At 50.8% G+C, this 70,432-nt stretch overlaps 1 protein-coding gene and 2 long non-coding RNA genes across 4 annotated transcripts; 2 read left to right on the top strand and 1 right to left on the bottom strand.

Moving 5' to 3' along the window:
- Nucleotides 1–12,032: 12,032 nt before the first annotated feature.
- On the bottom strand, nt 12,033–29,816 carry LOC115942673 (uncharacterized). Of its 2 annotated transcripts, none has more exons than XR_014144715.1 (4): nt 29,735–29,816; nt 22,087–25,392; nt 19,554–19,627; nt 12,033–12,807 (listed from the first exon to the last, which is right to left on the bottom strand). It is a non-coding gene; the product is annotated as an uncharacterized LOC115942673 (long non-coding RNA). The 2 variants fall into 2 exon arrangements; XR_014144716.1 differs by lacking the exon at nt 29,735–29,816 and adding an exon at nt 28,016–29,519.
- Nucleotides 29,817–32,107: 2,291 nt separating this feature from the next.
- LOC145721083 (uncharacterized) lies at nt 32,108–35,983 on the top strand. Its single transcript, XR_014144550.1, has 3 exons — nt 32,108–32,501; nt 33,108–33,255; nt 35,426–35,983. It is a non-coding gene; the product is annotated as an uncharacterized LOC145721083 (long non-coding RNA).
- Nucleotides 35,984–61,213: 25,230 nt separating this feature from the next.
- Nucleotides 61,214–62,837, top strand: ID3 (inhibitor of DNA binding 3). Its single transcript, XM_031032693.2, has 3 exons — nt 61,214–61,592; nt 61,719–61,801; nt 62,346–62,837. Exons 1-2 carry the CDS (start codon nt 61,293–61,295, stop codon nt 61,776–61,778), a joined length of 360 nt encoding a protein of 119 aa, XP_030888553.1. The 5' UTR covers nt 61,214–61,292; the 3' UTR covers nt 61,779–61,801; nt 62,346–62,837.
- Nucleotides 62,838–70,432: the final 7,595 nt, after the last annotated feature.

The following is a 70,432-nucleotide window of genomic DNA, read 5'->3' as shown; positions in this document are numbered from 1 at the left end:
GAGGGAACACAAGCAGAGAGAGTGGGAGAGGGAGAAGCAGGCCTCCCGCTGAGCAGGGAGCCCGACGTGGGGCTCAATCCCAGGACCCCGGGACCACGATCTGAGCCGAAGGCAGACGCTCAACGACTGAGCCACCCAGGCATCCCCTGCAATCTGGTTTTTAAAAGTTTTTCACTTGTGGGGCTCCTGGGTGGCTCAGTCATTAAGCGGCTGCCTTCGGCTCGGGTCATGATCTCAGGGTCCTGGGATCGAGCCCCGCATCGGACTCCCTGCTCGGCGGGAAGCCTGCTTCTCCCTCTCCCACTCCCCCTGCTTGTGTTCCCTCTCTCACTATGTCTCTCTCTGTCAAATAAATAAATAAAATCTTTAAAAAAAAAAGTTTTTCACTTGTAATAATAATATATTGCAAATATCTTTTCAAGTTTCACTCAATATTCTTGCACAGAATCATGTTTAATGGTCCCTTAGTATCAGCGGGATGGATCTATCATATTTTTCGTAACCAATGTGTAATTGCTCCATCTCAGGGCTGAGCGTAGGGAGAGGCATGGCACAGAGAATACAGTGGAAATTCATCTTAGCATGACGGGTAGGGTTTAAGGTCAGCACATAAATAAAATAACCCATAAAATGTTTGTTGCATAAGCAAATGCTTGAAAATCCTTTAGGGAAGATGCCACCATGGGTACCAACAAATAACTTCTCAGTTATTCAAACACTTGCATGCATTTTGTGTATATTTACTCAGCAACTACTCTGACCCAGGAACTGTTATGGATAATACAGCAGAGGATGAAACCAAGTCCCTGCCTTTGTGGAGCTGACATTCTAGTGGGGAGACATACGATAAGCAAATAAATAAAATGCTGAGAATGTCCCTTTGATGGTGATGAATGCCAGGAAGAAAAGTAAAAAAAAAGAAAGCTAGAAAGTGGCAGAGGTGAGGGAGGGAGGATGGGGTGCTTATTTATGAGGAGTGGCCAGGGAAAGTCTCCTTAATGATGAGAAGAAGTGAACCCTGCGGTTGGATACAGAGTAGTCTCCTTCAGGCAGAGGGGAGAGCAAGTGCAAAAGCCCTGAGGTGTGATTGTGCTTAGCTGCTCCAAGATCAGTAGCGATGCCAGAGTGGCTGAAGGGAGGGAGGGGAAAGCAAGCGAAGAATAGGTGAGGAGGGGTATGCACAGCTCAGGTAGGACCTTCTAGGTCATGGAAGTGTGCTAAGATGTTCTTCAAGTGACAAGGGAGCCTTTGGAGCATTTGAAAATAGGATGGAAGTGATTTGACTCATGTTTTTAAAAGATCCTGCTGGCTACTGTATGGAGAATAGAAGGTGGAGGGAGGAGCAAGGGCAGAAGAAGGGAACCCCAAGGCTTTTATACAGATCCGGGCAGGAAAAGATGGTGCCTCAGTGCAATCAGTAGCATCAAGGTGGTGAGGGTCAGATTCTGGACATCTTTTGGAGGTAGGGCTGGAGGTATTTGTGCTGGGTCAGGTGTGAGTATAGGAAAGAGGAGTCAGAGATGACCTTCCCCAAGCAATGGGAAGGATGGAGTTGCCATTCACTGAGATGGGAAGCCCAAGGGAGGATCAGGTTTGGGGGTAAAAGAAGACTTCAGTTGTGGCTATATTGAGTTTGGGTTTCTTGTTAAATAGCTGAGCAGGGATGTGAGATTCTAGAGTTGAGTGGGAAGGTCTGGGCTGGAGAAACAAATCTACAGTCATCAGCATGTAGGATGCATGTAAAAGCCTCAGAACCAGAGGGGAGCACCCCAGAGTGAGCTGGGGAAGTGGAGCGGTCCAAGGGCTGACTTCCAAGGAACTCCAGCATGTGGACGTTGGAGAGATGAAGGAGAAGGAGACCGAAAAGGGGTCCCATGAGGTGAGAGGGGAACCACGACAGTAAGGTCTGGGAAGTTTCAGGGAGGATGTGTTCAAGTAGGGGGGCTCAGTCACCTGGTCAGATGCTGATGATGAGGAGCAGACATTGACCATTGCATTGGGCAGTGTGAGGTCATCAGTGACCTTGACAACAGCACTTTCAGTGGATCAGAGGGGATGAAAGCCTAACTAGAATGCACTGAAGAAAGAAAGGGGGAAAAGCCAATTAAGACTGTCAATTGGAAAACTCTTGGAGAACTTTTACTGTAAGAGGGAAGCAAAAGAGCCTGTGTGTTTGTGTGTGTGCGTGCGTGCGTGCGTGTTCAGACTGGGAGAATGATGGCATGATTGTGTGCTGATGGGAAAGGGCCAGCAAGAGAGGCGGAAAACTGTTGCTGCAGGAGACACAGGAGGAATTGCTGGATGAGCCCCGGAGACAAGAGAGGATGCAGTATGGTGCCCACCTGGAGGATGTGGTCTTGGGTGTACACGCAAGGGCTCCTTGCGACAGGGAGACGCGGAGAACGGGCCCAGATGCTGGCAGGTGAGCAGGGGGTGAGGTGGGAGCCTGGGGAAGTTTCCCTCTGATTGCTTCTGTTTTCCCAGTGAAACAGGAAGCAGGGTCATCCATCGGTGGACAGTGGATAGTGCAGGTTCTTTCCCCGGTGTTGCTGCAGATGGCCATGGCTTCCGCGGACCACCAGATGATTAGGTTGGCTTGTATTTAGGGCCACGCAGTATAAAACACCTTTGAACGCCAGGATCACACTGGGCAGGGTGAGAGCCCACACTCTGCTGGGTGGGGGGGACTTGGGGCCAACTGGGGGCAGGTCCCATGAGGTCATGTCCCCATCAAGGTGTGAGTGCCCATGGGGCGGGACGGGAGTGTAACTGCATAGTAGTGATTTGTGCCTATGGTGCATCATCTGGGCCAACACCCTTATTTTACAACATCATTATTTCGTTTTCTTTACCAGCTCAGGGTAGAGAGGTTCAATGACTCGCCCAAGATCACGCAGCAGAATCCCCATCGCCCCCGCCATCATCTTCATTTTCATAGCCGCTGCCTGCACTGGCCGTTCCATGCTGCCGAGTGCACTTCCTCCTTCCAGCCTCTCTGAACTGGCCACTCTCGTTGTACAGGTGGGCAAACATCACAGCGCAGGTTAGAGGCAACCTAGGGGACCATTCTTTCACCCCTTCTGTAAAAAATCTTGGGCAGAGACTGACTGGGGCTGGTAACCCTATGAGACAAGGCAGAAGCGGGCTCCCCTTGAAACCTGAGAGCAGTAAATTTAAGACCAATAAGGGGAAGTTTTGTTTTGCACAGAGGGGGTATTGCTAAAAATACTAGTGGCTACAAGAAGTATTTAGGTGAATTCATAGATAGTTGATCTTCACACAACAGTTGGAGTGAGCTTTTAAAAACATAAATCGTATCACAACACTTAACTGTTTAAAACCTCCCACTATACTTAGAGTAAAATCTAGACTCTCCCCCCTGGGTGGCTTCCCCACCGTTCTCTCATGCCCCTCAGCTCCCTGCTTACTTGGGTCCAGCCATGCTGCTCTCCTTGCAGTCTCTTGAGCATGCCAAGTGCTTCCTGCCTCAGGGCATTTGCATGTGCCCTTCTGTCTGCTGGACTACTCTCCTCTCTGCTCTTTGCCTAGGTGACTCTTTCTTATCCTCCACGCCTCGTCCTAGGTGTTACCTCCTACAGGGGGCTATCCCTGCATGACCACCCAGCTGAGTCAGTACCTGGTCACTCGGTCTTGCCACTTTGTGGTTTTCTTCCTTGCCCTTATCACAAGACACATTACGTTATTTATTTATTTTGTGTCCATTTCCTTCTGTGGAACAGTGGGTTCCATGAGGGCAGGATCCTTGTCTGTCTTTTCATCCCCATGTCCCCAGAACAAGAACCCTACTGACATAGCGCTTGGCATGTGCTGGTTATTTATTCAGTACTGACTGTGCTGGACATAGTCCTAAACCTGTTATTTAAATTACCTCACTCAGTCCCCGCACATCAACCCTGTAGGAGAGGTAGTGTTAGTATCATTCTTATTTTATAGATGAAGAAACTAAGGAACAGATTGGTTAGAAATTTACCCAAGGTCACAGCTAGTGAGTGGCAGAGAAAAGATTAAAATCCAGGCAGGGGGGCTCCAGAGTCTATACTCTTAGCCACAACTCTCTGCTCCCTCTCCAATATTTATTGAGAAGATCATCAGTAAACATTTCAGGAATGAATGAATGAATGAGAGCAAAAGGGATTGGTACAAAAGCCCTTGGAATGTGAGTTTGGTACCCAGCTCTGTCCCTGTGAACTTGGGTCACTGATCCTAACTCTATTATGAAACAAAAACAGGTGACTGGCTGGCTCAGTCGGTACAGCATGGAACTCTTGATCTCAGGGTTGTGAATTTGAGCCCCACATTGGGCATGAGATTACTTAAAAGAAAAGGAAAGAAAAGAAAGGAAACAGAAACACAAAGCCTCCCTGAGAATGCCTCAAAGTAATAAGAAAAACCTAACGACCTCATAGAAAAGTGGACAAAAGACTCGAACAGGCTATTTACTGAAAAAGATGCCAGGATGCAAAATGAACAAATAAAATAATGCTTCATCTGATTAGGGAAATGCAAACGAAGACTGACCTATTAGGAGCAATGAGGGAGTCTGATAATAGTAAGTATTGGTGAGGATGTGGAGCAACTGGAACTCTCCTTCGTTGCGGTAGACGAAGCGAAAATTGTTCATTGGTACTAGCACTTAGGAAAACAATTCGGCAGCAGTTGTAAAGCTAACCATGTGCATACTTGATGACCCACGATTTAAATCTTAGGCATGTTGCTTAGAGAAACTCAGGTGTGTCTGCACCAAGAGACATGTCTGAGAACCATCATGGCAGCAAAAAACAAGAAACACCCTACATGCCCATCGACTAGAGAGTGGATGAAGTAGCTGAGGTCCATGTAGACGATGGAGTACTAGACAGCAGAGAAAATGAATGAATGACAGCTGAAATGCAAAGTCATATATTTAGAAACAGTGATACGTGAAAAAATCAAGCCAAAGAGAAATGCCTGTGCGTTGTATTATTTACATAAAGGTAAAAAAGCAAACAAAACAATATGCTGCATAGGATCCATCCCCATATGGTGACAGTATTTTTTTTCAAACCAAGTGAATGGTGACCACAAAATTCCGTACTGTGTTGACTTCTGGAGGGAGGCAGGGAACAGAACTGGGAGGCACACAGAGGGGCTCAATGGTGCTGGTGAAGTTCTAGTTCCTAAGTTGGGGCAGTGGGTCCACAGATGCTTGTATTCATAAACCAGACATTCAACACACAAATTTTGTACTCATCAAATTTTACATAGTAACAAAAATTGAGAACTTCTGTAGATCCCAGAGTTGTTATAAAGATCAAATGGGAATGTGGATAGAGTTGTTCATTCATTCCACAAGCATCCAGCGGATGCCAGGCACCCTCTCAGATACAAGGGAAAACACAAAAAGAGAGAACACGATCCAATTGGGAAGAGGTGGCTCAAGACAGAGTAGTGAAGAGGACCAGCTCTTTGGAACCAGAGAGACCTGGGTATGAATCCCAGCTCTGCTACTCACTAGTTGTGTAACCTGGGACAAGTTACCCAACCTCTATCTTACTCAGTTTTCTCCTCCGTAAATCAGGAATCACACTCTTGCAATGCTATGAGGCTCAGTTAAAGCTCTAAAGATATGGCTCGCCATGGTACTGAGCACTGAGCAAGAACTCAGTAAAGGTCCCTGTTTGTATGAAGTGCTGAGGAGTTAGCGTGGAGAGGAGCGTTTCACTCTGCCCAGGTGAGCACTGAATGGGAGGAGAAATTTGCATTGAATACTGATGGCTCCGAGGGCTCACTGAAGGTTGGAAGCAAGGCAGAGACAGGATTTGTGTCTCAGAAAGACCCATCTGGCTAAAGTGAGGGGCAAGACCAGAGCCAGGAAGTCTGTTTAAGAGGCTGTTAAAATGGGGCGCCTGGGTGGCTCAGTCGTTAAGCGTCTGCCTTTGGCTCAGGTCATGATCCCAGGGTCCTGGGACTGAGCCCCGCATCGGGCTCCCTGCTCGGCGGGAAGCCTGCTTCTCCCTCTCCCACTCCCCCTGCTTGTGTTCCCTCTCTCGCTGTGTCTCTCTCTCTCAAATAAATAAATAAAATCTTAAAAAAAAAAAAAAAGAGGCTGTTAAAATAATCCAGGTGAGAGATTAAGGAGTCCTGAACTAGCAGGTCTGGAGTGTACAAGGACAGGAGGAGTGGAAAGGACAGATTCTAGAACAATTGGGAAGGTAAAACTGATTGGACCGGAAGACTATGTGTGGGGGCAAAGGAGACAAATCACCTGGGACAATATCCAGGTGTGATACCCCGAGACAGGAACCCAGAAGGACAAGCAGGTTGGAGGGGAGAGCAAGATGATGCATTCAGAGTTGGTTGAATTGATTTGGGGTGTGTGTGGGGGGTCACTAAGTGGAGATGCTAGGAGGCACTGCATTTACATCCTGGGCGCTCAGGCAAAGCTCAGCTTGGAGAAGGTAACTGGGAGTGGGTGAAGTCGTCCAGGAAGGGTATGGAGGGCACGCAGTAGTGCGAGGTGCTCATGATCCCAGGGGCAAGAGGAGGAGGAGCTGGGGAGACAGCAAAAGAGCTGATGGTGAGGTGGAAGCACAATAGGAACATGGGGTTTTCCTGAAGCTGAGGGAGGTGAGAACTTGAAGGAGAAGGATGTGGCCCACCCCAAAGTCAGAGGTCTCAGAAAGGCACCGAAGGAGCCACCAGATCTAGCCATCAGGGGTTGTCAGTGCCCTGGGCAGGAACATTTTCCCAGCATGGTAGGACTCAACTTTGGAGAAGCTCCACAGTGAAGGGCTTTTCTTTCCCAATGTACCTAGAGTGAACTATGGCCTTTCCAATGTCCCCTCTAGAGCTCCCGTTCACCCCGCCCACCCCCTAGGTCCTCAGCATATTAGCTCAGTGTTTATTCCTGGTGGGACTGTAAACTTCAGGAACCACCACCAGAAGTCCTGCTAAGCATTTTATCTCATTTGAGCCTGTTTCAGTCCAAGAAGTCTGTATTGTTTTCATACCCACGTAACAGAGGAGCAAACAGAGGCCCTGCGGTCAGGGACTTACTTGTCCAATACCGGGGATAGGATCCATCCCCAACCTGTGGGTGGTAGTCAGGAAAAACAAACCCAGGACATATGAACCTACGACATCTGCACTGCGTGGTTCTCAAACTTGAGCCCGCATACAAATCACCAGAGATTGGTATGAATTCGCAGACTCTTGGGCCCTAACTGCAGAGATTCTGAGTCAGTAGGTGCAAAGCAGTGTCTGGGGACCTGTTTGGTGAACCAGCACCCCAGGTGATTCTCCTGCCAGTGACGGAGGGCCCCTCTGGGGGCAACCTTAACCCAATCGTGCACCGCACACACGGAATTTCAGGCAGCAGAGTGGTCCTGGACCCTGAAGCTACTGGTTTCTGGCCATCGGTTAGAGCCCTGGCTGCAGCTGGGAGCTGGGCCGAGGCTGGGGGAGGCAGAGGGTGGTAATAAAGAAACAACAGGAAGCTCAGCTTTTATTAGCCCTGGGTAGTCGCAGCTGCAGGTGAGTAATCTGATTTCTGCGGCGTCCTGTTTTCTCCGCTGCCTGGCGGTTCCTCGACACCCACTCACCTGCCACCAGCCACGGGAGAAAGGGCGGGCGGGAGGATGGGCGTGGGGTGCCACCCGCCCGGGTCCCTCGCCCGCGCCCACGCGGGCACAGCCGCCGCGCCGCGGCCACCGGAGCGCACCTGGCGCGCTCGGCTGCGGGAAGCAGGGCTCGCGCGGCAGCGGGGAGGTGGCGCGCACTCGTGGCCCCGTCGCCCCCCGCGCCCCTCCCGCGCCAGTGGCGTTCCTGCCCCCCCCCCCCCCCGCCCTTGGGGGAGTCGGTAGGCCTGGTACCCTCCTGGCGTCGGGCTGGTGAGACGGGGAAAGAGATGTGGAAGTAAGTACTGGACCAATACCCAGGCATCAGGAAGACCCTAGAGAGGCAAGTCTCAACTGCTCTGGGCCTCAGTTTCCTCATTTGTAAAAGGAGAAAGATGAACCCTTCATCATGAGCCCGTAATGCTAGCGAAGCGCCTAGAACACTCGTGCACAATAAGGGCAGAAGCTGTCATCGTGACCATTAATGTTGCTGTTGGCTCCATCCGGAAACCGCATTCTCTCTTCTTATCCAGGGATGCCGGCCTTCCGTGCTTCGCAGCCCACATCTGGGAAATCGGGAGGTTGGGGAGGGCTTGGATCAGAAAAGTCCCAGGCGGTTTGAGAGAGTCAGGGACTTGCCCAAGACTGGGGATTGGTTCCATCCTTAACTGAATCAAATTTCCCATTGTGAAATGGGGTTAATAACACTTTTCCTGACAATCCATAGAGATGTGAAGACCAAATGAGAAACCCAGAAACACTTGGTAAACTATAAAGTGCTGTCCACATGAAAAGAACTGAAATTATTATTTTTTTTCCAGGTGCCTCTTTGTCCTAAAGGGTCAAGGATTAATCAGGACCAAACTAGATTTAGCCAGTGAGTTTTCAAGGAGCCCCTTGAGAAGGGCCACTTGGCATTCATCTTCTCTGGCCGAGCGCACCGCATCCTGCCTCATGGGCACAAGGGTGGAGACGGAGATCCTACCCTCAGGCAGTTCATGGTCCAGTCAGCCAAGAGGCAAAGGTGTCGGGGGAGCTCTGAGGGTGGGGGGAGTGGACCCCCCTGAGGGGGTAGGTGATACAGGGAGGAGGACTTCTCAGAGGAGTCAGTCTTGAGGAATGGTTGTAGTTCAGGTGGGGAGAAGGAGAGGCACATTCCGAGCACAGAGAGTTCCAGGAGAAAAGTCTGGGGACAAGAAAGTATGTAGTGTGTTCAGGGAAGGGCATGAAATGTCTGAAATGCAGGGTGGGAAGAAGAGAAGGGTGTAGGATGAAGATAATTGGGCAGGGCTCCATAGGGAGCTTGACTTTGTCCTGACGTTGATGGGGAGCCTTGCAGGGTTCAAAGCAGGGGAGCCATGTGGTCGGGTGTGGGTTCTAGAGAGATCACTGTGGTAACAGGTACGGAGGATGGATAAAAAGAAGAGGAAAGATGGGACAGTTTGAAGCTGTTGCAGTGAGTTGAAAGTGGCGTGAACCAAGGTAATGGAATTTTTTTTTTTTAAGATTTTTTTATTTGAGAGAGAGAGAGAGCGAGAGAGGGAACACAAGCAGCGGGAGTGGGAGAGGGAGAAGCAGGCTTCCTGCTGAGCAGGGAGCCCGATGCGGGGCTCAATCCCAGGACCCTGGGATCATGACCTGAGCCGAAGGCAGCCGCTTAACGACTGAGCCACCCAGGTGCCCTGTAAAGGAACTTTCTGAAACAGAACAGCAGTACTTATGGTAGAACAATTTGAGGGAGAGGAGGTAAGGACAACTGGATTTTCTGTCTCTGGAACCCGGGAAAGGAGCAGGGGGAGGTCACCTTCAGGGTACATGTCAGACATCCATTTCTTCAAGAGCCATCTTCCCCAGACCCCCAGATGTGGGAGGAGATAAGATCCGACATTACCAATGGGAGGCTAGAGAGAGAGAGAGAAGAGAATATTGTATTAGGAATCTTCGGTTGTAAGTGACCCAAACTCTATTTGAACCAGGTTAAGGGGGAAAATTTTTTTAAAGGAAAAGGAGAGATTGAGAATGTAGTGGCTCATTTACCTTGGAGTTTCGGAGGGTGTGTCAGCTTCTGGCACTGTTTGATCCAGGGTTCCTAATAGTGTCTGTGTTATTTCCCCTCCACCTCATCGGTCAGTTCTGTTGGTTTCTGCCTATCTTGAAGAATAGGCCTTCTTCTGTCCCACGGTGGCAGACAGACCATCTCCAGTCCCAGGAAAGATGCTCACATGTTTACATTCTGTCAGCTCACACTTCAGAAGGAAGGGTCAGTGGTCCCTACTAGCTGTAGCGACGGTCCCAGGGAGGGCTCTGATTGACCCAGCCAGCATCACATGCCCCAGCCCAGTCACTGTACCAAGGAGAATGTGGCACTGTGGTTGGCCTCCTTGCCCTTCCCACCATGTGGGACCCCGAGATGGACCCCCGTTAGCCCACGTGGACAGGAAATGAGAGGGGTTGGAAATATGCCAGACAGGTACAATAAGCTACCTCCCTGCCTTGGTTCAGTCCAAGGCTTGGAGGGCGGAACTCGGAAGACACCAACATCTACGAGTTGGACAGAACTTGAGAAGGAGACCGAGGAGTATGAGAGAGGTTCTGGGTCTCCCAGGGTCTTCTCTGTCTCTTCCAGGGAAGTTCTGCAAGGAGGGAACGGGCAGAGGCAAATTCTGGAAGGGGTGACAGGCTCCTACTGTTCTGGGCTCCACCCAGCCACCCTCACCTGGGTGGAAAGGCTGTGGGCCCTGCTTCATCCAATATAGGTGCTCCCCACTCCTCCAGCAGAGCCTGTTTCCTTATCTGTGAAATGATGATTCCAACAGAACACCCACCCCAGAGGGTGACTGAGGGGTATGAGGAAGATGGCGCTGGGAAGTTCTTATCTCAGTGCCTGACATGTAGTAAGTGCTCAATAAATGGGAGCTGTGTGCAGTGCTGGTGGAAGAAACTGGAGAGTAATAGCACCCAGATTCCTGCTGGCATGATAGGGTGGAAAGTACAGCCAGAAAATTCAGCACCACTGAGGCATCATTCATTCGTTCATTCATTCATTCATTTGTTCACCAATCCTTGACGGAGTACCGGCTATATAGGAGTCCCTATGTCAGACATGGCAGATGTCAAGGCTAGAGCACAGGAGTCTGAGGTAGTATGGGATAGAGACGTGGTGGCCGGTAGTTATGACCTAAGGTGATAAGCACCATAGGGACTGGGCTGTGGGAGCTCAGAGAAACTCAGTCCTATGGAGGCACCCGGGCAGCCCCCTAAGAAGTCAGAATTTGAGCTGGGTGAAGACAAAGAGAGCTGACATTGCATGTGTGCTCACAGTGGGTCAGGTACGGGGTGTGCCAAGCCTATGAGGTAGGGACTGTTGTCCCTGTTACATGGATGAGGGACTGGGGGCCCAGGGAGGGTAGGCAGCTTGCTCAGGGTCACCATGCTTATAAGTGGGGGCACTGGGGCTGGCCAAGGGGCCTGATGCCCCTGGATGAGTTTAGCAGGTGGAGAGAAGAGAGACAGGATGGCAGGCAGAGGGAAAAAGACAGTGTGACCCAGCCATCTGGGATGGGCTTGGGGAGCCAGGATTCCCACACAGGGAAAGGCCACACCTCTGAGAGTGTGGGACAGGGACAGTAGGACAAGCACAAGATGGGAGCCATGACCTCCAGCGAGTCTGGTGCCTCCTGGAACCTAACTCTCCTTATCGGTAAAATGGGGATAAGGAAGTCTGTTATCTTCATCCTCATTTCACAGATGAGAAAGCAGATTAGATCAAGGCCATCTGGCTGCAGGGCCCCCACACTGAGCCACAACACCGTGGTTCTGTTGGAGCAGATGAGATGTGGGAGTTCACTGCCAACCCTCCTCTCTGTCTCAAGGGTAGCCACGGAGAGCACCCCAAGGGAAGCGGGGAGCCTCCACAGGAGAAGCCCTCAGAGGAGCCTAGGAGACAGTCCTGTGCTCTTATACAGAAATCCAATCTCTCTTTTTTTTTTTTTTTTTAAGATTTTATTTATTTGACAGAGAAAGACACAGTGAGAGAGGGAACACAAGCAGGGGGAGTGAGAGAGGGAGAAGCAGGCCTCCCTGTGGAGCAGGGAGCCCGATGCGGGGCTCGATCCCAGGACCCTGAGATCATGACCTGAGCCGAAGGCAGACGCTTAACGACTGAGCCACCCAGGCGCCCCAGAAATCCAATCTCTTAAGACCCTTAGAGACAGGGCGCCTGGGTGGCTCAGTTGGTTAAGCGACTGCCTTCGGCTCAGGTCATGATCCTGGAGTCCCGGGATCGAGTCCCACATCAGGCTCCCTGCTTAGCGGGGGGGTCTGCTTCTCCCTCTGACCCTCTTCCCTCTCGTGCTCTCTGTCTCTCATTCTCTCTCTCAAATAAATAAATAAAAATCTTAAAAAAAAAAAAAGACCCTTAGAGACAATGTTATGCATGCACCGGCGGGACAGTGCTTGTAACTTGCAAATAGAGAAACTGAGCCCAGAAAGAGGGAAGTGACTTGTCCAAGGCCACACAACCAGCTGGTGGTAGAGATGCATCTAGAATGCAGGTTGCCTGACACCTGGTCCTGCTCTCTTTCTCTATTCCAAAATCCACTCCTCACAAATGACCTCTCCCCTGCCTCTATGCCAGCAATCTCTGCCGGTGCCGAACGTTTAGTGTGGACCAGGCATTTCATCTGTCTTTATGTCTGGTCCTCCCAACTACCCTAGAAACTACCCTATCCAGGGTAGCCACAGGGGCTAGAAATAGAGATAATGCATGGTTTACTGATAGTACATTACAAAACATGTAAAGTAATAATCCGTCCAGACTCTGCCACCCTAGAAGTGACACAATCCCATTTTACAGAAGAGAGAACTGAGGCTAGAGATGTGACAAGTCTGCCTCGGGGGCTCACAGCTAGGAAACGACAGGGTGAGGATTAGCGTGCGGTCATTTCTGACTCCAAAGCTGGGGTGTCCTGTCCCCACCCCAAACAGCTGTCAGGTAAGGGATGAGCGGACCTGCCAAGGGAGGTGAGGAGTGCAGGCTGGAGGCTCTGATCCCCGGTCACCGGGGAGGTAACAGTTCTTACAGTGGCTCAACGAAGAGTCCTTGAAGTCAGGCTGCCTGGATTCGAGTCTTGTTCTGCCACTTCTGCCCTCAGGCAAACCACTGGTCCTCTCCGAGCCTCAGTTTCCTCGTCTGTAAAATGGGGATGGTAATAACGTTACCTGCCTCGGTGGGTTGTTGGAGGGTTAAATTAGAAGTGGCACACCGCGAGGGCAGTGGAAATCCAGCCTCTTATTTGCCGGCACACTGTATTTATGGCATTTGGTAGTGGCGTTCTGTCCCGTCTACCATTAATAGCGTTTTCACAGCACTTGTGTGTTCCGGAGCTGGCCACCTGGGCTCTGCCACGTGCTAGCTGTGTGGTCTAAAGCTTAGAGGGAGACTGAAGGTCAGGCTCATGGAGCTTAAGCCCCGCGTCGCTCATTGCATGGCCTTGCATATCATTTTGTATTCATAATTTCATATTATTTTTCTTAAAGGGGTTTCCCAGTATCGCCTAGACTCTACTAACATCCTGCAGAATGTGGATCCGCTCCTGTGTGTGCAGCACACTTGGCCTCTCGGTGCCTCAGTTTTCTCATCTGTTAAGTGGAAAGAGAGTCATTGTGCTGATTAGATGCAGTCATACGTGTAGAATGCTTTAAAAGTGACTGGCACATAGTCAATGCCCTATGGCTGTTGGCTTCTCAAGTGAATCTCCAGCTAGTAAATATGCTAAGTGCTAGTAAATGTGCTACATGGTTTCCATTGGTCATGTTCTTTAATTATGTTTAATTGTCACAACCACCCTACCCATTTTATAGGTGAGAAAACAGGCTCAGAGAGGCGAGGTCACAGAGCTTGGAAGCCAAGTGGGTCTGATGACAGAGCCATGCCCCCTAACCATTGCCCTGATACCTCCCTGTTTATGAGGGGCCCCTGGCAGCCGGACCTGGAAGACTTAGGTCACACCACAGGCAGGCACCCGCCCCTTGCAGGGAGTCCTTGAGACCCCTGCCGGGAAGAGGCCCCCGCAAGTCCAGCTGGGCCCCGGGCTCTGCCACACCTAGTACCCTTGTCCCTCCTGCCCACCCCCCCCAGAGCTTCCTCTTGAGCCCCTGTCACCAGAGGCCCTGGCCCAGGTGGGGTGGGGGCCAACGGGTGACAATGACCGATTTAGAAAGTAAAGTTGCTTCTCAAACAAATAAGAAAGAAGAGGAAAGAAAGAAATGGCCTGCCCGCTTCCTGCCCCACTCTCTCTCCCAGCACCTGGGGCCCAGCTGCGAGCTTTTCACTGCGTGTTTGTTCATCCTGCCTTGAGGAGCTTCTTCTTAAAGCTCCAGGCCCCCTCCGCAGGGGCGGAGGGATGATCGTGGAGCCAATGGAAATAAGCACCCTCCATGATTGCTGCATTGTCACTATCTAGAGGATTGTTTTGGACAACAATACCAATAATCATAACAATCTGGGTTTCCTGCACTTGGCAGAGTGGGGGTTATCGGCTTAGACTTGGGTGTGGCCGTCCTGGCTGTGATTTCTGAGGTGTGAAGGCCTGGGCAGGTTATTATGTCTTTCTGGGCCTCAGTTTCCTTGCCTGCAGAGTGGGGATGGGGAGGACTGGCGGAGGCAAGCGTGAGCACCCAACACCCAGTGCCGGCTGGCCGGGTGGCAGCTCCTCGATCGGTCACTAAAGCCGGGGTCACCCAGGAGCACAATTTTAAGAGCCTCCCTGGACGTGGTGGGAGAGCTCAGTGGAATGGGAGGTGGAGTGAATGCCTGGCACGTTCTAGCCTCTATTGTAAGGGCTTTACGCACAATTGCTCATTCCATCCTTACCACACCACGTGGAGTAGATACTGTTGTCCCTATTTTACAGATGAGACCAGGACACCAAAAAGTGACCTGCCCAAGGTCACTGCCTCCGGTAGGTGCAGAGCCAGGATGAACGCAGCCTCCGGATCCAAGACCAGCACTCTTAGCTGCACCCCTGGCCCTCGGGGCAGCTGTGGATGCACTGGATCTGCTTTGCCGGGTCACCACGGACAAGCCATTTCCTTCTCCGACTCAGTTCTTGATCTACAAACTGAGCAGCCTGTAATACCCACCTACAAGACATTATACAGTCCTAAGGGAGACGCGGGGTCAGATTTAGTGACCATGCAGGGAAAGACCTCGAGTGAACATACCGCGGGCTCTGGAAGCCGCCCGTGGCCATCACTGCTGCAATTATTATTAGTTTCACAGCCACAGGCGAAAGCCAGCCTAGAGGATGCTCAGGGCCCTGCCCAGCTCTGAAAATCTAAATCCTGTGGTTGCAGCTGGGGAGTGACTCCAGGAGGCACCTGGTGAGAGGTGGCTCCACCCGTCGGGGCTAAATAAATCCCCGAGGCTGCCACCAGGCAATCTGCCAGTCACCTGCCCTAATTAATGGCAAAGTCACGAACCCTGCTTCTCTGCGTCCCTCCCATCCCCCACGAGCTGTGTGGCCCTGGAGAGATGGCTCAACCTCTCTGAGACAGGAAAAGGACACGACCTTGCAGAGTTTTGATGGATTAGAGATAATGTAGACAAAGTGCTCAGCACAGTGCGTGCCATGTAGCTGAGAAGAGGTGATGAGAACCTGAGCTCGGGGCCAAGCTGCGTCCCATTCCTGCCCCATTTCCTGTTGTGTGCCCTTGGGTGAGTTCCTTGGACTCTCTGAGCCTGGAAAACGGAGGAGCCCTGCACCTGGCATACAGCAGTTGTTTACCTAAAGATTGTGCTTGGCTGTGACCATGTTTTGCACTTTATAAGGATGTCCAGAGGCCCTGAAAGATCCTGGGGGTATAGTGTTCCCTCCAGTGCCGGATTTCTCTGTTTGCCCCTCTGGAACTCCCCACAGCCCTTCTCCATCCTGTTCTGCGCCCTGATAGGTGAATTTTGTGGGTGACATCAATGGCCTCCTTGGCCCTTTGGCTTCTGGTTGGGCAGCGCAGGAGGGCAGAGGGCATGCAGTTGCTCCCCAAGCCCCTCCCTGCAGGGTGGCCACGGCTTGGCCGTGTCCCTCACCCAAGGGCTCCGGCCCCTGCAGGCGGCCCCATGTGTGCATACATCTCTGGCCCCGGGTCTGGGTAACTTCTCCCTCTCCATCCTTCGGGCTAGAGGTGGTAACAGCTCCCCGTTGTTGCCAACCCTAGGACACTGCACCATCCCTCTTGGTAGCCCTGAATCCTGACCACATCTTTGTTAATAGTCTTCTGATTAGACGCTCTTCAAACAACTCCACTTGAGTGTACCATCTGTTTCCTGCCAAGGCCCCGATCATGGTTTTAGCATGACATGTACCCTGTTGTATTCGTCAAGGACTCCAGGTACGGTAGAATAATAAAAATCCACACTGCTCTCCCATATACATATTTATCCTCTTGAGTAACTTTTGCTGAGTATCTGCTGTGTGCCAGGCTCTGTACAGGGAGCTGGGAGCAGAGATGACCACGATCTAGCTCCTGACCCCCAGGAGCTTCCGGACTAGCTGGAAGACAGACACCTCAAGAGACAACCACAGTATTTGCCAAAAGCCATGATAGGAGCACGTACAAACCCTGAGGTTCAGCAGAGAAGGAATAGTCACACTCCAGGGGAGGCTGGGAAGGCTGCATAGCAGAGGGACTTTTGAGTGGCAGCATTAAAAGATTGTTAATAATGTATTTTATTTAACCAAATATTTCAAAATATTACCAATGTATAATATCATCAATAAGAAGTGATACAAAAATTCTTAAGGATTTTTGCATTTTTTCCCAAGCCTCCAAATCCGGTGTTGATTTTACACCTACGGCCCCTCTCCATTCAGCCAGACCCCGTTTCAAGTGCTCAGGAGGCGCAGGTGGCTGGCCTTGAGCGGCATCTCATTGAGCGGCATGGATCAGGGTCTGCTGAGCCTCACAACAGATCTGCGAGCCAAATGGTACTGTTTCTCCCACTTTACAGATGAGGAAGCAGTCTCAGGAGTTGGGTCACCTGCCTGAGGTCACACTTCCTGATGGGGCATCATTTGAACCCACATCTCTGTGGCTCCAAAGCCTGTCTCTTCCTGCTGCCCTGTTCTGCCTCGGGGCCAATCCCTGTTCCCTAGAGTGAAGCAGCTGACAGGTGCTGAGAAGATAAAACTTCAACTGACGTCCTCTGACCCCAAATCCTGTAATGTTTCTACATCAGTTGATTCTATGGGACAGATTGGGGGAAGGTAACAACCCTTCAAACTGGGTTCTGACCCCTGTTCATCTAGGGTCCCTGAGGATAGGGTGGCCGAAGAGAACCAGACACTGCTGGTACATTGTACAATTCTCTTTGGGGGGGAGTTGTGAATGGGTGGAAGGCCCGGGCTGCACCAGAGGGGAGGTCTGCCGTGGTAATGGACTAGGTATGCTGGACAGCAAGTCACCTCGGTGTCTTCACCTGCACCACACTCAGCAGTCCCTTCCCAGCCGAGACACTGGATTGTCCAGAAATACCTACTCCTGAGCCTAGTGGGGTACTTGGAGTTCACAGTGAATTAGTCACAGTCATTTTCACACTGATACAGGGGAATTTAGTTGGGATGATAAAGGTTAAGGCCTTCTGTTGGGCAGCTTACCCAGGCTCTCATGTGCAGAGAGTCCTGGGAGGATTCTTAGACCCACATCCATGCTTTGGAGGAGAACCCAGAGTCATGGAATAATGGCTTGGAAACAACGGGAGTTCCCTGGCAAGTCCAGACTATGTGTCTGGTGACTGCAGAGATGCGTGTGACACTAAAATTCGTGATCGGTAGCTGAGTATTCACCCACCTATTCGCTGTCGTCCACTGTCCACCTGCCTATAGAATCAACCATCCATCCAAACATCCATCCATACCCTGTCCACCTGTCCACTCCTCCAGCATCCATCTCTCGATTCCCTTGTTCTTTCCTCCACCCATTCACTCATTTCTCCCCATCCTGTCCTCTACCGGGTCCTGTGCTGGGTGCTGAGTGTGCACCAATGGGTAAGACTCAGATCTTCCCTCAAACCCAGTGAGGGAGACAGACACTTCGTCTAAGCGAGGGAGGTCAGTGTGGTGATGGAGGGTTCTCGGAGGTGCAGTGGGAGCTCGGAAGAGGAGCTGCCCAGATGTCCCTGAGAGTGTCAGAGAAGGCTTCCCGAGGAAGGGACACCCGAGCTGGTCTTGAAAGAGGAACAGTGGCTTGTGAAGCCAGAAGAAGGCAGCCTGGCTGATGAGTTGGGCGGTGATGCAGGCTGGCCAGTGACGCAACAGAACCCGCAACAGAAGCTGGTGGAGGAAATGAAGGAAGACTGGCCCCCCGCCAGGATCTCACCCCAGGGTTTCCAGAGTGGCTTAAAAATGTTGACAACTCAGGGGCACCCGGCTGGCTCAGTCAGTGGAGCGTGCGACTCTTGGTCTCAGGGTTGTGAGCTTGAGCCCCACGTTGGGTGTAGAGATGACTTAAAAATAAAATCTTAACAAAGAAAAGAAATGGTGACAACTCAGAAGTCTGCATCAGCTTTCCCTGGCCATGCCTTCACTTAGCACAGCACAAGGTCTGAGATTTCAGAGCTGGAAGACCTAGAGAGCATCGGAGTTAGTCCTGCTGTTGTAAATCGGGGAAACTGAGGCCTTGAGAGGAAAAAGGACATGCCAAGTCACAGAGCTGGGGGTGAGGAGGCGAGCTGAGGTCTCTAACTCCCATGCCCGTGTTGTTTCCGCTAGAGTCTAGGCCCCCTCCCGCATACTCAACAACATTGGAGGCCAAACGCTTGCAACCCCTCAGTGCCTGGCACGGTGCTGGGCCTGGAGAAGGGGACCTTCCATGTCGCCCCTGCACTCCTGCCCTGTCCCCACAAACAACCAGATTGGTAGAGCTTATTCATGCTCTATCCATTGTCCCATGTAATTCCCACAGCAGTCCCAGAGGACTGGCATTACTACTCCCTTTTACAGAAAAGGAGGCTCAGAGAGGGGAAGGGGTTTGCCCAGAGTCACACAGCTCAAACTCAGCGGAGCCAGCATCCTGACTCCCCGTCCTGTACCTGATCCGAGACACCAGGCGACACCTCACATAGTTTTGAATGTTCTGGCCCCAGACTGACTCTGTGCCACGGAAGTCAGGGGCTGTGGACAGTTCAGCAGGGACATGGACGTGATGGAACGACCCCGAAAAGGAACCCCCAGAGATTGTTTTCACCTGGAACTTGCTCTACCCCGCCCAGCAATGGAAAATGTGTGTCAGAGGAAGCTGCTGGTTGGGGATGGGGTAGGTGTGCGTGGGTGACAGCATTTGGAGGGGCACCACGGGGGAGGGGGCAGGATGTGCTGGGGGTGGGGGGCAAGGTCGGGGTGCTGGAGCAGGTTGCAGGTTTCTGCCCCCTGCCCGCTGTCTTTTTCTTTCTGGCTCTCACTTTCTTTCTCATGCTCTCAGAACTAACAGTGCAACTTTCACTTCCAGGCGGACGGGCAGACTGTCCTGTGAAAGCTGTCCCCACGCTCTACCTTCCAGATCTCCTTGGTCAATTCTCTGCTCAATAGTTCAGTCAACAAGCATTTATTGAGCACCTGCTGTATGCTCAGATGCGGGGATGCAGGATGGCCCCTTCCCGGAGAAGTACATAATCTGATGGAGACAGAAATATGACAAGACAGGTACAATACCTGGATGACACAATCCAGTGAGGGGAGTGGGAGTAGTGGGCAGAGAGACCTTCTGGAAGACAGTACACCAAGCATAAGGGAGGTAATAGTAACTGCTCTTCCATGTGCCAGATTAAAAGGCTAAGCCCTTTAAAGGCTTTTATACCCATCCATCCTCAACTCTGGGAGATAGGAGCTGCTAGCATTCCCATTTTACAGGTGAGAAAGTTGAGGCATTGGGATAAAAACTTACCCAAGGTGTCAATTCTAGACTCTAGGAAATGGGGGAACCAGGATTCAAAACCAAGCAGTCTGCTCTTCACCGCCCTACCAAAGAGAGGGAAGAGGGAACAGGTGTTGGGAGCAATAAGAGGGAGGGCCCCCCCCGCCAAGGAGGTGGTGTTATCGGTGTTGATAGTGGAGGGCAAAGTGCTGAGAAGAGAGGCTGGGGAGCGTTCAGGGTCCAGGCAAGGAGTCCCTCCAGGCATCGCCCGGGGAACTGGGAAGTTGTGGACAAGTTTTGAACAAAGGAGTGACATAGGTGTGTCTATTCTAGAAAGGGACCCCACCTTTAAAGTGGTGATCGGTGCGGGCAATGGACAAAAGTTAAATGTGATTTATTTCAATGTGTTATTAGTTTCCTAAGGCTACTGTAACAAGGTACCACAAAGCCAGGGTTAAGGTAACAGAAATGTGTTCTCTCTGTGTTCCGGACGTTAGAGGATTGAAAACAAGCTTCATCGGGGTCATGTTGTCTAAGACTCTGGTAGAGTCCCTTCTTGCCTCTACCTAGCTTCTGGGGGTGGCCATGGATCCTTGACATTTCTTGGTTTTTAGCCGCATCACTCCCATCTCTGCCTCTGTCTACAATGGTGTTTCCCCTGTGCAGCTCTCTCTTCTTAGAAGGACACCAGTCCTATTGGACTAAGAGACAACCCCACTCCCATATGACCTCATCTCAACTAATTATATCTGCAACAACTCTATTCCCAAATAAGGCCCCCTTCTGAAGTTCTGGGAGTCAGGACTTCAACATATCTTTTGGGGGGGGGGACATAATTCTACCCATAACAGATGTCATTAAAGTGCTTGTCCTATAGATAAATCTCAAATCTGGAAGAAAAAAAAAAAGTCCTCTGTAGATCTCATGTCTCAGTTTGAGATTCAGGAGATCTGGCCTCAGCATATTTGTCCCCCACACTAATACTTTGCCCTAGTGAGTACTAAATAAATGTTTGAGAAATACTTGACTTGTGGTCCCCTAAGGCTCTCAGGTCTGTCCTTAACAAGTTAGAGAAATAGACTAAAAGTCCCCAGAGAACAAAGTCAAGCCGCCCTCTGTCCCAGATTCCTGGTAGGCAGCTGTTCCACTGACCTGGGCACCCCCTGCCCCCCTGCCTGGGCACCCGTGTGGGGAAATAGCCGGTCATGAGAAGGATGGAGAGGAGAGGCCTCAGCTCCCTCCCTCTCCGGATTAAGCAAACCTGCTGTGCTCAGTCCTCTCCCTTGCTTCCCTGTCCAGACAGGCTCAGACTATTCCATTCAGACAAATGTCCGTGCATTACCCTTGCTTCCCTGGCCTGGTTCAGGTCTTTCTCTTGACCACTGGGACTATTGCTCCAGTCTTCGAACCAATTTCTTTGCTGCCAGCGCCAATCGGGTCATCCTAAACATGAATCTGTTGATTTCTCTCGTTGTTTTAAAACCTTCAATGGCTCCCTCTCATTCTCAGAATAAAATCTGGATTCCTTAGCTTACCATTTCTAGCCTTGGACATGTTGGTCCCCAGGTAGCTACCCAGGATTGTTCTTCCCTATTTCCCTACATGTGCACTATCTTACGGGCAGGGAAGGTTCCAGAATTTCCATTCAAAAGAGACTGGGGGCGTGCATTCTGGTTAGCAGGAGACACGGTGGGGGCTTGCCTCGAAGTTGTCTTTTTGTAAGCAAGGACGCCTGAGCATGGCAGTGTTCTCCTGTCGTCTGCATCTACTCCTTGGCATATGCTGTCCCCTTGACACGGAGTGATCTCCCCACATCCCAATTTTTCAACATGTGACTCAAAGGACACCTTCACTCTGATCACATAACCAAAAGAACCTCTCCCTGGTCCGCATACAGAGTATTTTGATTGAACTTCCTAGTGAGGTTTATTCTAATCCACCTCCTGCGGACAAAGGAAGCACCTCCCTTCCCTTCCGTTGAGGCGCTAGCCCCAGGCCTCGGACTGCAGGGCAGGAAGGGCACGTGAGAGAAGTGCCAGGATGGAGACCTGGCTGCTAATACACTTTGTCAGGGTCTTGCTGCATGATCGTGGGCAAGTCACTTTCCTTCTGTGGGCCTCAGATTCTTCTCTGTAGAGTGGGGTTGCAGGGGGAGGCATCCAAGCAGGGTGAAAGCATGAGCTGAGTTTCTCCCTCCACCCCAGGTCTGGCCAGACCTTGGTACTATGAACAGGAGCTCTTGGGGGAGGGGGTCCTTTATTTTGTATTAATTTACATATATTTGCATATGTGCTATAAGAGGAACGGACTACATTTCATTCATAGAAAGAACTCATGTCATCTAATGGATGTCCAGGGATGGATAAAAGCCACTGGCTCACGGTCCCATCCAAATCTTAGCAGTCAGAGGTCTTTAGTAATTAGCCCTCCCTCCCCCTCCCTTTAGAGACGAGTAACGGAGGCTCAGAAAGGGAATGGGAGGAGGCCAATGTCACAGAGCAAGTGAAGAGCACCAGGCTTCCTCCAGGCTTCCCACCATCCGCCAGGGGATTGCACCACGCACCTGGTTTCTCTCTCCACGCAGGGTCCAGGGTGCGAGGGGAGGCTTGGTTTTCTCTGTAGGCCCTTCTCTACGCCCCAGAGTAACAAAGCCTGCTGGCTTCGCAGCCTCCGTAACCACCACAGGAAACCAAATTGTAGTAGAAAGTCATACGCGAGTGGAAAATCCTCTCAGAGATGTGAGATCGTTGCTTTCACCTGTTCTAAAAATAACCCAGTTTATTAGAGATTGATAGATGACAAGATAATGCAGGTTACTCCTCTGAGGCTAGGGAGAAGAGACAGTGCTATCTGCTGAACAAAAGGGGAGTTGGGAGGTGCTGCGGGCATTGGTGAGCTGGCTGGACCGAACTCAGGGTTCAGTGAAAGTTAGTCGGGGGGTGGGCAGGTGCTCCTCGGGCCTGTAGGAACTGTAGAAGCAAGACGGTGGGCGCTGCCTTCAAGGATCCTAGTCCAAGGAGTGGGGAGACAGATAACAAAGTAATTGCCAACTGGGAGAAGGGCTCCAAGGGAAACAAGTAGTGCTGGGATGAAGAGCAACAGGGGTGGTCAGGGAGGCTTCTGGAAGGAGGGGGCGCTTGAGCTGGGACTGGACAGTGAGAAGGATTGGAGGGGGGCATCTCCAGGAGAGAGGCCAGCAGGTACCAAAGCCTGGAGGTAGGAAGGAGCTTGGCAGTTCTGGAAGCTGGAAGGCCAGTGCTGGGCAGGGAGGAAGGGGGTGTGGACTGGCAGGAGGTGCGGGGGAGGGGGCAGGGCCAGGCCTATGCTGGCTTTGGGGGCTGTAGGCTTAGGGATTTGATTTCGGGTCAGTGGGAAGTTACCGAGGGAAGGTTTTCAGCAGTGGCATTAGGAGATGTGGTTTGTACTTGGGGTGCTGGGCTGGCTCAGTAGGTAGAGGATGTGACTCTTGATCTCGGGGTTGTGAATTTGAGCCCCACATTGGGCATAGAGATTATTTAAAAAAAGAAGAAGAAGCCGCTTGCTCTTGCCTGTAGTGTGGGATAATGACGGGAGGGTCGAGCAGCAAGGACACCAGCCAGGCAGTGGAAAAGGCATCCTGCAGGAGTGTCAGGGGCCTGGACTAAGATGGGGAGAGAACTCAAAGTATGTTTTGGAAAGAAACTTCACAGGAGCTGCAGACAGACTGGATCAGGGGTAGGAAGAGGGGGGAGAGGAAGAAGGCACTAGAAGGGACAGGTTTCTGGCCTGAGCACCTGGTGAGTGGCAGTGTCATTTCCTGAGGTGGGGACACATGCAGGCAGGAGGAGCGGGTGTGGGAATCCGGTTTGGGGCAAAGGAGATTTGAGAAATTTGCAGATCACCAAGAGACTCTACTGGAAGGCAGCTCCAGAGGGTCTAGGAGTCTCTGGCCATCTGACAAAAGCAGGTCGTTAGTCCTTCCATTGTTCATGAAGTCTGATCAGTGAGCTCCAGGGGACCAGAGACCAGTTCTGCTTTGTTTTATAACCCCAGCCCCTAGGAAGGTGCCTGGCATGGAGTAGGTGCTCAACAAAAAGTTGGTGGATGCATGAAGAAGGCTCATGAACCTGGTGGGTGCTTCATAAATATTGAAGGAATTCTCTGACTCCTTTTCTCTCACCCCCATATCTCGTCAGTCAATGATTTCTACAGATTTGCCTTTCTCAGTGTTTCTCAAGCCAGTCCCCTACTCCATCCCTACCACCACTGCCCTAGTCCAGACCCCTGAGCATTAGCTATGTTTACTGCAAGCTGTGAGTACATGTGCCAGGCACTGTGCTAGGTCCTTTATGAGTAATATTGTCACTTCCCCTTTAAAACAACACCGAGGGGGGCACCTGGGTGGCTCAGTCGGTTAAGCGGCTGCCTTCGGCTCAGGTCATGATCCTGGGGTCTTGGAATCGAGCCCCACATCTGGCTCCCTGCTCAGCGGAGAGCCTGCTTCTCCCTCTCCATCTGCCTGCCACTCTGCCTACTTGTGCTCTCTCTCTCTCTCTCTGTCAAATAAATAAATAAAATCTTTAAAAAAATAAAATAAAACAACACTGAGGGGCAGGAAACCTTCCCTCCCTTTTACTACTCACAGCCTCCTGTGAAATCTCCCTGTCTTCTGGCCCCACCCTTCCAATCCCTCCCTTATACTTCAACCAGGGTGGCTGGCAAAACTCAAAATTGGATCTGTCCGTCCACGGCTTACAACCCTCTCATTGTCTACAGGCTTGTGATCCCACAGCTTAACGTGGCTGAGAGGACCCGAGTTCCAGCTCTGCCTCATGGGCCCCTGTGGCTCATCTGGGTCTTCCCTTGCATCCCCTGGAGTATCCAGCGCTGTTTCTCACCTCCATGCCTTTGCTCACGCCGGTGCCCTCTGCCAGGAGGGCCCTCCCTGTTGCGGGTTCATTCATATCCACCACGTAAGGCTCAGCTTTTCTTCCCAGTCTTCTTGGACTCCACCACTGGCTAGGTTGGAGGTCCCCTAGGCCACCCCCCTCCCCACTCTGTGTTGACTTCATCAGCACCTGTAGTAATAACAACTCTATTTCTTTTAATTAATGCATAGGATTATTTCCAACTCATTAGGTCAGGTGGTTCCTTAGTCAAGAAACCCCCACAGCATTTCCTGATCGTCCAGGACAAGAGCGGTGATCAGTGATTCTGCTCTTCCCTGGCTTAGCTTTGATCTGAAATGAGTCACATGGTCCAGAGACCATGTATATGTGAGTAGCGTGGGGCCCAGGGGTCTTGGTCCCTTACAAATCCTGGACTATCCTGAGGGGAAGACAGTCCCAGTAGTTTATTCTCACCCAAAGCATTCTGATCCTGGTCCTCCCTCTCTCTGGGGCTCAGGGGGGTTCTGGAGGGTTCTTGCTCCCACCCAGGCAGAGGGGGACTGGTGTCCAGCCGAGGATTCTCCGTCCGCTAGGCAGGGGTCTGTGCCCATGTGGCCAACGTGTGAGTGGCCCAGCCAGCCCCTCCGACAGTGTGGTCTGGACCGGCTGGCGTCCTTGCCACTGGCTCAGTGCCCCGGGGCGAGAGCTCACCGTGGCCACGTTTCCACGTCTCGCTGCCTGGTGGGACCACGTGGCTGCCACTCTCCTTGAGAAGCCCTGGCACCTCGGGGTTCGGGACGTGCTCCAGTTTCATGCAAATGGCGGCTTTGGCCGGACCGCAGGTGCATGATCCCACACTGTCCCAGGAGAGACAGACACAGCCAGCCATGGAGAACTGGTGCCCAGCCAGGTGTCCGCTCAGCATCGGCTTCCTTCAGGCTTGGCTACCGCCGCTCTAGCTCAGGGACCAGACTCCTGTCGTTCTGGGCGAAACGCAGACCCTGTAATAATAGTGGTTTGTGTTTACTAAGGCATATTCTGTAACATGTACTATTCTGAATGCTTTACAAGTATCAAATAATTTAATCCTGACAACAGTCTTACTTGGTGGGTAATTATTGGCCCCCATTTTGCATATTTAGGAAATTGAGGCACAGAGAGGTTAAGGGACTTGCCTATAGCCACACAGCCAGTGAATGACAGAACTGGGACACAGGCCAAGCTGGCTGGTTCCAGAGCCACACTCTCGGCGGGTACACACAAACACTTCGGCCCGTCACGTGATGCATGTCTGTTTGCTTTTGTCTGTCTCCACTGAGAACCAGAACTGAGTCTCGTTGCTGCTTACCTTCAACACAGCAGCGAGCACACAGTAGGTGCTCAATCAAGCCCGTCTTAACAGGAGCTAGTTTGTAACCTCCTACTTTGGGTAAGGGAGCCCAGGGGAGAAAACATGTTTCATATTTTGGCATTTTGCTACCATCTGTCCTACAAGATCACGTTCATGGGTCACAACACTGCTGGGCATGGATTATTAGACCCGCCTGTCAGATGAGGAAACTGAGGCCCAAGGAGGCTAAGAAATCACCCAGCGAAGAGTTAGCGGAGATGGAACCTAAGCCCAGGTCTCCTGCCTCCAAGTCCAGTGCTCACTTTACGCATCAGAAATGGGGCCAGGGAAGATGTGGCTGAACCCAAACCCAGTCCAAGGGGCATGGGGGCCCTGCCAAGTCAGGGGTCATTAATCATGCCCTCTCCCAGCAGGGGGGAGCTTTGGGGGACAGAGGCTTGCTTCCCTTCCTCTCAGCCCTCAGGGTCTAACACCTCTTCAGGGCAGGAAACTCTTCCTTGTCACAAAGCACTAGCCCTCCCTCCCCCATCGTCCCCCCTCACTCCAGGCCGCTCCCCTCCCTATCCCCCTTGAGGGTCTTGGTAAAAGCATCCGCTTGTCAGTGTAAATCTACAGGGTTCCGACCAGCAGCTGGAGATGGATGGGCAGGAAGCAGTAACAATGGATGAAAGACCCTCTGTGCCCAGGTGGGTGGGGGAGGGATAGGCAGGAAACAGAAGCCTCTCTCCTATGGGGGCCTGGGGCTGCTGGCTGCCGGGAGGCCTGGGATGCAAGAACCTGTGGGGTTTATTTGGATTCCCCAAGGATCCAAGCTGGGAGCCCTTCGCAAACATCAGACCAGCTCATCTCCGTGGGGTGCCAGGTCCAGGATGTGTGACAAGAATGTCGCTTTCATGCAGCTCTGTTTGTCCCTAGGGCCTAGCGCAGGGCTGGCTGCCCAGTAGGGGCTTGTCTGTCGAATAAAGAAATTAATCTGGCACTACTAATAACTAAAGAATGGCAGTTTTTTTTTAAAGGAATTTCTACATCCAATGCGGGGCTCAAACTTAGAACCTGGAGATCAAGTCGTACATTCTTCCGATAGAGCCAAACAAGCGCCCCTGATTTTCTTTTTTAAAAATACAAAAAACAGGGGTGCCTGGGTGGCTCTGCCTTCGGCTCAGGTCATGATCCCAGGGTCCTGGGATCGAGCCCCGCATCCGGCTCCCTGCTCGGCGGGAAGCCTGCTTCTCCCTCTCCCACTCCCCCTGCTTGTGTTCCCTTTCTCGCTGTGTCTCTCTCTGTCAAATAAATAAAGTCTTTTAAAAAAAACCAAAAAACATCCACAATGATCCCTTTCCCCTTCACAATTTTTGCACGTACTGTTTTTTCTACCTGCCATGCTCTTCCCTCCACTTTTTGCAAGGTCAGCACCTTCTCATCCTCTAGTTGGCAGCCCCCAAAGCTCTTCCATGAAGCTTTGGGGACCCGCTTTGACCTCCACCCCTTGCTAAAGTAACCCCCATTCCCTTGCCCCTCTAACCCAGCACCCTGTGGACTTCGTTGGTGGCACACTTATCAGAATAAAACAACTTCTCACCTACTATGCATCCTTATTTTTGTATTCCCTGTCTCTCCCACCAGAATGTGAGCTCTAAAAGAACTTCTTGTTTGTTGCTGTATCCCCAAGGGGCAGGTGCTTCGAAGATGCTCCATAAATAGTTGTTAAGTAGATCAAGAGCTGAACAACTGAGTCCTGTAATGATGTCATTCACACCCTATGCTCTGCATTCTGCTTCCTCAAAGAGAACAGAAGGATTCTTGCTCCTGCACTGAGGATTGTAAAGCCCCAGCCCATACTGAGGGACTAGCTCCCAGGTCAATAACTGTGGTGATCACAGATCACGATAGGACTTTGCTTCCCCCACAATCATTTGTGAGGTCCATCAAAATCTAGGTGTGCACGGTAGGGGGGAGGCCGTACATGGGAATGTCCGCTGTTTGTCCAGCACACTGCAGTGGACACTGGAGTGGACAGGGCTGGGGCCACCAAACCTACCCATTTCAAAGATGGGAAAACCGAGGCCCAGAAATGCCAAGGTCACACACACACATCAGTCCAGAGTTTTACCAGCAGAGAGATCAATAGACCTGCAGATTCAGTGAGCCCGAAGACAGTCATTCAGATATTTATTGAGCACCTATTATGCGTCTGGCACTGTGCTGGAAGCTGGGGCGTAGCAACAACTAAAGGCTCAGAGACTCAAAGCAATTACGTAAAAGGCCCAGCCTACCTGACACAGAGCCGCTTCAGTGACCTTGACAGCAAGTCCCTGCTTGGCCAGGCGCGAGAGCGGGGCATGAGTCGGGGAGAGGAGCTCCAAAGTCCCAGGAGGCAGAGGGAGGGAGAGCTGATCTGGGGCTGGACACAGAGACTCTGAAATACAGGACAGTACTGACCCTAAGAAGCCAGCTTAGCTGGGGCTAGTGATCCTGCTCGTGTACTTGCCGTTGGGTTGGATTGGTGCCCGGACATTCAGCGCCTTCGAGTGGAGTGGTCTGTGCCATCTCAACAGTGTGGGCCCCAGTCAACAGAGAAGGCCGAAGACCACTCATTCACCCAGGAAACTCCCACTGAGCACCTGCTGCATGCCACAGCCCGTGCTGAACACTGGAGTCACAGTCCCATCTCTCAGAGTCCTTGGTACCGGGGGGGGCACACAGACATGCAGACAGACCATCAGAGACCCGAGATCAGGCCACCCCAAGGCAGCACGGACCAGCAAGGAAAGCCTCTGGCAGTGCCTTCCAGCTCCCTCTTCTGGGACCATGGAGAGCATCCTCAGGCCAGCAGACCCGTATCCGGTCTCAGCTCCTCTTCGAGGTCAACATGTGACCATAAGTGACTTAACATCCCCGAACCTCAGTTTCCCCATCTGTAAAATGGGCAGAGTAACAGGACCTGCTTGTGTAGCACTGCAAGAATTTGATGAAATAAGCCGCAAAATCTCTGGGCATACAGGTGCCCTCAGGAACAGCGAGCGCTCAGGGGGCCTGCGGCCTGCTATGGCCTACAGGTACCATCATCCGGTCCCACAGGCTCCCGTCTTGGATGGAGTCAGTCAGTCATGCAACAAACACGGATGGGACACTGGTTCTGTGCTCGGCCCAGTGCCTGGCAGGGGACAGCAAAAAGGAGTGAGACCCAGCCCGGACCCAGGAGTCACTCACCATCCAGGGACGAGCAGATACAGCAACATACTTGCAACCAAGTATGGGCGATGTTATTCTAGATCTCGCCCTGGTAGACGGTTCTCTGAGGAGGCCTCGTTTACACCTCACGATGGTCCTTTACAAGGTACACATCGTTATCCTGGTTTCACAGATGAGCAAACTGAGGCTCCGAGAGCCAAATCCACCTGCCCAGGGTCATATAAACTCTGTGTGTCTGTCTCCAGAACGTACGCTCTGTCCTCACAAAAGCAAATCTTGGGCAAAGGTTGGCTCATTCGGTCAGTGAACCCTTTTGCACACGTGCCACATGCCAAGTCTGGACCGTGGAGCTGAACAGGACGGGGCCCCTGCCCCCACCGCTATCCAGGGGAGAGGTAGATTTGGGGCACGCCGGGGCTCTGTAACACCGATGAGCGACCTTTTGGCACTGGTCTAGCCTCCCCCCCCCCTTAAAGTGCCCGGAGGGCTGCTGGGAAAGGCCCAGGGAGGGAGGCTGTGACAGCTTTAGGCCCCCAGGGCCACCATGTCTGCTCAGCCTGGCTCTGACTCACCACCCACACCTGGCGCTGGCCTCAGGCAGCCACGCTGCTGGAAATAGACCCGGGGCAGAGAGCAGGAGCAGGGGAGGGGAAGGGGGGGCGGGCAGGGAGGTGGCACCTGCATGCGTGGCTGCCATTCCCACCCTCCCCACCAGGAAGCAGAGAAGTGTCATCCACCAGAGCCCACCGGAAATAAGCTGGGCTCAGGAACGCTCCTGGGGGTTGAAGACCCCCGCCTACCTGGGAGGCTGCCCCGAAGCAGCGAGGGTTATAATGAAAATAGTGGCGATGCCTCACTTCCCACAACTCTCCATGGTTCTCGAGCACTTCTGTGCCAGGCTGGCCTCAGTAAGTGCTTTGCATGTAGTGGTGATCTCACTGAACTCCCACAGCTAGCCAGGAGGTTGTACTGTGATTAAGCCTGTTCTACTGATGAGGAACTTGAGGTTCAGAGAACCACGGTAAGTTGCCTAAGACAACACAGCCCCTGCATTAGGCATCGTGAAATCACCTCAAGCTCCCCCCTCCCCGCTCCAGCTCAAATGGCTCATTCTAGATCACATGTGCCAACTCTGTTCCCATCCTCCCTGCCTGCATCACCTTCCCTCTTGACCAAGGTAAAGCCTCCCTTCTTACCGCTCTGGGAAGCAGAAATCACACGATAATCCTTCTCTTTTCCTCTCTACCTATCTTAACCCTGCTCAGCTTTCAGTCCACGTCTGATCATGCTGCCTCCCTGTCTAAAACCTGCAGTGGCTCCCTATTGCCCTCAAGATAAAATATATTCAAGAACCTTCGTACACTGAGCCCTTCCCACTTCTCCAGCCTCATTGCTCACTAATCCCTGCTTGGGCAAGTCAGGACACTTCCCAAGGCTCGCTCTCCTGGTGGGCACGCTAACAGGGCTGCACAGTGATGAGGAAGAAGGGGCTGATGCGTGTGAAGTACCTAGCGGGGCCCTTGGTGCATAGTTGGTGTTTGGTAGACCTTCCTTCTCCACTACCAGCTCTGAGCCAAAGGCTGGGGTGGAGTTGGTGGCCTGTGAAAGGGTCTCTGCTTTCAGCCAGGCTGGGGTCAAGGGCTTTATGGTGGTCTAGCCCAAGGACTGTCAGTGCTACTGGAATTCATCACGTTAAGAAATTTTGAAAGACTGCAGGGCAGCGGTAGTTGGAACTAGGGGAGGGGAAAAAGGCAAAGGAACCTCTTGGTAAATGTAAAGGGGTACAGCCATTGTGCTGGCAATTCTTCAAAAAATTAAAAATTCAGGGGCGCCTGGGTGGCTCAGTTGGTTAAGCGACTGCCTTCGGCTCAGGTCATGATCCTGGAGTCCCGGGATCGAGTCCCGCATCGGGCTCCCTGCTCAGCGGGGCGTCTGCTTCTCCCTCTGATCCTCCCCCTCTCATGCTCTTTGTCTCCCATTCTCTCTCAGATAAAAAAAAAAAAAAAAAAATTAAAAATTCAATTACCATATGACTTAGCAATTCCACTTCTGGGTGTATGCCTGAAAGAATTGAAAGCAGCGTCCCAAACAGATATTTTTACACCAGTATTTATAGGAGCATGACTCACAATACCTAAAACATGGAAGCAACCCAAATGTCCATCAGTGGATGAATGGATAAACAAAATGTGATATATGCGTACAATGAAATATTATTCAACCTTAAAAAGGAGAGAAATTCTGACTTGCTACAACATGGATGAACCTTGAGGCTATAACACTGAGTGAAACAAGTCAGTCACAAAAAGGCAAATACCGTGTGATCCCACTTATTTATTTATTTTTTTAAGATTTTATTTTTAAGTCATCTCTCTACCCAACGTGGAGCTCGAACTCACATCCTCGAGGTCAAGCGTTGCATGCTCCTCTGACCGAACCAGGCAGGTGTCCCAGTGTGATCTCAAGGGGTACTTAGGGTAGTCCGATTCAGAGAGCTAAAAAGTCGAATGGAGGGGCGTTGGGTGTAGAGATGACTTAAAAATAAAATCTTTAAAAAAAAAAAAAAAAGGAAGGGGCGCCTGGGTGGCTCAGTCGTTAAGTGACTGCCTTCAGTTCCTGTCGTGACCCCAGGGTCCTGGGATCGAGCCCCGCATCGGGCTCTCTGCTCCATGGGAAGCCTGCTTCTCTCTCTCCCACTCCCCCTGCTTGTGTTCCCTCTCTCACTGTCTCTCTCTCTGTCAAATAAATAAATAAAATCTTCTAGAAAATTTTTTTTAAATTAAAAAAAAAAGAAAAAGACAGTCAAATGGAGGGTGCCAGGGGCTGTGGGGGAGGGGGGCGGGGACAGAGTTTCAGTTTCACGAGATGAAAAGGTTTGGAGATGGATGGTGGTGAGAGCTGCACACTATGAATGTCTTGAATACCACCAAGCTGTGCACTGAAAAATGGTTAAGACGGTACATCTTATGTTTGTGTATTTTGCCACAATAAAAAAAAAAAAAAAACACAGAAAAAAGGGGCAAAAGAAACCCACTTTCATAATTGGCTTTTTTTTTTTTTTAATCTTCACCACAATCTAGAAGGTAGATATACCCACTCTACACTTGATCTTAGCCAAGAGGCCGAGAAGCGGTGGATGTACCCACTCTATCGGAAGGAAAGTTGAGGTCAGAAGAGTGAAAATTCACCAGGGAATCGGGGACAGCCTGGTCTGGGACCAGCTTTGTCAGGCTCGAAAGCCCATGCTGTTGTCCTGCCTGTACCCAGCGCCTTGAACCTGGAGGATGGAGAGCATCATTAGGAGAAGAGGGCCATGCGTGTGTGTGCACACACGTGCACGCACGTGCATGTAGAGGGTAGCAGACAAAGAGCCTGAACAGAGGCCTAAGGCAGGACTGGTTCCAGAACTTCAGGCACAGCTGAGTGAAGTGAGTGGAGGTGAATAGCTGGGGTGAGGTCAACTGTGGCATGCAGAGAAGCCTGGCCTGGAAACTTCCTCCCTGCCCCAACTTCCCAGATGAGGAAACTGAGGGCTTGTGTCTTACCCAGGTCTCTACAATGCAGTGGGTAAGTGATCGGGAGGGCAGAGGAAAGAAAGAAGGAGGACCCAGGTTGGGCAGCAGCAGGCACCCCCAGCTGCACTCCCCCAGGACCACACTCCCACCCCCACCCCCAGGCTTGACCTGGTCTCCTGCCCTACAGGTGGGAGTGACTCAGGCTGGGGGCCTGCTCTGGCGCCCCTGGCCCCTGGACCACAACGGAGCTCTGGGCCTCTCAGCTGTGATGTCAGTGGGCCCTTCCTTCCTCCCACATCTGCTTGAAAGGTCACCTATTTTAAACTCTGTCTCACCCCACCCTGTCCCTTCCCCCAAAAGAGGATGACTTTTTCTAACCTATGTCAACCGTTCAGTTCAATATCCGAACAGCTTTCTGTTCTGGTGCCTCCACCGCCAGAAAACCCAGCCCCCGCAGATTCCCCAGGTTGCAGAAGCCCATCCTACCCACTTTTAATTTAATAAACAATTTCCTGCGTATCTGCTGTATGCCAAGCACTGTCCTAGGCCCCCAGGGATAGATCTCTGCATCCCGAGCTTACATTCTAATAGAGGCAAACAGACAACAAATAAAGAAGTCAACAAATATAGTAACAAGATAATTTCTAAATGTGACCAGTGCTGTAAAGAAAACAAAACAGGCAAGAAGATGGTGATTGAATGGCTACTCTGCCCCGAGGGGTCAAGGAAGCCTTCTCTGAGGAGGTGACAAAAATCTAAGGGAGAGCATCCCAAGGAGATGGAAGAGCAGGTGCAAAGGCCTTAAGGTGAGAATGGACAGGAATGTTAAGAGTTTTCCAGGTGGGGTCCCCCAACTAGCAGCATCACCTGGAAATTAGTTAAAAATGTAAATTCTGGAGCCCCTGGCTGGCTCAGTCAGAAGAGCATGTGTCTCTTGATCTCCGGGTTGTGAGTTCAAGCCCCAGGTTGGGTGTAGAGATTACTTAAGAATAAACAAGCAAACAAATAAAATACAAATTCTTGGGACCCACCCCCAGATCTACTAGACCCTTCTGGGGGTAGAAGCCAGCCAGCAAGCTGGGTTTTTAACAAATCTTCCAGGTGATTCTGATGCACCTTCAACTTTGAAGGTCACTGTGGTAGAGCTCAGGAAGAAAGCCGTGTGTGGCTGGAGGGTGGTGTGGGGGAGAGGGCGAGCCACAGACCCTCAGCCTCATCCTTGCCCGTCCTGTTCACTGCCTTGCCTCACCTCCCAGCCCACTCTAGGCAAAGCTGAAAGCCCTTCCAAGGCTCCTCATTGCCCTCTGGGGTAAATCACACCTCTCAGCTAGGCTTATGAGGCCCGTCAAGATCTGCTCCCACCCTCCTCTCAGCCTCATCCCCTCACCTTTCTCCCTCTCAAATCTTGTGCTCCCAAATAAAACTGTTCTTCCAGACATACTGCTCCCTTTGTTAGTATACTCATTAGAATACTTGTCCTTCACTTCTTCATTTAGCTAGTTTTCACCCAGCCTTCAAAACATAACTCAGGACTCATCTCCTTCAGGAAGCCCTCCCTGATTGCTTAATCAGGCTGAGGGGATCCTCTCTGCTTCCACACTGGCCAGCTTCCATGCTTCCCCATCATTGTGTTCGTCACAGATCCATTGATCAAGCCCCACATCAGGCTCCCTGCTCAGCGGGGAGTCTGTTTGCCCCTCTACCCCTCCCCCTGCTCATGCTCTCTCTCTCTCTCTCTCAAATGAATAAAATTTTTTTTAAAAAGACCTACTCATTGGGGCACCTGGGTGGCTCAGCCGTTAAGCATCTGCCTTCGGCTCAGGTCATGATCCCAGGGTCCTGGGATCGAGCCCCGCATCAGGCTCCCTGCTCAGCAGGAAGCCTGCTTCTCCCTCTGCCTGCCGCTCCCCCTGCTTGTGCTCTCTCTCTGTCAAATAAATAAATAAAATTAAAAAAAAAAAAAAGACGTACTCATTGCTGCTAGTTTGGGGTCTATTCATTTCTATATGTTCCTGTGCACCGGAAACACATATAGACTTACAGAAGTTTAAGGTTCATTTTGTATGTGTTTTTTTTCCCACATGTCAATGGAATCATATGGATAAGTATTGTTCCAAAACTTGCTTTCTTTACTTACCAATGTCTTAGAGGCCATCTATGTCAGAACACAGTGACCTACCTGACTACTTAACTCTTATATAGTATTCCAAAGTATGGACGTACTGTCGTTTTTAGTCATTCCCCAAATGCATTAATCATGTTTCTGATTTTCTGTATTTTATGATGCTTTGACACCCCGAGATCTTTCCAGTCCTGGAGAAACTGCCCCTCCTAGGACTGGCAAATTCCTAGAGATCGTAGACAACTTGCTGGAGAACACATCTTTCATATACAAACCAACCAATCCGGATCCCACACCCCCAACCACCTTATCTAAGTCTCACACACTAAGCCAATATTCCCCCTGCCCTACATCACCCCAGGGCCAGGTACTAGACACCTGATAGCCCAAAGCCTACTGACAATAGTCAAGCTCAAACTTGCCCACCCTAGCTCGCGTATTCCTTTCCAAGGAAACCACAACCAAGGTTCTATGCCCTGCTCTCCCCTCACTCCTTCTGCCTCCTCGCTGACCCTGGTGCTTCCCCGCGTGGCCCGGTGTGGTGTGGTGTGCCCATCCTCTTTGGGATTAGAAGTAATATAACTTCCCCCAATAGCCTTGGCCCCACTGTGTTGGCTCTCACTCACCTCTATGAATTAAGCCCCAGGTACAATCAAAATGCTGAAGGTTTAACATTTAGGATTTCCATTTCTCATGGTTACAGGAAAAGCTGCCCCGATCATCTTTACAGATGCCTCTTTGTGAAGATGTGTGAGTGGAACTGCCGAGTAATAATTAGCTAACTACTCATTGATCTCCATGGCAATGCCCCTCCCAACCCAGTCCCTGCTCCCCTGGCCTTGTCCTTCCCACAGCTATTGAATCCCAGAATGAATGAGACTCAAAACCGCAGCAGTGGCCCCTGGAATGGTGTGGTGAGCACCAAAGATGCCCAAAGATCTTCCCACCACCCGTCCTCCCTGTCCCCTGAACTTCCTTCCATCACCCGGTCAAGAGAGACCTGGTAAGTAGAACATATCAGCCAGAAAGGCAGTGTTTGCTCTGTCATCAGAATCATGTCACATGGACAGAACATGAGGGGCATCCAGGCTGGAGATTTGGGGAGAGGGACATGCCTGGAGAGGACACAGAAGCTCCGTGTGCCTTCTCACATACCTCGCCCTGCACATCTCTTCCATCTGGCTGTTCCTGACTCATATCCTTTTATAATAACCAAGTAATCTATTGATAATGCTGACCCTGCCCACTGGCAAGCAATGGGCTTCCTGAAGCTTCGCTGCTGGGTCTCCTGTGGGTGAGGTCGGCCTTGGGGTGTCCCTTCCTCAGCCTACACAGGGCTGCACCATGTTCAGACACGCCGGGCCACCAAGCTCTGGTGACACTGGCCCATCCAGGTGAGGCTGTGCTTTGCATCTCTGACTTTTAAGATATTTAAATATCTCTCTATCTCCCAACTCACTCTAAAGACTTCATTAAAACATCAAGAAGAAGAAGGAAGGAAGGAAGGAAGGAAAGAAGAAGCGATCATGGTTTTGGGGTCAGAAGACGGGGCAACTCACTTTGTCTCTCTGAATTTTGGTTTCCTCACCTCCCAGAGCAATTGTGAGAATATATGTAGTACACATAAGAATAAAATTCCATATGTGAAGTCCCCCATCCATAGACATGCTAAAAACAGAAGCAAAACAAAAGCAAAACAACCCCCCCCTCCAGGCTTGCTGTGTGTTCTCCACAGTTGCGCCTCCAGACTGGGGTCCTCCCTCCTCCGCCCAGGGAAGGGCCTCGGCTTCTCTCTGGTTCCACGTGGGTTTGGCGAATAGAAGCACCAGGAAAAGACTGGTGTTAAAAGGAAGAGGGGTCAGGTATCTATGCCCTGGCTCCCTCCTCCCCATTGGCTGGGTTGACTGCACAGTTCTTCTGCCTAAGGCCACGGTTCCTTTCTTGCAGCCACCCCTTGCCCCTCCAGGCTAGCAGAGGCCAGTGTTTCCTGCTGGGGCTGGGCCTGGGTGCCCCTCCCTCCCTTAACCCTACCAACCCCTTTAGAGATTCAGGCCCTTCATGAAACTCTCTCTCCAGTTGCCCCTTCTGGCGAGCCGTCTGTTTTCTACTGGAACCTTGGCTAATGCAAGGGGCCAGTTTCCCTATTTTTATCAAGATGCTCTCTCTGTCCATCACCCCTGCTGCAGAAAGAAGATCCCTGTATCCCTGTGTCTCTTGGTACCCCAATCTCTTCTTAAATTTTGTAAGATCTGGGTCTTGTCCGCCCAGCCCCCTTCTTACCAGCCCAGGTGTCCAGGCTCTGGGACTCTGACTCACACTATCCAGGACCAATGGATATACCAGCATCTTCACTGATTCTGAGAGAGATACAGGCTGAACAGGATTCTGAGGTCAGCCGCTCAGTAGGCTCTCCCTTAGGAATTGGTATTAATAATAACAGCCACCAGGTACTAAGCACCTACTATATATCCAGGTCCTGTACTAGAACTTTCATTCATTCAGCAAATATTTAATCATTGATGTTGGGTACCATTGGAAGCCCTGGAGATATAGCAATGAACACAGACACAAGGACGCTGCCCTCTTGAAGCCTTAGGAGGTGGGCAACTGTTGTCCTAGTCAGTCCCTGAGTAAGTACGGATGCTGAAGGTCCAGAAACTTGCCAAAGGCATTCAGGTGATAAGTGGATGAGCCAGGATTTGAACCCAGACCTCCCGACAGGCACCGTCATCTTCGAAAAGTCCAGAAGGATCAGAGGGCAGCTTGGGCAGAGCAAAACCCAACTCTCAGAGAGAGAGGACCTGGGAGGAGGGAGTCCTGGGCTCGGGGGAAGGGACGCGGGGCTCCCATCTGTATTCCAGATGCCTGCCGTGACTAAAACATAGGGTCAGGGGCCTGGGGTGACACACAGCCAGGGAAGGACGCTCTGTGAAATGGTGCTCCTAGCGGTTACTTGTTTGTAATTTCCTTCTTGACGTAACATTCGTGAGTCATGGTCTCAGAACTTGTCTAGTTTCACAATCCACATAGAGGATTGCAGACACTGTTGTGACTCCTGCCAGCACATTCATTTCCCCCCCGCTTGGGACATCAGGGATTTATTTTGAAAGGTTGGTGGGAGCAAGGCAGGGAAAGGTAAGCACAAGACCTTGTGTGCCACTCAAGGGCAGTCGTGCCAAGGGTCTGGAATGGCTAAACAGCTGGCCAGAGCTCCCCCTCCCCAAACACAAGCAGACATCCATTTAGTTGAGCACCTGCCCAGGTGTCCAGGCGGTTTCTGGATCCAATAGCCTTGGCCCCACTGTGTTGGCTCTCACTCACCTCTATGAATTAAGCCCCAGGTACAATCAAAATGCTGAAGGTTTAACATTTAGGATTTCCATTTCTCATGGTTACAGGAAAAGCTGCCCCGATCATCTTTACAGATGCCTCTTTGTGAAGATGTGTGAGTGGAACTGCCAAGTAATAATTAGCTAACTACTCATTGATCTCCATGGCATGCTCTCATGCTCTCTCTCTCTCTTTAACCATTGCCTAGCTTTGCCTAATCCAAAGGCAAAGCTAGGCAATGGTTAAAACCATAGACCCCGGATCGACTGGATTCAAGTTCCAGCTGTACCACTTTCTGGCTGTGTGACTTCAGGCAAGTCAGTTCACCTCTCTGAGCCTCGGTTTCCTTATTTGTAGAATAGTGGAAATGATAGCGGGAAGATTAAAAGGAGCAACACATCTAAATGCTTAGAAGAAGACAAGGCGTGTTGCAAGTGTGCATGAAATGTGAAGCATTAGTCCCATCAGCGAGCACAGGTTGGGAAACAAACACGTGAGCATGTGAACATCACCTTTGTATATTTATCATCATAACCAAACTGTGCTGAGGTGGATACTCAGGTAATCTGTCTCCTCCGTCCCTGCTGCTCTCTGGCATTCACACAGAATCACTTAGCGTGAATCCTCTCGGTCCTCACCTCTTTGAGGTCTCCGTTCAAATACTCCTTCTTTAGAGGAGCCTGTCCAGCTGCCCGATCCGGTTAGAAACGCGCGCACTCTGTCTCTACCTCATCTCCCCTTCTATTTCCACCACAGAACTTTGACTTTTTCCCATTGACTTACTTGCTTACTTGTTTGTGATCGGCCTCCACCATACAAATGTTAAGTTTCCAGAAGAGAGGGAGTCTGACATCCTGGTCCCTCTTCGATTCCCAAAGCCAAGTACAATGCCTGGCCCACAGTAGGTGCTTAACAAATGTTAGTTCAAACGACAACTAATAAATTCCATCTTCCCGGGAGTTGTCTTCCAGGAGGAAGGTAATGGAGGCTCTCGAGCAGGATGGTTGCACGGGCAGCCTCAAGCGTGCCTGTGGGGGTCACTGAGTTGGCCCCCACTTTGCACCTGAGCTGAAGGGATGAGGTGGTGCTTGTCAGGTGCAGCAATCAGGGCCGCCTGCCCCACCCCCTCCTGGGACCACATGGCGTAGAGGCAGGCGGAGGCCTGGTTCCCAGTTCTAGCCCTGATCACGGGGAGACCCAGAAGGGGTTGCGGCTCCTCACTTGGCCTCACTCTCCCATCTAGAAAACAGAGAGCACAGAAGAGATTGGAGGGTTTGCTTTTTGGTTTCTTTTATTTATTTTATTTTTTAAGATTTTATTTATTTATTTGACAGAGAGAGACCCAGCGAGAGAGGGAACACAAGCAGGGGGAGTGGGAGAGGGAGAAGCAGGCTTCCCGCAGAGCAGGGAGCCCGATGCGGGGCTCGATCCCAGGACCCCGGGATCATGACCTGAGCCGAAGGCAGACACTTAACGACTGAGCCACCCAGGCATGCCTTTTGGTTTCTTTTAAACTGAGATATAGGGGCGCCTGGGTGGCTCAGTCGCTTAAATAGCTGCCTTCGGCTCAGGTCTTGATCCTGGAGTCAGGAGATCGAGCCCCACATCGAGCCCCGCATCGGGCTCCCTGCTCGGCGGGAAGCCTGCTTCTCCCTCTCCCACTCCCCCTGCTTGTGTTCCCTCTCGCTGTGTCTCTCTCTGTCAAATAAATAAATAAAATCTTAAAAAAAAAAATTAAAAATAAATAAATAAATAAACTGAGATATAATTCACACACCAGAAAGGATCAAAGGTTTTTTAACTTTCTTTTGTCGTAAAATCTTTTCTTGGGAAATTAAAGTTTATAAGTAGATCCAAGATGTAAACAAGATAAAAGTGGGGCTGTCCCGGGGCCGGAGGGGGGAGTGTGGCTGGAGAACCTGGCCTGCTCAGCGCACCCCTTGCTGCCGCCACGTTGCCCCTTCCCCACCCTCAGTGGTCCCTGAGGCACTTCCACAGGCTCCCAAGGCCTGGAGGAACCGGGTTTGAAAACCACTGGACAAGGGTCACTCTTTAGGGTCCCTCCAAGGTGCAGGAGCCCTGGGGAGTGGCGAGGGGCCCCTGCTCTCCCTATGTGCAGATGAGAGTTGTTCCTTGAGCCGCAGTCCAGCTGCCTCCCGAGGGTCGAGGGTCGTGAGAAAGAAGGCAAGGGCAGGCTCAGGGCGCAGGAAGCGGAGCCGGCCAGCTGAGAGGCAGTGACAGGCACTGGTACCGTGGCCTCCTGGATGGGCTGGTGACATCACAACCCCAGGAAGCAGCTGCCCGAGAGGCCCCCGCGGTCCCTCAGGCCCCCTCTGGGAAAATCAGCCACCAGCTGTTGCAGTCTTTTCTCACTCGCTCGCTGCTCTGGATTGTCCCCTCCTGAACCATCATCTTCAGCAGCAACGGCCCCTTCCTCTCGTTAAGGACCTACTGTGCTCGAGAACGGCGCTGTCCTTACCACCCATGTGTTCCCAGTTGTCACATCCGTGTTAGGGAGTAGGGACCGGTACCATACCCATTTTACGGATGCTGAACCCGAAGCTCAGAGGGGCAAGACAGGTTGCCCAAGGTGAACACCAGAGGCAGGATTTGAACCTGGTTCTGTCTGACTCAGCCGATGCTCTTTTCATGAATGATCACATTGTCCGATTCAAAGCAGAACAGTGCAGCGTGGAGAGCTCCTCACACATGGCAAGGTGAGATTGTAAATTTCAAACTCAGTTTCTTTTTTTTTTTTTTTTTAGATTTTTATTTATTTATTTGTCAGAGAGAGTGAGCACAAGCAGGGGGATTAGCAGGCAGAGGGAGAAGCAGGCTCCCCACCGAGCAAGGAGCCCAAAGCGGGACTCGATCCCAAGACCCCAGGATCATGACCCGAGTCAAAAGCAGACGCTCAACTGACTGAGCCACCTGGGCGTCCGCCAGTTTCTTTTCTTAATGAGTGTTACTGACCTATTACCCAGGCTGTCTTAGGATGCCTGGAAAGGTCTTACCACACTGCCTGGCTTTCTTTACAGATGTTAGCTATATATGAAAGAGTATACTTAATCATGATAAAAAAGTAAAATAAAATGGAAGAAAAAAGATGTTAGCTATAACGATGACTCCATTTTGCACAGAAAGAAACCGAGACTCCAAGGAGCAGAGGAGCATCCATCAAGACCGTAGAATAGGTAGGTGCCAAAGCCAGGCTGGTGAGACCCCAGAGTCGAAGTTGCTTCCCTTAAGCCCTGAATTTCTCAGCCAGCATTATCCCCCTGCTCACATCCCTCTGCTCACACCCTGTACCAAACCTCCGCAAAGTTGGTGGCTTACCACAATAGAAATAAATTCTCTTACAGTTCTGGAGGCCAGCAGTCCAAAAGCAAGGTGTCAGCAGGGTGGGTTTCCTCTGGAAGCTCTGGAAAGAATCCTCGCTTCCAGCTTGCAGTGGCCGCCCACAATCCTTGGCGTTTCTTGTCTCCGTGACCCCGATCTTTGCTCGGTCTTCACCACGGTTTCCCCTCTCTGTGTCTCTGTGTCTCAGATTGCTCCTTTCTTGGACAAGGACACCAGTCCTTGGATTTAGGGCCTACCCTAAGTATAGGATGATCTCCTTTTGAGATCCTTAATTACATTGGTAAATACCCTATTTCCAACCAGGGTTACATTCGCAGGTACCAGGGTTAGAACTTGGACATATCTTTTTGGGGAGACACAATTCAACACCCTACATCACCACTACCACCCTGGTTCAGCAAACCTTCACCGAGCACAAACAGTGTGCCAGCCATGGGCACAGCAGACAGACTGCATTCATGGTCCAGTGGGAGAGACAGACAAACACAGGTAATAGTGGGATGGTTTTCAAACTAAGCATAGAAATAAAGACTATGAACCACAAAAGAGAGCAAGTAATAATGTCTGGGATGGGATGAAGAAGGGAGCATGGTATGTGTCCTATCAATCGATAGAAGTTTATTAAAACACCATGTACAAGATTCTTAGGGAAAAAAAAATATGTATCTGAAGAAAAGCAACACAGAACTGAAGAATGAGCCTGAACTTTAGTTTTGGAGGCAGAAAGACCACAATTGCAGGCTTTAACCTGTCTGTGCCTCAGTTCCTCATTTGTAAAATGGGCATTTGCCTCAAGTTATCACTGTATTTAAGTGAAATCACTCGAGCATTCAGCCAGCGAATATTTACTGAACATTTTCTATGAGCCAGGCATTTAATGTATGGTAAGGGGCCAACAAGACACCTGGCACCAAAAGCACTTAATGTCAGTCCTTATCCTCTTTCTCCTAATTCACAAGTTAGGTAAAAGTTCAGGACAGAAATACAAGAGAGGTCACAAGGCACGACAGGCTAAAAGCCAAGAGAAGAGCACAAGATCTGTGTATTTAGGAATAGTGGGGACATGGCCAGGAGGTCTGCAAAGGCTTCCTGGGGGAAATGGGCTTGGAATCAGACCCTGGAGGACAGATAAGAAGGGGAGGAAGGAAGACTCTCTGGACCAATGATGGCATGGATGTAAGATTGGGCTGTGAGGGGGTCAGTTGGTAAGAAAAGTAGGTTTGGGCTAGACCCTTTCTGCAGCATTCTGGGCTTTTGGGTGGGGGCAACTGGAGCACCAGTGAAAGAAATGTTCTAAATCCAAAAGAAGCAATCAAGCGTAAGCACAGATAAGAACGTACTTGACCATATCACAAGTGTTTGCATTTCTTTAAATTTTGCTCCAACGTTAGTATCGCTTTTTCTGCAGGGCGTTTCCTGTAGGGAATAGTTCCATTCCTTTCTACTATATTTAACTTGTGTGCCTTTCCTACTCAACAAGGCCCCTTGAAGGCCGAGGCTGCCTCTTAGCCCAGTGCAACCCTGGTGCCTAGCTCAGTAAGCACTCAATAAACATTTCATTCAGTAAATAAGTACAACTTTGGATGGCATGCTAAAAGTAATGTTTCCTGGCCTGGGGCAAGTATAATATTGATAGACACGATCCCTAAGCCAGGCAGGATTGTTTAGTTGGAGACAGCTGTTGGAATGACCAGACTGGAATCTAGCAGGACAGAGGCCTTGCTAAACTAAACTTACGAACTCACATCGGTTGAGGCGGTGTTGCTTTAAACTCAACCAACCAAAGGTGGATGCAAAAGACTTTCTTTAAACAAGCCAGCAGCTTGAGACTTGAAACAGAACAGAAAGGGAATTCACAGGACTCAACCTTGTCTTCTGGCTGGAGCCCTTGAAATCTGGGGATGCCGGTTAGGCCAACTGTGTGTTGAGATAAGAAACGGCAGCTTCTTTAAGGTTTATTTTGTTTTTGGAGCCACCAGATCCAGTGGGCGGATCATGCCTTGAAATAGAAACATCTCGAAAAGCCTGTGAATCATTTCTTAGTGCCGGCTTGCAAGGTTTCATATCCTGTTCTCGGTGGTACCTTGGGTGTTGTGAGCGTGTGTGTGCGTGTGTGTGTATTGTTTTCGGTGTTGTTTGCCTAGGATTTGGTTTTGAAACTTTTACTTTCTTTTAATAGCTCTTTTTTTTTTTTTTTAAGCTGGAAGAATTTTTCAAATGGTTTTTGCGAGAAAGTTCAAACCCTGGAATGACTAAGTCTCTGGAAGAATTTGGACTTTGTGAGGGGGAATTTGTTGGTATTTGGTATGAATCACCCAGTCACTGATTTCTGCAGCGAGAAGATCTTTTGGAAAGCTTTTAGGTCAACCCCCTCCGGGTACACATGGGGAAACTGAGGCTCAGGGAGGCAAAGGGCTTCAGCCAAGACCACACAGCACGTCAATGGAACAGAGGGGACTACAATGTAGGTCTGATCCTAGAACCAGCTTTGGGTTTGCAAGAAACTCTGATGCACACAATCCACATTGAGGGGGGCACATTCTTCAAGATCAGTAAAGGAACAGAAAGAGAAAGAGGGTTCTGAAGAGTTGCAATTCAAAGAATATAGGTTTAGAAGGGGCAGAGAAGGGAATGGATGTGTGAAGGCATTTTACATGCATGACCCCACTTAATCCTCCCCAGACCCTTTTAGAGTGGTGGTTCTCAACCAGGGTTGATTTTGCCCCCAGGGGACGTTCAGCAAGGTCTGAAGACACTTGCGTTTGCCACAACTTAGGAAGGGGGTTTGCCACTGCATCTCTCAGGTAGAGGCCAAGGATGCCGCTAAAATCCTGCAGTGCACAAGATGGCGCCCAGAGCAAATGTCAATAATGCCAGGGCTGGGAAGCCCCGCTCTGGGGAGGACACTGGAATCTGCTAACTCAGTGTAACAGTTGAGAAAACTGAGGCTCAGAAAGTACAGCCACTCATGGGGTCTTGGGCAAACTCCTCAACCTCTCTGTGCCTCATTTTCCCCCATCTATAAGATGGAGCTAGCAGCAGTTGTTACAATGATTAAGCAAGTTATTATTTGTAAATCACTTAGAACAGAGCTTGGCACATGTTAAGTATCATATGACTTGTTGCTAAAAAAGTAATAATAATGAAAATAAATACACTGGCCCAGCACACACAGAAAATAAGTGGAAGAATTATAACAAAAGTCTAGGGATCATTTAAGGGCACGGGGGCTAGAAGATGGGAGACCTTGTGGAGGTTCCGGGCTTAGTGAGCAGGTGACGCACGTGGCTGTCCAGGTGACATCTTACGTCCTCGTGGCCGTGAGGTTTTCCTTCCCAAAACAGCTACCTTAAATGCAACTTCATCTTTTTATGTTAAAATGATATGCACTGTTAAACATGAATACCTTGGGCAAGTCTGACACAGCGAGCCACTATGAGCCATCAGTAACCGCTCACGAGAAATTGGCTGATGAGTTCCTTCTCGGCAAGTCATCCTGTTGCTCCCCCCAGGAACTCTGACCCATCAGTCATGCCCCACACCCACCAGCACCAACCCCGCACCCTGCCCCAGCTTGCACCCCACATGAGGACCTGCTCCTGATCTTCCTGCCTTCGGCTCCGACAGCCCTTTCTTTTTTTTTTTTTTTTAAAGATTTGATTTATTTATTTGACGGAGAGAGGCACAGTGAGATTGGGAACACAAGGAGGGGGAGTGGGAGAAGGAGAAGCAGCCTTCCCGCCGAGCAGGGAGCCGGATGCGGTGCTCGATCCCAGGACCCCGGGATCATGACCTGAGCCGAAGGCAGATGCTTAACTCCGACAGCCCTTTCACCCAGCCCGGGGCCCAGTCCCTGCTTTTCCACTTTGTTTTTTGTGTTTTGTTTTGTTTTTAAAGATTTTATTTATTTACTTGACAGAGAGATAGAGAGAGCCAGAGAGCACAAGTGGGGGGAAGGGGCAGAGGGAGAGGGAGAGGGAGAAGCAGACTCTCCACTGAGCAGGGAACCCGATGCAGGACTCGATCCCAGGACCCCAGGATCATACCTGAGCTGAAGGCAGACGCTTAACCAACTGAGCCACCCAGGTGCACCCCCCACCCTGCTTTTCCACTTTGACCCTCTAATCCTGTCCTCAGTCAAGGATCAGTTTCCTCTACCGGCTGCTGACCCCCACCAGCTCTCTGAGTGGTGACCATGTGCAGCCCCCAAGGCCTACCTGTTCAGCGCAACTCTCTCAGCGAGCACTGGACCCTGGGATGGAAACCAGGCACTGATGTCTCCCCTCAGCCTGGGATCCACCCTATAAGCCCATCCCTTATAACAACAAGTGCCACCGACGGAGAATGTTAAGCTAGGTGTCTTATGTGCTTACATCAGTTCTCACCAGCTATGCCCCCCACTCTCTCAAGCCCAGATCTCACTGGGCTAAAATCAAGGTGTTGGCAGGTTCAGTGTTTCCTTCTGGAGGCTCTAGAAAAGGATCCATTTCCTTGCCTCTTTCACTTTTAAGGACCCTGTTTTTTATTTTATTTTATTTTATTATTTATTTGACAGAGAGAGAGAGACAGTGAGAGAGGGAACACAAGCAGGGGGAGTGGGAGAGGGAGAAGCAGGCTTCCTGTGGAGCAGGGAGCCCGATGCGGGGCTTGATCCCAGGACCCTGAAATCATGACCTGAGCCTAAGGCAGCCGCTTAACAACTGAGCCACCCAGGCGCCCCAAGGACCCTTGTGATTATATTGCACCCAACAAAATAATCCAGGATACCCTTCCTGTTTTAAGATCAGCTGATTAGTGACCTTCTGCAACCTCAATTTCCACATGCCATGTTAACAAGGCGTATGCACAGGTTCCAGGGACGATGATGCAGACACCGTTGGAGAGGCCATCAGTCTGCTGGCCACATTAACCAGCAGGGAGTGGTGGGAACCAGGACAATCCAGACAGCACATACCCCTTCTAAAGGGGGCAACTGCTCCTCAGCCCCGGCTGATTTCATCACGCATGAATCCAGGCTCAGTATGGCTGGATCTATCAACGTGGGGCTTGAACTCATGACCCTGAGATTGAGATCTGAGCTGAGATCAAGAGTCGGATGCTTAACTAACTGAGCCACCCAGGCACCCCTGGATCTACCAGTATTTCAAATGAAGCTGGAAAATTGGAGTTTCAGGTGAAATTTTCCAATCTTGAAATCATTTGGCAAGGCCGAAAAAATTTTTTTGTCCACGGGCTAGATTTGGCCTGAGGCCACCCAGGTGTGACCTCTGGATCTATCTTCACTCTATCAGCTATGGTGAGACTATGAGAGTATTTACAGGCTCTGCAGGCTCTGGGGTATGAGGGGCAAGCTGGGCCTGGAGGGGGGAGGGAACGTGGTCAGGAGCATAGGGGGTACTGGTGGGGATTCCTCAGGGGAAAGTTTGGAGGGAGAAGGGACCAACCATTTCCCTAAGGGACCAACCATCACCTGCAGGAAGCAATGGTGCATCAAAGGGGACAGGAAATCAGGCAGAGACTGACCTGAAGAAATCAACCAGAGTAAGGTAGGCTTTATGCCTCATGACTTCAGAACAAATTAAGCACACGCTTTCTAATTTCAAAAGGTATCAGTTCTTCCCTTCCCCTTGAAAAAATTAGCAAGACTGGCAGGCTGACGGCAGGAATGGGGGTGAGAAGGAGGCTTTTCACCTTATGCCTTTTCATGCTTTCTGAATTTTGAGTCAGGTGTGTTACCTATTTAAGACAGTAAATTGACATCCTTTTATAAATTTAAAAATATTTTCACATACGATAGTTCGTGCTAAAGGTGAAAACATAGAGGCAGTTGCCATGGTGATTTCACTGCAATCCCATGAAGATGGTATGTGTGACCTCATTGCAGAGAGGTTCAGAAATGGTGAAATGTTAAAAAAAAACTTTGGACTTGTCATCTTAACTGACTGCTGCTTTTCCTTATCTTCACACAGCAAGACTTCAGCAAACGAGACTTGAGTCGTCTTTTTTTTTTTTTTTTTTAAGATTTTATTTTTAAGTAGTCTCTATACCCAATGTGGGGCTCGAACTCACAAGCCTGAGACTGGGGTCTTCTTGAGTTCTTTCTATTCCATTCTTTTTTTTTTTTTTCAAAGATTTTATTCATTTGACAGAGAGAGAGGGAACACAAGCGGGGGGAGCGGGAGAGGGAGAAGCAGGCCTCCCACAGAGCAGGGAGCCCAATGCGGGGCTCGATCCCAGGACCCTGGGATCATGACCCGGGCCGAAGGCAGACGCTTAACGACTGAGCCACCCAGGCGCCCCTCTTTCTATTCCATTCTAAATGGCAAAAAGCAGGGCACCTGGCTCAGTTGGTAGAGCATGCAACTCTTGATCTTGGGGTTGTGAGTTCAAGCCCCATATTGGGCCTAGAGTTTACTTAAAGAAAGAAATAAATGGCAGAAAGCTAAGGTTCTGGGGCGCCTGGGTGGCTCAGTCATTAAGCATCTGCCTTCGGCTCAGGTCATGATCCCAGGGTCCTGGGATGGAGCCCCTCAGCAGGAAGCCTGCTTCTCCCTCTCCCACTCCCCCTGCTTGTGTTCCTGCTCTCACTCTCTCTCTCTCTGTCAAATAAATAAATAAAATCTTTATTTTAAAAAAAAAAAGGGGGCGCCTGGGTGGCTCAGTTGGTTAAGCGACTGCCTTCGGCTCAGGTCATGATCCTGGAGTCCCAGGATCGAGTCCCGCACTGGGCTCCTTGCTCAGCAGGGATTCTGCTTCTCCCTCTGACCCTGCCCCCGTCATGTGCTCTCTCTCGTTCTCTCTCTCTCAAATAAATAAAAATCTTTAAAAAAGAAAAAAAGAAAGCTAAGGTTCTGACGTCGGTTGGCTGGTCCTTCCCACACTGGGTGACCTTGAGCAACATACCTAACTTCTTTACACCTCAGTTTCTGCATCTATAAAATGGGAGTAATAATAATACCAACATCATGGGTTGTGATGAAGATTAATGAGTTAATGCAGGTAAAGCACCTGAAAAAGAGCAAAATCAGCATCCATATGTGCTGACTTGAATTATTAACTATTTTTACTATTCTCTTTTAACCTTGTTTCTTTTTTTTTTTTTTTTTAAGATTTTATTTATTTATTTGAGACAGAGAGCACATGAGAGGGGGGAGGGTCAGAGGGAGAAGCAGGCTCCCCGCCGAGCAGGGAGCCCGATGCGGGACTCGATCCAGGGACTCCAGGATCATGACCTGAGCCGAATGCAGTCGTTTAACCAACTGAGCCACCCAGGCGCCCTAACCTTGTTTCTTTTGAGTGGGGAAATTATGAGAACCACAACAACTTAAGACATGTGATGTAGGCAGTCAAAAATAAAGTGGATTTAACTCCTGGTTCCCCAAATCTTTACAACCACCCAAGGGAGTAGCGCTGTCTGTCTCTATTTCATAGGTATGAGAACCTGAGGTTTGGAGTAGGTAAGCAAGTCGCGCAAGGACACTGAATGTGGAGATTGAGAAGGTAGAGGCTCGAACCAGGTTTTCAAGATTCCAGATCCCATGACTTTCCATTCAAGTCTGTTTTGTGGTGTGATTATAAAATAACAGGGTTCGTGCTTCGGTTTGGGGACAGCCCCTCCCCCACCATGGCCCCAGATCCACTAGATTCCAAGGTGGGGGTCAGGTCAGGTCTCTGGCTCATAGTCTGGCCTCAGCTTTGGAGCCAAATTCTTTTCTCCCCCGGGAGGGAGACAGGGCTGGGGAGGGGGTGTCAGAGCATGGGGGCTACCACACGTGACCCTGGCCCAGCTGCTGCCGCAGCTTTCTCACAGAGGAGGCTCTGTCAGCATCCCAAATCTGCAGCATCCCCCTGACCCTTGTCCTCTAAGAAAGCAGTTGCTGCAGCTTGAAAACATATCTGGCACCAAATTGGTGCGGTAAATGCCCCAGAAAGATGGAGGGCACGGCGCAAGCAACTTTCACCACGTGGGAGAGCCCAGAGGTCAGCAGCTCGGCTCTGCACGCTTCAGACCCGGCTCCTGCGCTTCCTGGCTGAGCAGCCTTGGCTTGCCTTTCTAGAGTTCCATATCTGTGCAATGAGATGGCAGGAGTGTCTATCACAAACGTTGTTGGGATACTTTCCTCCCGCCCCCAAGATTCTATTATTTTTTTATTTATTTAAGAGCGAGCAAGATGAGAGCGAGAGAGACAGAGAGAGTTGGGGGAGGAGCAGAGGGAGAGGGACAAGCAGACTCTATGCTGAGCAGGGAGCCCAACGAGGGGCTCCATCTCACCACGCAGAGATCACTACCTGAGTTGAAATCAGGAGTTGGACGCTTAACCGAGACTGAGCCACCCAGGCGCCCCAAGTATACTTTTTTTTTAAAGGAGCTTTGGGGGTGCCTGGGTGGCTCAGTCGGTTAAGCACCTGACTCTTGGTTTCAGCTGGGGTCATGATCTCGGGGTGCTGAGATGGAGCCCAGCACTGAGTTCCACACTGGGTGAGGAGTCTGCTTGAGATTCTCTCTCTCCCTCTCCCTCTGCCCTTCCCCCCGCTCATGCATGTGTGCTCTCTCTCTCTCTCAAATAAATTTTAAAAATAAATTTAAAAAAATGAAGGAGCTTTATTGAGATATAATTTACACACCATAAAACTCAGCCCCTTTAAGTATACAATTCAGTGATTTTTAGCATATTTACAGAGTTGCAGAACATCACTACATCAATTTTAGAATATTTTTATCAACTCCCTCCCCCCAAAAAACCCTGTTCCATTAGAAGTCACGCCCCTTCTTCCTCCCAGCCTTACACAACCACTGGTCTACTTTCTATCTCTATAAATTTACTTTTTCTGGAAATTGCACACAAATAAAATCATACAATATGTGCTCCTTTGTGTCTTGCTCCTTTCATTTAGCATATTATATTTTTTTAAGATCTTATTTCTTTATTTGGGGGGGCTGGAGAAGGGCAGAGGGAGAGGGAGAGAGAGAATCTCAAGCAGACTCCCCCCTGAGCCCAAAGCCTGACGGAGGGCTCAATCTCACAATCCTGAGGTCATGACCTGATCTGAAATCAAGAGTCTGACGCTTAACTAATTGAGCTACCCAGGCACCCCTCACTTAGCATAATATTTTTGAATTCTATCTATGTGTTGCTTATATCAGTACTTCATTCCCTTGATTATTGCTGAATAATATTCCATTGTATGGAGGTGTATCTGTTTATCCATTAATCAGTTGATGGACATTTGGGTTGATTCCACTTTTTGGCTACAGTGAACAATGTGGCTATGAGTATCCTTATACAAGTCTTTGGGTAGACATGTGTTTTTATTTCGCTTGGGTGGATGCCTACAAGAATTGCTGGGTCATATGGTCAATTTATGTTTTAACTTTTTAAGAAACTGCCAAACTATTTTCCAAAATTTTCCATTCCCATCGGCAATGTATGAGGGTTTGTTGAGAGAATTAAATGAGATAATTAACATAATGTGCTTAGCATAGTACCTGGTCATAGTGAATCTTCAAGACATGGTAGCTGGTGCTAACTGAGATCTTAACAGAATCAACACTACCCACGGCACTGCTGTCTTCTTCTCTGCAAAGAAGATGGATCTCAAAGAGACATTCTAAAGTATTAACACCTACATTCTTTTTTTTTTTAAGATTTTTATTTATTGGGGCGCCTGGGTGGCTCAGTCGTTAGGCGTCTGCCTTCGGCTCAGGTCATGATCCCAGGGTCCTGGGATCGAGCCCCACATTGGGCTCCCTGCTCGGCGGGGGGCCTGCTTCTCCCTCTCCCACTCCCCCTGCTTGTGTTCCCTCTCTCACTATCTCTCTCTCTCAAATAAATAAATAAAATCTTTAAAAAAAAAGATTTTTATTTATTTATTTGAGAGAGAGAGAGAGAGAGAACACAAACAGAGAAGGGGCAGAGGCAGAGGGAGAAGCAGATTCCCTACTGAGTAAGGGCCCGACCCGGAATCCTGGGATCATGACCCGAGCCAAAGGCAGACGCCCAACCAACCAAGCCACCCAGGTGCCCCAACACCCACATTCTTGATGCTCTGAGCCTGGCACTCAAGGCACGTCACACACCCCACCTCCATCTACTTATCCAGTCTTGGCCAGCAACCACCCACCTTCTAGCTGCTGCCCAAGCAAGCTGGTTGGCACTTCTGCTCACACCATTCTCTGCCTTCTTCCCTCCTGTCTTCCTCCTGCATGCTCTTCATGTATTAAAATCCATCCTGGCCTTCAAGACTCAGCTCCAGTGTTCTTTCCTCTCTAAGGTCTACCTTGGCTTTCTAACTAATTCAGTCAGTCCTGTCCAATCGGTTTCCACTAGCCATAAGTGGCTACTGAGCACCAGGAATGTGGCTAGTCTGAACTGAGATGTGCTGCATGAGAAAATGCACACCAAATTTTGATGTGCATGAAATCACATGTGTATGAATTTTGATGTGTGTGAATTTTCACCAGTGTAAAAAATAAATGTAAAACAAGAAGGGGTTTTTTTTTTGTATTAATTATATGTTTGAATGATAATATTTTGGCATATTTGGGGTTAGGTAAAATACATTATTGAAATTAATTTCACCTGTTCTTACTTTCTAAAAATGTGGCTGCTAGGAAATTTTAAATTACAAATGTGGCTCCCACTCGTGGCTGCATCATAGTTCTATCGGACTGCGTTGGTGTAGAGCATCAATATCCTAACAGTTGCTGTTTACTGAGCACCTAGTTCTTACATATTTCTGTTATCTGATGTAATGCTCAGCACAATTCTGTGGGGTAGATATTATGAATATCTCCTTTTTTACAGATAAGGAAGCGGAGGGAGGGTGTGACCTCCCCAAGGTCACACAGCTGGACGCTAGCAGATTCAGTATTCAAACCCAAGTTGTCTGACTCCAAAGCAGATAGTCTTCCATGGGATTTTGCTGCAGACTACTAAAGCACCAAGGGCTTTGGGGTCTCCATGGGGTGTCTTTGGCTGGAATTAGAACAGCTCTGCATGGTAATGAATCATGCTAATCAGAAACTCTGAATGCTTGTCTTTCATAAATACAAAATGAGAAAACAGATTAATTAATATAAGCAATGCATTTGGAATAAATTGGATCTTGGGATCTGTGGGTAGAATAAAAGGCTGAGGACCACTGATCTAAACAAATATCTCATTTTGCAGGTGGGTAAACTGATGCCCAAAGAGGACAGAGGATTTGCCCAGGGTTGTCAGCTAGTGGCAGAGCCAAGTGCAAAAGCTGGGTTTCCAAGATTCTAGGCTGAGCTTCCCTGCATGTACCTCTGGGTCTTTGCCAGGATGGTCTCTGCCCTAAGCCACTTGGAAGCCCTTTGTCTTGAATCAGCCTCCTCCCTCCCCCAAGCCCTGTCCCAAGGACTAGACAGGAGGGGACCAGGAGACCCAACCCATTTCCCATCAGGGTCCCAAGGCCACCATCCGGTCCGGGGCCAGGAATTCCTTTCAGAGACTGAACTAAACTGGGCCAAAAATAATGCTGAACCCTTGGACGCCTCTGAGAGCCCCTGTTCCTACTGGACCCTGGTCTAGCAGGCCACCCCAAGTCTCTTCCTTGCCGGCTCTCTGGGCTCCCCCAGTCTTCCCCTTGCCAGCTCCCATCTGCACTCATAGTGTGTGTGTAGGGAGAGGAATGTTTAAACAAACTGCCCACATCCCAGGTTCCCTCTTGCCAGCCCTCTCCAAACAGGCAGGAGACGGTGCTAAAGCCAATAGCGTCCCTACGAGCCAACCAAGGAGAGCCATAGCCGGAGGCAGAGACAAGGAGCCACCAAGAAACACACACTGCACAAAGAGGCACGGAGAGTGTGTCCGAGACAAAGAGAGGAGATAAAGGATGGGTATTTAGATCTAGATAAAGAAAGACACGGAGTAAGAGACAAAGAGAATAGAAACGAGAAGAAAGAGGTGGAGGAGCGAAGGGGATTCACGAAAATGAAAATTAGAAGAACGAAAAATAGGAAGAAGACCGAGAAATTAGAATTTGAGAAAAGGGACTGAGGGACAGACCGAACGGGCAGGAGCGCGAAGGGGGAGAGAGGCCGACACCGAGAGCGCGAGGGCTCAGCGAGCTGGGGCGCCGGCGGCGCGGGGCGCGGGGGACGCGAGGGCCCCGCGGGGGGATCGCGAGGGGCGCGGGGGTCCCGGGGGGGCGGGCCCTTCTCCGGGAGCCTCGCCCCGCTGCGCCGGTCCCATCAGCCACATTCCTCCGGGTTTCCCACACGCTCGCCATCAAAGAGTCCCCAAAGCCCAGCTTTTCCCGCGCCCCTCCCCCGCCAGGGCTGGAGAAGCTATTTTTCACCCCCTCCTGGTCTTTAATCTGTTGTGGGGAAAGAAAGCGGCTTTTGTTGGGCGAGGGGCTGCGCGGGGGGGTGGGGAGGGGGCGCCGGCGATTGTGTGTCCCGCAGCTGCGCGCCTGGGGCCGCCGGGGGTGGGGGCGCGGGGCGCGGGCGGGGAGGGCCAGGAGGGTCGGGCAGGGCAGGGGAGGGAGCCGCGGGGCCTGGGGGAGCGGGCGGGGAGGGGTGGGGTGGGGACCACAGGGGGCGGGCAGCGAGGGCCCGGAGGGTCAGGCAGGGCCGAGGTGGGGCGTCCTGACGCAGACTAGGAGGGCCAAGGTCGGACAGGGCCAGAATGGGGGCAGCCGGGGCGCGGTGGTGAAGGCGGAGGGGGTCACAGTAAGTGAGGGAGTGGAGGAAAAGGCCACCGGGTGTGCAAGCTCATTGTCCTCTTGGCCCTGTTTGCACCTGGTCCGAAGATCGGGGGGAGATGGACACATACTGAAGCAGGCACGTTAGGGAGAAGGCCGCACACCCAGATAAGCTCGTATACCAGGCAGGGAGCCACACCCCGCATCTAAATAGGCTGCCGCACTGGGGAGACACCCACACTCTCACCAGGGGCCCAGACACACAACCCGCAAGGAGGATCCCAAAACCCAGAGAAGGGTGAAGGCCACACACGCAGGGAGGAAAACACACAGTCCGAGAGGAACCCACTTCCTCAGAGACACACACCTACACCTCCTGACACCATGAGGGTCTGTTGAGCAAAATGGATTTCAAATGTGAATTTCTTTCTCCTTCCATCCTCAATTCCTCCTTAAGACAGTCCCCCATTCTCCAGCATTTGCTTCCTTCACCCTCCAGTTGGTAGCCTGGCTCACTACACAAGCTTTGGACTCAGGCAGCTCTGCTCTGCCTCCCAACAGCTGTGTGACCTTGGGCAAGTCACCTCACCCCTCTGAGCTTCAACTGATACGAGGATTGAGAGAGAGAAAATACATGTAAGATGCCTGGCTCATTCCTGGCACTCAGCAAAGGTTGTCCTTTGCTGCCATGATGACACTCGGGACAGCTTTAGTCCGCAAGAGGCTCTCTCTGAGCTATAGGCTGCAGCCCCTGTGTTTTCAGACAGGCCTGCATTTCCAGCTCACTGCAGAGCTCTGGCCTTGTTGAAGGTAGAGCAGCCCTTCCCTCTCTGGTGGGGACACCTGTCTCCCAGGTCAGATCCCCCCCTCTTGACCTCAGTACCCACCCTCCAAGCCTTTGAACTGCAGCTGGGACCTAGGCCAACACAGACAGTATCTGGGAAGGGTGAACATTGCTTTCCAAGGCCTTTGGGTGGAGCACCTTTTTTCTTTCTTTGGACTACATCTTTCTAAAGCCTTTTCTGACCCCCTTTAGTGGGAGCCCAAATCCAACTGCTGGCATCTGCAGCAAAAACATGATGCCTGAGAGTCACAGAATCGGAGTCATCCAGTACAACCTGCATTTGAGTTTTAAATCCCTCCACCCCCAAGGGGTCTCCTAAAAGTGATGACTGAGGTGGAATTTAATTCAGTACATCTTTACTAAGTGCCCACTCTGTGCCAGGCACTGGGAGGTATGCTGAAACCAGAGAGATAAAGACCACCTGGCCACAGGGCAGATGAGCTATATGCCCATATGGCGGTTAGGAGTGTTCACTGGAATCCTGAATGAAAGTGCTTTGGAAATAGTAAAACCTCTGCAATATACTTGTTTCCTTTTGTTGTTTTTTATTTTTATTTTTTTAAAGATTTTATTTATTTATTTGACACAGAGAGAGAGAGAGCACAAGCAGGGGAAGTGGCAGGCAGAGGGAGAAGGAGAAGCAGGTTCCCAGTTGAGCAGGGAGCCCAATGTGGGGCTCGATCCCAGGACCCCAGGATCATGACCTGAGCCAAAGGCAGATGCTTCACGGACTGAGCCACCCAGGCACCCCCTTTTGTTGTTTTTTTTTAAGTCATTGTTAAACTCCCACATAACCCACTGATGCTCTCCAAATTCTAGAAGTTCCAAAACTGTCCCTGCTTGACAGGTTGTTGCTGGCCATACTCACTGGCCTAGAGATGCTAGGGTGAGAGAACCAGTCCTTTGTGTTTGCACACTGCATGCAGTTTGAATACGTGTCTCCATCCTCGTGTGCATCAGGATTTGAAACATAGACCCAGATTCAAATCTTGATTGGTGGAGTTTTATACCAACCAGCTGTGTGACAGATCTCTTTGAACTTCAGGATCTTTGTCATAATAATACCTACCCCCAAAGACTCTAGAGCAGATTATGTAAGATAGAGTTTATAAAGCACCCAACAAAGGATAGGTTCTCAGGAAATAAACTCCCGACCTGCTTCCCTGTGGGTGTCCACCCCTTCACCCCAGATGCCAAGCCAGCTCCTGGACATCCCATGGTCACTGTCTACCTGTTGAAGCAAGGGGTTAGTTAACTTCAGGGTGGTATGACTGGACCAAACTAGGTTGGATTTGGGTTGGAAGAAGAAGACAGGGAGGAAACTCAATTCCAAACTGACTCTTAAAAACAGGAGTAGTCATTCTGCACTTTAAGAATAAACGTCCCTTAGGGGCGCCTGGGTGGCTCAGTCATTAAGTGTCTGCCTTTGGCTCCGGTCATGATCCCAGGGTCCTGGGATTGAGCCCCGCATCGCATCAGGCTCCCTGCTCCGCGGGGGGCCTGTTTCTCCCTCTCCCGCTCCTTCTGCTTGTGTTCCCAATCTCACTGTGTCTCTCTCTGTCAAATAAATAAATAAAATCTTAAAAAAATAAAAAGAACAAATGTCCCTTAAAACATGGACAGGAAAGGGCTTTTGGGGGAATGAAAAAAGCTTCAAATTTCCAAGAAATTTCCAAAGCTCCCTGAGTCTCTTTGCTTAGAAAACAAAGGTTTTCCCTTAATGTCCCCAACACCTTAGTGTCTGTATTGTCTGTATTCCTATCGAATGCACCCCCCACACTTGCTTTTCTCTATCCAGTAGAATAAAATGCTCTCAGGTCCAAGCTACCTTCCCAAGAGGTCCCTTGAAGGAACAGAACGAAAAGCATAGTCACAGAAGGACGCAAGCTTTGAGACTGGCAGATATGGGTGCAAATCTTGGATCTGCTACTTACTGGCTATGTGAGCTTGGGCAAGCATATTAACCTCTCTGAGCCTCAGTCTCCTTGTCCATAAAATGCATCAATGAGATAATGTATGAGAAGGTGAATAGTTAAGATTCAATGAAGGATGATGATGATGATGATTGCACCAAGGACTTCTTAACTATAAGATAGCCTATCTTGGAGGCCTCTGAAATCCCCACCCCTATAAGAACTCAAGCCTTAGATCCCCATGCTTCCTACAGTCCCTTCTTGCTATTACCCACATTCCTCAGCAGGAACCAGTAAATGCACCTGGCACCACCTACCTATTCCACCCACCAGGGGTACATCACATCATAGCACAGAAATATAACTAATTGGTTCCCACAGCACTTTACATCCCTCCTCCCCTTTGATCCTCCCAGCTGTGCATAAGTGGGTATTATTTTCCTCCCCATTCTACAGAGGAGACAACTGAGGCAGAGTGAGGGGCAGTAGTCCATACAGGAATTTGAGGCTGGTCTTGATTCTGAATTCCCTGTGCTTTCCTTGCATCACATGAGTCTTAAGCAGCACTTTGAGGTCTAGCCTCCCTGAGGGGAGAAGGAATCTGTTCTATGTGCCCAGCTGGAACATCCTCAGCACACGGTTACAGGCACTTTGGGAGCAAACAGGTACCTATTAGGAAATGCAGCCTCTGGAGATGTTCTGAGACCACAGCAGGCCATCCTAATGCTGATGAGAGTTAGAGGACAGAGTGGACAGGGAGCCAAGTGAGGGGGAGGTCCCAGTCCTGGCCCCAGGTCTGCAGCTGACATCCCAGTAACCTTGGGCAAATTTTTGAGGTTCCCTTGATTCCAACTTTACAACATAACTGGGGGAAAAACAGATAGGTAGACAAATAGATAGAAACTCAGTTTAGGCAAAAAGACATCTGCCGTTCTCATCATCATTACTTTGGCTTTGAAGGCGACAGCTCATAGACCCCCCACCACTTTTTAAAATTTTAGAGACAAAACAGTATAACTTAATAGTTTTGCCAACTCTTCAAAAAATCAGAGAACACAACACTGAACACAACACTGAATTTTTTTTCTTTTCTTCTTCTTCTTCTTTTTTTTTTTTTTCTTTCAATTTTGGCAAAGGAAGATTCAGTTCCTGGAAATGCTTACAAAATGATTCCTGACACTGGGAGGAGATAGTTTAAAAAGGAAGATGGAGATGACAAAGAAAAACTAGATACATATATAGATCAAGGAAGAAGGTGGAAAGAAAGAATAAACAAAAGGAAGAAAAGAAAGAACTAAAAGAGGGAGGGGGGAAAAAGACTTTAAAGGGCCCCAATTCAGGGAACGTTATCAAGTTCCCAGCATCTGCAATTCACGAGCCGCTCGCCGGTCGGGGAGGCGCAGACCCCGCCCCTTTCTCGGGTGTCGGGCGCTCATTGGTGGGGGCGGCAGTCGCCGACCGGTGACTGCCCGAGGAAAGGTTGCCTGGGACACGCATCCCTGTGTGAACGCATGACGTCCCACCCTGGCGCCAGGCTGTCTGGGGCTGAGTCTTAGATCAACACAGCTGTGGGACCGGGACCCACAGCTGGGCAAAGGAGCGGATTCCTCAACAAAAAATAGGATTGTGAGAAAAGTTCTGAAACAAAAACAGCGCAGACAAAAGCCTTAATGACATCCTTTCATAAAAATAAAAAATGCAAGAGGGGGGAAAAAAGCTGGTAAAAGGAGCAGAACTGGGAACAGAAAGTTCAGAGGCATTTGGAATAAGAGGCTGAGGGCCCGCCACCACCAAACTAGTTGCAGAAGGCCTGAGCTAGCCCTCTAGTCCGCTGCTGGAAAAAGAAGTCTCTCGGGTTCAAACTTTAGTCAGTGTTCCCAACCGTACCCTGCTTCTTACAGAATTAGAATCTTAGATTGGAGAAGACCCCTAGAGGTCCTTTGCTCCCTTCTGCTCCCCCCCACCCCAATTTTGCAGAAAATTCAGCCCAGGAGGGAAGAAGACGTGTCCAAGGCCACATTGCAAGTTACTCGTGTGGCCAAGAGAGAATTCTCCTTGCTAATCTCACTGCATCCTTCTACAGCCTTGTGTCACACAGCCCATGAGCATTTCAGCCTGAAAGCATCTTGGGAAATAATAAATGTGAAAGTGCTTTGCAAACAGGTACCGGAGCCTGAGGCATCAGTGGTAGTAACGGAGGAGGGAAAAGGAGAGAAGAGAACCTGTATGGACCTGTTGCCCCAGCACCTACCACACACCTGGCCCCATGCTGTGTCCCCAGGCACCGAGGAGACTAACATATCTGGTGGAGAGAGCATGTCAAATGCCTTGCAGAGCAGAGGCATGCGATAATTATTTGTTGAATAAATGAGCTAGGTCTAATTAGCTTCATTTTATAAACTGGGGAATTGAGGCAAGGAGAGTTGACTTAGTTCAACATCATTAGTAAAAGAGAAGAACAGGGATTTGAACATAAATCTGCCTGGCCCTGAAAGGCCATGATTTTTCAGAACCACCTCCAGCCCCCCAACCCCCACCCTGGCCCCGGCTTGACCATTTTTGCACAAACCACGGAAGTCTGTGTGATAGAAAAGGAAAGGGTTTTCTATTTGGTCACTCAGGAGTCTTGCACAGCCACCATTTTCCCTTCCCGTGACCAAATAGCTGGCATTCTCTTCTTTTAACGTCTGTAGCATTTATAGACTGACTTGTGCACTTACAGGTTATTTTCTTCCTCCTTCTTATGCTAAAGAATATAAGAAACTTGAAAACATTAACATTTTAGGGAGAAATCTTTAGAAGACCCCTTTCTTGACACAGAGCCCTGTGGTTTGATGGCAAACAATGGGACTTCAGGGTTGGCTCTGCCATTAGCTTTGGCGTGAGCTTGGACATGTTTTATAGCCCCTCTCTGGGCCCTTTACCACCCTACACCTGCCTGTCCAAATTTCATAAAGCCTTAGATTTCCATTGTTGGAAAGGATTTAAAATAATCACTTAGCACCATCTCACCATATTATTCACAAGGCAACCAAAGCCAGGGTACCTGGGCTTGTTCAAGATCCTATGGCTGGGATGTTGATTCCTAGTCCAGCATCCTTTCTACCATGACAATTTTGAGATTCTCTTAGCTCTGAGCTCCCATTGTCCTGTTAATCAGTGCCACATACTATAGAACTCTTAATTGTTTCCTGTGTTAATTTTGTCTCCCCGAATTGTGAGATTCTTGAGAGCAGGAGCCACTGTTTTATGCAAGGTGACTCCATAAATATTTACCAACTGATTGACTTAGGAAGCAACCATTGGGGGAATCCCACCTGGGATTCCAAGATGAAAACCAGCATTTTGAAGCTGCAAATTCCCAAAAGTTCTGGGAAGTGACAAGAAGACAAGCAAAGAATACTGAGTGCAATGTCCTGTTGCAATACAGGGCTTAGCTTCCCTGTCCTCTGATCCCTTTCCTGGGCTCTCAGAGCTAGAGCTATTTCAGCAAGGCTAAGAATAATCAAGTCCAGGTGGCTTACACTTCCATAGCAGAAAGGGACAGACAATAGAGTGATGAAATTACCAAACTATTGTTTTCTACACAGAGGTGTGTGGAAAGTGTGTGTGGGGGGGGGCGCCACAAAGCAAGAGTTAAAAGATTGGCTGACCCAATGGGGGACCCCTAAAAAGATTTATATAGAAATCATCCTGTCTGTTGCCCCATATTTAAAACTCGGTCCAAAATTCTAATCAAACTCACTTCCAAAACACAATTGGCATATCTTTGGCTCCTTATGGAGTGCATGGGGCCAGAGTGTGGGAGCTCCTTTCTTTCCCCATGCAAAAATGACGGATTCAGCCTGCTTTCTTCCTTTTTTTTCTTTTCCCCTGTTGCTCAAATAAATAGTGTTCTTTGCTCAAACCTCCTTCCCCTCCTCCTTCTGCAATCTCAGCCCTAGCCCAAATCTGTTTTCTTCATTGTAACCTCAGCTTCACCGCAATTAATTTTTTTCCCCTCTGGTCACAAGATAATTCCTGACGCCAGTGAGTCTGGAGGTCAGACGAACAGCAAATTGGGGAACAAGGCGGCACTAATTCCTTACAAGTTTCCCTTGAAAAATCCTTTGCTTTAAAAAAAAAAGAAAGAAAGAAAAAAAAGCTTCTTTGCTGTTCAGGGATTTATGACCTCAGAGGAGCTGTGGGTTCGAACTAGTGTTGGGCTGTGGGTGGACTGGCAGGGGACAGGGGAGCTCAAAGATCTGGGGCGCTGCCAGGAAAGGGCAAATTCTTAAAGTTAATGGTTTTAAGTGATTTTTAAAATCCTTGCTGGCCAAGAGGCCTGCCTCTCCCCAGTATCAGCGCTTCCTCATTCTTTGAATCCGCGGCTCCGCGGTATTCGGCGTCAGACCAGCCGGAGGAAGCCTGTTTGCAATTTAACCGGGTTGTGAACGCCCAGGGTTGGCGGAGGCGGGGCCGAGGCGCACGCTTTGCATAAAGGGGCGTGCCTTCGAGGCAGGCTCTATAAGTGGGGCCGCGGCTAGCGTGCGCGTGTTACCAGCTGCTGTTGGGGGTTCTTTCGCTCTCTTCGTCCTTTCGGCACCTCCAGTCTCATTCCTCAGAATGAAGGCGCTGAGCCCGGTGCGCGGCTGCTACGAGGCGGTGTGCTGCCTGTCGGAACGCAGCCTGGCCATCGCGCGCGGGCGCGGCAAGGGTCCGGCAGCCGAGGAGCCGCTGAGCCTGTTAGACGACATGAACCACTGCTACTCGCGCTTGCGGGAACTGGTCCCCGGAGTCCCGCGAGGCACTCAGCTTAGCCAGGTGGAAATCCTGCAGCGCGTCATCGACTATATCCTCGACCTGCAGGTGGTTCTGGCCGAGCCCGCCCCTGGACCCCCAGACGGCCCGCATCTTCCCATCCAGGTGTGTGGGGGCGTGCGCGGGAGCTGGGGCGGGGCTGAGCTCCAGAGCCCGGATGCTGCCAGGACCACCCCCCCCCTAAAACCCCCAAATGCCATGCATGACGTTCCCCTCTTTCCCATCTCTCAGACAGCCGAGCTCGCTCCGGAACTTGTGATTTCCAACGACAAGAGGAGCTTCTGCCACTGACCTGGCAGTCCTGGCGCCTCCAGGTGAGTATCCCCGCCTTCGCCCAGGGGGTGGAGGTGGGGCGGTGCTTAAACGACAAATTTTGGAATTGGTTGGCCTTTTAAGGGATTACTGCCTCCTCAGTTTGGGGAAAAGGAGGCGGGAGAGGGGCTAGTGACTTACCTGTGGTTACATTAAATGAATGACAGAACCAATTCCCATCCAATGTGCGTTTCAACCTTGAACGCATTTTGCTCCTGCCCTCCCCCGATGGCCAAAGACACGAGAAAAAGTAGGCGCAAGTAAATAAAATAGCCGTTCTGTTTGTAGTTTGGAATCGTAAAGGAAGCTATGTCTTCCTCAGCCCTCTCCCAGCTAGTGTCAATTCCAAGAGGGCGGGGTGGTTGCAAGCTCCGCCTGTGGTCCTTTGGCGCCAACTGGGTGGGGGCAGCATGGGGCTCGGAGTTATCAGCTGGAGGTAGAGACCAAGTTTCCTCCCTGGCGCCGGGCAGTCTGCGGACGGCCCCCGCCTCGGCGCGCTCGGCGGAAACTGATGGCTCCCTGGTCTTCTTTCCTCCCCCCGCGCAGAATGCAGGTGCTGGCGCCCGTTCCGCCTGGGACCCCGGGACCCTCTACGGCCGGAAGCCCGAGGGCATGGATGGGCCCCAACCTCGCCCTGCCCACTTGACTTCCCCAAACCCCTGCCTCGAGGCTGGACCTGGCGCCCGGGAACGAAGGACTGTGAACTTGGGTGGCCTAAAGAGCCAGAGCTAGCTCTGGGCACCAGCTGGGCAACGTCTCCCAGCCCCCACCCCACCCCCAAGTTTTAAAGACTGTCTTTCACAGTGTGGAGGTTGTGGGGGGAGTGGCTGCTCTCCAAAGTCTGCCAAGGCAGCAGTAGAGCTGGTCTTCTGGTCTCCTTGGAGAAAGGCTCTGTTGCCCTGATTATGAACTCTATAATAGAGTATATAGCTTTTGTACCTTTTTTGCAGGAAGGTGACTTTCTGTAACCATGCAATGTATATTAAACTTTTTATAAAAGTTAACATTTTGCATAATAAACGGTTTTTAAACACTTGAGTATATAATGTGTTTCCTTAAGTGCTAACACTCTCATAAGGCTGAATTTAGGGGAAGTAAATGTCCTTCTTGGACCTTGGGAAAAGCAAGCTTGCTTATTTAAGGGAGATGGGGAAATGCCAGTTAAGACTGGAATGGGGGGGTGGTGGAAAGGGCTCATGATGGGAGCCCCATATCCATTAAGGGTTGGGTGCAGGGAAGATCCTGGCCCTGTCCCCTCATTTTACAGATGAGGAAAGATGTGAGGGGAGCTCACCCAGCAAGTTAGGAGCCCAGGATAGAACTTAGGTCTCCTGAGTCCCAGTTTCTTAAGTCCCTTGAGCTGTTTTGCTGCATTACCAGATGGCTTCGGTGTCATTAATTATTCATGATGTCTTTCTAGCAGGGGATGTGGAAGAGTGGAGTCTCACCTGGTGCCCAGACGGCTGGTGGTTGATAGACCCATTTCAGAGATGAATAAGCAGATCAGGGCCTGGTTTCATTTCCCTCCTCTTGCTCTCTGATTTGGCTTCCAAATTTGGAAAAAAATAGGAGAGGGGTTTTTCTTGTCCCTCAAATCCCCAGCCACTCTTATCAGAATGATTTGGGGGCTGGCTGGGGAACACCAGTACCAATCCCTCTCCTACCACCAGGTAGTTGAAGACTGAGCCTAGACTGGGAATTTGAAGAAGCAGCCCCACAGCCCCCCATTCCTTCTGGTATTTCCTTCCCGTAACACCTCCACTGAGAGTCTACTCTGTGAGCATCTCTAACACTTTCAGAAAGGGAGAATCTGAGGCTCAGTGGATAATGGGTCTGAGCCGGGTTCTCACAGCCCCTTGAGAGAAAGAGATGGGATTTTAACCTAACTACAGTGATTACAATCGTAGGGGACAGGAGCAGAGCGATTGAGAGTGGGGCAGAGGGCAAGACCCCCAACCCACACCAGCCCCCTTTGCCCCCCACCTGACAGCTCCCCAGGTGGGCTCCACCAGGCTCCTGGCCTCACTAGATCCCTGTTTATGATATGATCTCATCTGTGTGTTGGCCCCTGGCATGAGTAACTTCAATATTTCATAACAAACAGGTCACGTCACCACCCTTCATTCCTTAACCCTGGTGAGCTTTCAGGGGTGAACAGGGGCATGTGGTGGGGAGGCAACCTCTTGTCTTTGCTAACCGGCTGTCCAGTGGTTCCCAACCTGTTTCCTGGTTTCCTCTGATGATCTGGTGGGAGGTATGAGCACTCCAGAAAATACACACACACATGCACACGCACCCCCTTTGCAGAGTCATAGCAGCCCTCCAGTCCCCTGGGAAGTCCTCAGTCCCCATGTGAGGAACTCTTGTCTCGACCAAGTAGACCCAGGTTGGGTCTCCCTTGGTTTGTTTTGTTAGGGGTGCTGTGCTGGCTCTGGTGACCGCCACACAGGGGTGCAAATTCCTGCTCTGCCACATCCTCGCTGTACAACTGCAAGCTAGAGACTGCCCCCCTTGACCCTCAGTTTCCACATCTAGGCAAGATTGCTGATCCTGAGCCATCCACTCCGAGGCACCTGGCCCTACCTTTGACCATTAATGGCAGACATTGAACTCCTCTTCTGCCCTTTCTGCCACAGCATGCTGCTTCCTGTTCACTCAGAAGCTGGGGGGCTGGGGACGGCTAGAAAGACCCAAATCGCTCATCTGCCGTGTGACCTTGAGCAAACCGCTTTACCTCCCCAAGCCTCTCTCCTCCTTTGCCCAGCAGCTCTCAGTTCCTGTACTGCCATATCCCTGGACGGAAGATAATGGTGGGAGGGGCGCCTGGGTGGCTCAGATGGTTAAGCGTCTGCCTTCGGCTCAGGTCATGATCCCAGGGTCCTGGGATCGAGTCCCGCATCGGGCTCCCTGCTCCTTGGGAGCCTGCTTCTCCCTGTTTCTCTCTCTCTCTCTCTCTGTCTATCATGAATAAATAAATTAAAAAATCTAAAAAAAAAAAAAAGATAATGGTGGGAAAGTTCTTTGAAACGCATCACACACCTACAAGGTATTATTAAGCTAATTCCAAGGAAATTGCCTGTCAGGTCTGCTGAGACTGAGCTGTTCAGGTGGCTGGGACAAAAGCTGAAACCAGCATGCCAATTCATTAGTCATTAGAGAGTGAAAGCAATCTGGCCGTGGGTCGGAAAACTCTCAAAATGAGGGTAGTGTCTTCTGTCATAATCACCTATCGAGTGCTGCCAGGTGCCAGGCTCTATTTTATCTTAATTTTTTCTAATCCTCACCACAACCCAGCCAAGGGGGTATCATTATCCCCATTTTACAGAAGAAACAGATTCGGAGAGGCTGAATGACTTGATGCAGGTCACACCGCAGAGAAGTGGCACAGCAAGGATTAGTAAACCCAACTCCATGTAGCTTCAGAACCCATATTCTCACTTCTCCTCCAGGCCAGCTCTTCTCCCTCGCCATTCCCTGCACCTGGTACTTGTTTAGTCCCCAATGTGTGTTTGCCGAATGGAAGACTCAGGGCTACCCCGGGTCCCTCTCCCTCATCTGTGAAAGGGGGTGATGGTACTTCCCTTGATGGTTTGTGACTCGGATTAAAGGTAACGTACAAAAAGCATCTCCCGGGTTCCCTGAAACGCAAGATTCACTATTAGTTGAGTGTCTTACGTTCATTATCGCGTCAGCTCTGAAATAGGGACATTTGGAAGAGATTTTTACTTTTAAAATAAAACAAACAAACAAGACAGCCAGGCTCAGAACGGGCGAAGGAACTTGCCCATAGCCACACAGCTCCTAAGTAACAAAGCAGGAATTCAAATTCAGGCCCGTGACACCGGAGATGGTGCCCTTTTGAGGAGGCCAGTTACAGCTCTCCCCAGCTGTGGATGCGCCCGACAACCTTTAATTATCTGTCCTCCCGGCCTCATCACCTCTCATGGCCACCACTCTTCTCCATTCCCCAGGCTACACTCTAAAACCTCCTATCGCTCTCTCTTTCCCGCAGAACTGCTTCTCGGGGTCCCCTCTGCCCGCTCCCCCCTTTCGCAGCTCGCCCCTGTCCACCGGCCGCGGCTCAGGGCCCGGGCAGGGGCGGAGCCTCGGCCCACGTGGCCCAAGCCCGGCGGGGCGGAGGCGAGCCGGCCCCGCCCCCGGCCCGCCCCGCCCCCGGCCCCGCGACCCGCGCTCCCCCCGCGGGCCCTGGGGGCCGCTCGCAGGTGTTCGCTGGCGCCCGGATGTCTGAGCTCTGGCTCCGCTCTGGCTCCGGCTCCCTCCGCAGCCTGCGGGCGGGGCTCCCAGCCCATCCGGAGCCTCGCGGCGCCCCCGCCACTCTGCCAGCAGCGCGGCCTCCCAGTTCCCAGCCTCCCAGCCTTCCAGCCTCCCAGCCTCCCAGCCTGGGGGGCCCCCCCCCCACCCAGCGGAGTCGCTGACCCGACTGCTCTCCCGCTGCCCCCAGCTGCGCTCGGGCCGATGCAGCCTCAGCGTGCCCCCACCCCGCTTCCTGCCTAAGCAGCTTTGCCCTGGCCGGGCGGCCGCCCTGCCTCGCAGCCCCGTTCCTTCCTTCCTTCATTCTTTCAGGCAACTCGCATTCCTCGAGCGCCTGCGACATGCCCCGCACAAGGCCAATCCGACCTTCTGAGTGTGGCCCCAGGCCCGCTGGGGTCCTCCGGGAAGCCTCTGCCCTCCGCCCCAGTCTCCCCCGCAGCCCGCCCCACTCGCCTCTCTCATGTCCTATTTCACTCACAATTTGGGATTTAATTGTTCCCTGGTTATTTCTCCTGTTAAGTGTCAGTCAGTGGCAAGGTCAAGGGGTCTCCCTGTGACCAAAACCAGGGATCAGTCTGAAAGTAGGGTGAGGAGGTGGCCAGAGTTGGAGTTCAGCCAGAGGGTGACAGGGTTTGGGGCTAAGCGCGGATCGGAGCTGGCAGCAGTCTGTGGCCTGGGTTAATAGACATGGTGTGAGGGTCAGTCTGAGTAGCATCAGTGGTCAAAGTTAGTGAGTCAGTCTTTGGGTAGGGCCAGTGGACAGTCCGGATCAGGGTACTAGGTTATTTATGACAAGGATTTGGGGGTTATCTTTGACAAGCAAGATCAAGGGAGGGGGGTGCTGTAGCGCTCTGAACTCAGATTCATGTTACTCCACGGCTGGGGGGCTGACCAGGGCCTCCCCTCTTCCCCACATAAGCTATAGAACTGACTCTCCATCTGCGGACACTCCCTCTCCTCCTCAACAACACCACCCTACTCCAACTTTGTGCCAGATGTGGGAGGCAGAACTCTCAGTGGGCCACACCACGGTCGGAGGGAGCCCAGATGGGCAGTAACACTGACCATGGTAGGGAGGCCTTGGGCTTCCTGCGAGCCCCACCCTGGAGCCGCCCATGTTTGACAGCTAAGTTGATGTTCTTCTCTGTACTTTTTGCCATTTGTTCATAAATCTGAAGCTCATCAGGGACGGAAGGACACAAATGTGGCCCAGAGAGGGGAAGGAGCCTGCTGAGGCATATACAGAAAGTTCATAGTCAAGACAGGACTCGAATCCAAGCCTCTACCTTCCTATCTAGGGCTCTTTTGTGATACCTGCTTACCCTGAGCAGGGATTGTTATTCCCACTTTAGAGATGGGGCTTATGGCCTCACATAGCTCCTATAGAGGGACTGCCAGGGGCTGGTAGCACACCGCCCCCCTTACCCATCCACCCCCCCCCCATGCACCTTGAGGATCTGGAAATGTGAAGTCAGGGATGGTGATTCCCTAAAGCCTCCTTGTCAGTGCCACCCAGCCTCCTCCCTCCTGCCCTCATTAGGAGCAAATGAAACAAGGGTGGCCAAGCATGATTTGGAAGCTGGGGAGGGGAGAGAACACTTTTTAAGAACTGCTGGGGAAAAGCTTAGCTGGGCTCTTATGGAAACATATGGAACTCATTACCCTAAGTCGAGGTGGTCGCTGGCCTGCCAGCAGTTGGTTAGTTTGGGGCTAAAAGTGTGCTTTGTACGGCAATAGGGGTACCCAAGGCATGGCAGACTCCCCAGAATACCCCGCCTGCTCACCAATCCAGGTTCTTCCTAACGTTGGTTTTGTTCCCAGCTTATGCCATTTTCTAGCATTAAAAAGGGGGGCAGTGCCTGGGTGGGTCAGTCCGTTAAGTGTGTGCCTTCGACTCAGGTATGATCCCAGGGTCCTGGGATTGAGCCCCACATCGGGCTCCCTGCTCAGCTGGGAGCCTGCTTCTCTCTCTCTGCCCCTCCCCCCACTCGTGCTCTCTCTCTCTCTCTCTCTCTCAAATAAATAAATAAAATCTTTTTTAAAAAAATGTCTAAAAATAAGGGTTTCAAGACACACTAGGGTACTAGACCACTACAGGTCACGCAAGGAGGAGATGAGGACTCAGAGACCATCAAGACAGATGACACCCCCCCAACACACACACACACCCTGGCTCACACACATCCCTCCCCTCCCCCACTGGGGTCCAGATGTACGACTGGTCCTGCAGTGGGTCCTGCAGTGGGTCCAGATGTACGAAGGGTTGATCCCAGCATCCATCGAAGGTTCTTCAGGGTGGGTTCCAAGGAGCCTACATGTTGGTCCCACATCTTGTCAATCGCATTGTCCGCTGTAGGCTTGACTCCATATACAAAGGGAGCAGCAAGAAGGCATGCAAAAGAGGCTACTCACTCGTGCACAGCATTTTAGTCTACGTGGTAATAGGAGACTTGGGAGCTGCCTCCGTTTCACTCCTACAAGGCTCACAGATATTAGGGGACCTGCCAAAGGTCACCCCGGAGTATGTGGCAGAGCCCAGGTCTCTAATGCAGCCTCCACATCCACTGCTGTCGATGTCTGCAGCTCTTCGAAAACTCCATACAAACCACTGGGTCACACAGAATTGGCCTCAGCCGGCCACCCCGGCCCTCCTGCACTTTCTGGGAGTCTGGGAGTCGGACGGATGCTGGTTGAAGTCCTGACTTCGTGTGTCTCAACTGTGCCGTTACGGGTAAGTTATTCATCCTTTCAGAGCCTCCCGTGGTCGCTTTCATGATTAACTTAGCTGACCTATGTGAAGGGCTTGGCGCTAGGTCACCCCCACCGAAGAGCTTGCTGGGCATGGGTGTCACATTCCTAACATAATTCCTTGCCCATCTTTCCGGGGTGGTGGTGCGGTTGGCATAACTCAGTCATGACATCCCAGCACTGCTTGCCCTGCACACGTGCCCTTCAGAGCCCTCTGACAGCCCCCCAGGAGCCTCTGATCAGCAGGACAGCCAGGTGCCTTGAGGAGCAGAGCAGGGACCAAAAGCAGGACTCCGGCCCGGTACCTCCACTCCCAGGCTGTGCCACGTGGGACGAGCTCCCTCACCTCTCTGAACCTCGGGTCTCCTCCCTGGAATACTGCCAGGATCCTGCGCCCTGTCCGCAGAGTCGTGGGGAGGATTTGGTGAGGAACTGGATGTAAAGCACCTGGAAACCCACCAGCACATGGCAGATACTCGGTAAGTCACAGCTAGATTTACTATTCCTAATTCAGAGATGGAGAAACTGAGTCCCAGAGCAGGGAAGTGACTCATCCACTGTCATGTGGAAAGGTCTCCTCACAGAGCTAGAGCTTAAAAGCCAGATCTTTACACTCCTGGCTAGTGCCCAGCTCCTACTCTCTCATGATTGGGATTTATAATTATTTCATGACAAATGTGTTTTCAGCTGGTGGAAGGATGGAACTTTGGGCTCTGTGAGCCTGTCCAGTTTCAGCCTGATCCAGAACCAGCTCATTCATAAAAGGACCGCTCTCTAGAAGAGAACAGGAGTTGCGGGTGCGCGTAGGAAGGACACGACCCAGAGGCCAGAGGACCCTGAGGCCAGAGGTGATATAATAATCACAGGTGTGAGTAGCAGCTTTGTGGTCAAACAGACGCCCCCATTCAAATCCTGTCTCCGCCACTTCTCAGCTGTGTGACCAGCCAAGGGACGCCTTGAGGTCCCAGCCAAGGGACCTCTCTGAGCCTCAGTTTTTCATCTGTAAAACTCCCAACAGTACTTCTTTCAGAGGGTTGTAGTAGGAATTCAGTAAGACAACAGAGGGAGAGTACCTGGTATGGGTAAGTTGCTTGCAGTTGGCAGCCCTCGTCACTTTGTCAAGGCAATCAAGCACAAGCCACCTGCTTCTTCATCATCCTCAGCGGCAGGTCTTTTTGTAAACATTCAACTGAACTAACAATGGGTAATACAGATGTTCTAATATCTGGCTATTGAAATGCTTACGTGTGCGCACACACCTCCACAGCCTGGCTGTGGGAACTTGAACAAGTTATGTCTTTCATCCTGTCTCCGCATCTTTCTGCACCTATCCAGTGGGGGTAATAACAGTGCCTGCAACAGACGGCTTCGAGGACTAAACTAGTTCACATACAGGGGCGCCTGGGTGGCTCAGTCCTTAAGCGTCTGCCTTCGGCTCAGGTTGTGATTCCAGGGTCCTGGGATCGAGCCCCGCATCGGGCTCCCTGCTATGCGGGAAGCCTGCTTCTCCCTCTCCCACTCCCCCTGCTTGTGTTCCCTCTCTCGCTGTGTCTCTCTCTGTCAAATAAATAAATAAAATCTTCAAAAATATATATATATATAATTCATCATGT

The sequence above is a fragment of the Leptonychotes weddellii genome, chromosome 4, assembly GCF_054177405.1.
Source record: "Leptonychotes weddellii isolate Sample4059 chromosome 4, ASM5417740v2, whole genome shotgun sequence".
Taxonomy (NCBI): domain Eukaryota; kingdom Metazoa; phylum Chordata; class Mammalia; order Carnivora; family Phocidae; genus Leptonychotes; species Leptonychotes weddellii.
The sequence above is the reverse complement of the archived record's forward strand: the minus strand, read 5'-3'. Positions and strand labels throughout refer to the sequence as shown.

What these genes read in the sequence shown, in the direction of transcription:
- ID3 (XM_031032693.2), top strand. Translation starts at nt 61,293, where the DNA reads ATGAAGGCGCTGAGCCCGGTGCGCGGCTGCTACGAGGCGGTGTGCTGC. An exon ending in GCCCGCATCTTCCCATCCAG is followed by an intron (nt 61,593 to 61,718) that starts GTGTGTGGGGGC and finishes CCCATCTCTCAG; the next exon opens with ACAGCCGAGCTCGCTCCGGA.